General features: G+C 40.0%; 3 protein-coding genes across 7 annotated transcripts; 1 reads left to right on the top strand and 2 right to left on the bottom strand.

Moving 5' to 3' along the window:
• Window positions 1–8851: 8851 nt before the first annotated feature.
• On the top strand, window positions 8852–9724 carry LOC148647058 (C-C chemokine receptor type 8-like). Its single transcript, XM_088609394.1, has one exon. The coding sequence runs from the start codon at window positions 8852–8854 to the stop codon at window positions 9722–9724; it is 873 nt and encodes a 290-aa protein (XP_088465520.1).
• A 6190-nt stretch (window positions 9725–15914) lies between these two features.
• LOC148647059 (neuritin-like) lies at window positions 15915–21262 on the bottom strand. Its single transcript, XM_088608924.1, has 3 exons — window positions 21030–21262; window positions 20114–20282; window positions 15915–17566 (listed from the first exon to the last, which is right to left on the bottom strand). The coding sequence occupies exons 1-3, from the start codon at window positions 21067–21069 to the stop codon at window positions 17305–17307; spliced, it is 471 nt and encodes a 156-aa protein (XP_088465050.1). The 5' UTR covers window positions 21070–21262; the 3' UTR covers window positions 15915–17304.
• A 15867-nt stretch (window positions 21263–37129) lies between these two features.
• On the bottom strand, window positions 37130–57657 carry LOC148647060 (baculoviral IAP repeat-containing protein 1e-like). Of its 5 annotated transcripts, none has more exons than XM_088608818.1 (15): window positions 57638–57657; window positions 55634–56207; window positions 51863–51962; window positions 49887–49968; window positions 49676–49742; window positions 47855–47983; window positions 46912–47011; window positions 46133–46199; window positions 44210–44270; window positions 41687–43807; window positions 40603–40767; window positions 39304–39465; window positions 38592–38678; window positions 38311–38424; window positions 37130–37948 (listed from the first exon to the last, which is right to left on the bottom strand). In XM_088608818.1, the coding sequence occupies exons 2-15, from the start codon at window positions 56202–56204 to the stop codon at window positions 37575–37577; spliced, it is 4200 nt and encodes a 1399-aa protein (XP_088464944.1). In that variant the 5' UTR covers window positions 56205–56207; window positions 57638–57657; the 3' UTR covers window positions 37130–37574. The 5 variants fall into 5 exon arrangements, with proteins under 5 accessions (XP_088464944.1, XP_088464943.1, XP_088464946.1 ...); XM_088608817.1 differs by having other exon boundaries at window positions 38311–38475; XM_088608819.1 differs by lacking the exons at window positions 37130–37948; window positions 38311–38424; window positions 38592–38678 and having other exon boundaries at window positions 39329–40767.
• Between the last annotated feature and the right edge of the window lie 14432 nt (window positions 57658–72089).

The following is a 72089-nucleotide window of genomic DNA, read 5'->3' on the forward strand; positions in this document are numbered from 1 at the left end:
CTTTGTCCAATACAGGGTCATGGGGAAGCCAGAACCTATCCCTGTATGCAGCAGGTGTAAGGCAGGATACACATCACAGGACAAATACAGAAATAAACACACACTCACACCAGGCCCAATTTTCCCATTAGGCAATTAACCTCCCAGTATGTATTTGGACTGTGAGAGGAAACTGGAGGAAAGCCATGCCAACATGGAGAGAACTCCAGGAGCTGATGCCACCTCAGGGCACACAGACACATACACACTCACATCTAGGCCCAGTTCTTCCAGAAGTCAATTATCCTGCCAGTATGTTTTTGAATTCTGAAAACTGGAGCACCCAGAGAAAACCTAGGCTGTGAAGCAGTAATCCTAACCACTGTGTCAATGTGCTGCCCTTGATTGAAGGTCATTGTATTAATACACAAAATAGTCACCATTCCATTTCTCATCATATCATACGCTGCCTGTGTGCAAGATGAAATGTAGGTTCCACTTTATTCCACTTTTACAGAGCAGGGAGGTCATGCTAGTAGGAGTGATTCTAATCTGTCGAATAAAAGAATGTGATTAATAGTTATTAACTTTTATTAGTCTTTTTCAGCGTTAAGAGCGGATTTGCTTTCTTTCAAAACTTTTCAGTCTTCTACGAATTTTTCAAACTACTTCTTGGCATTTGCAAAAATGTATTATGTAGTGTGATGTTTAAAGAAATTAAACAAAACCACAGGGATTTCACTCATTATTGTATTGCAAAAGAGTATCACATAGCCTGTGAGCTGCTCTAACTTTCCTGAAAATTCAAATTTGCTATCATCTCATAAGAAAAATTATTAAAATATCTTTGTGATAAGTGCCCGCCACTGTAAACCGGCTGTTCAGCCTGCGGTGTGTATTAGCTTTGCATATTTTAAAATGCATTGATTTTAAGACTAATGACTTTACAGAGTATATAATCATGTATTATAGAATTATTTACTGTAGCAATTAAATCAAGTTTTAATATTTAAATGTCTAAAGTAAAAATATAGCTTAATACAATTTATTAACATAAAACTGTCTTGATTTTTAGAGCTTTATAATACAGTATACATCTATTATAAACATCTTGAACAGAAGACTGCAAATAGATCTGATACAAGTGTTGAAAGTCTGAAAGGCATCGATGAAACCATCGCTTCACAACGAAACAGAAAGCAGAGAGCACACAAGGAAGCTATATGGAAGTATATTTAAAACAGAGAACATACACACTACAGGCAGATAGCACTCCAGGAATGTGGCCTGGGTCCCCAGCCCTCCAGTGCAGCACTGTGTTCCAGTTTTGGCCCAAGACAAGATTGCGTTTCATGTAAATGAGAGCAGTGGTTAAGAGGAATTCACCCATTTTGAACTTCCTGAGCTTTGAATTACCTTAGAGGACTTAATCTGAGGAGTGGAAAAGGACTTAAAGTAACTGTGATACTTCATCTATGTAGAACAAACTGAACACTGGACTCTACAGGTTTTTCCACAAGGGGACCTTTGGTACATCCTGGAGTCCGGATGGGTTTTGCCATCCAGTGCTAAGGTGACACATTGACTTAGAGCTCTGTTCTGTGGTACAGGGGTTGGCTATCACCACAATTGCCTTTCAGCAAGTGCAGCACCACCAGATGAAGCACTGTAACCATACTGTGCAGTTAGATCAACTGCAGTAGTGGAGTTACTTGAGGAAATTGCATTGGGGGCAGGTGTTTGCACTGGCTTTCCATCTCAATTCTCTACAGCAATGTGATAGTGAGCTCAATGCTATCATTTGATAGATCCATCTGGAAATTTTTGACCAGTTATTTAACTGGTGCCTTTCGACCAAATGAGTTTATTTTGCCCTGACCCAGGCATTCAGTTCTCAAATCGACACTAGTAAGAAGATATATTGGATGCTTTTTTTAACCTGGATGTTTTTGGTCCAGTTAAATTTTGAGACAGATTAATCTTAGGTGAGACATCAGCATTCAGTTGTACTGTATGTTCATATGAAACTCAGTTGCTTTTCCTTTATCTTTGTAACATTGCTCATATCAGTTTGCATCTCTCCCAGTCTGAAAAATTAATTGACTGTTTTAATACCGTGCTTTTGTTGACAAATATGCGCTTACCATGTTATACCATTTTTAGAAATATATATTTTTTTAATTTCATTCAAGTCCATGAACATATACTGTATCACCGGATAAAATTCAAAATACTTCTGCACACTTTTAAAGTTTTGAACAATTGGGGTCCTAATGTAGCGGAGCTAGTTCGGATACGGTGAAGTCATCGCCCTCACTGCGCGTAGCAGAGATCTCAGCTGCCTGGGCTGAGGGAGATCTCCTTTAGCTCATGCGGCTGGTTCCCTGTTACGTTATGCCGGAGATCAGGGTTTGTGCCCCAGGTGCTGTGGGATGGAACAGGTGCAGAGGCCACGAGTCCGCGCTTAACAGCGACAGTCACACTTACTCCATCAGTCAACTTGTAGGAGCTAAATTCTACAGCTGCTCTCATTTGCTTTCCTAAATATCTCTGGCTTTCTTTCAGTTCTCAAAATAAGTCTCTGAAAAATGAAAGTTTGTGCTCTGAAACTGTGGAATAATGTCCTAGCCCATATCTGTTCATCTTTGTAAGTCAGGGCTTTCAAATCCTGTCTTAAACACCACTATTATATTCCAACACCTTGTTCAATGTGCTGTAAGAATCTGTGCACGTCTGTCTCTTTTGTTCATTGGGGAGAGTCTGATGGAAAAAAGAGGTCTGTAACAATAGTATATTAATCTTCTGTAGCAATCCATAAAAAGAAAAAGCGGTTATTTCCAGTCTAACTAATGCAATTCAATAAAAAACTTGCTTCCTATCGTTTTATTAGATTTTATTTTATTTTTCATTTTTTTTGTCTTTTTGTAATCATCTTTACCAAGACCTCCAAATAAAAAGCAGCCCACAAGGGTTCTGTGTCCCAGAATAGTGATATCCTGAAAACTCTTCAATGCAATGAGAATGCATTGGAGATCCCACTAGTGTTTTTAGAGGGACAGAATTAAGATGCAGGGTCCAGAAATGAAATCACTATTCCCTTTGCAGTGTAAATTGTGCATTCCACTGCACAAATACAGATACTTATCTCAGCTCCCTGGAAACAAGCTGAAAGAGAGAACACAAACAAAAATAAATGACCCATTGGACCTTTTATGCCAATCTTAGGGTGATCAGTATCTCAGAAGGCATGGAAAAGGGCAAATCCTTTCCTGGTTATTTTATTGTAAAGTGCCTAGAGATGTATACCATGCATATGAAAGGCAGATTACTATTGCAGCATTATTTTTAAAATGTGTTAATTGTTATCCTTTTAAGAGTAATAAAGACATTAAGCAGTACAAAGACACAGATGGAAGTTCACTGCTATTCAGAAAAGTCATTTGCATTAAGGCAATGAGGCAGATGACCTAGGATAACACGACACAAATCTACACATATGACTTAACAAAGGCTGTCAAAGTGGGAGTTGTCCACTGGGTGTGTTTTGAGTACATTTGCATTGTAAGATGTTATTTTTAAAGCACATTCTTTGGATGGCATTGTTTCTGGATACAGTGAAGATTTTCTCAGGGCGTTACTGTATTATTCTGGTAAGAGAGATATTTATTTCTGTGATTCAAGAGGAGGGAGAATCACACACATTATTTTTTTTAAATATTCAGAAATCAATATGAACTTGTGCTTTAAAGGTGGTAGATCATCCTTTCTAACTGCAAAATATTCAGAAAGCTACTGCTATTGAAAGTTTGAGCCACTGCGTTTGTAAGATAAACCGATTTTTTTTGTTCTCAAAAGCGATCAATCTGAAGACAATCTGTTCTTGGATACTTCCTTCTTACTTCCAGTTGGATGTTTTCATATCCAACTAGGGGTGTATATAGTTACATTAAAAAAAGGAAACAAACAAAGATAGCTCATTTGATAAAATATTTCTGTAGTGTCTATTTGCACTGAGGTGTGAATGTGGATCATCAATACTGATGTTTGTTGACATTTAGTTGTTTTATGCAAATACTACATAATTATTTAATTGACTGTGTTGAGATATGGCAATGCTATTTAAATTTCTTTTCATTTTTCTAATTGATTTTAAAGGATCTTACTGCTTTCAATCAAATTAATCTGGGTGTGTCTAAACAGGAGGCCAGATGGTGAAATTTCACATGAGATTGACACAAAATCTGCCACAACATCTGGAAGTGCCGCCATATTCCTTTGCCAGTGAAAAGGTCCAAAATTTTCTGAACAAGACATTAGAACACTGTCTGTTGGGGAGGGGAGGAGACTTTTCACTCTATCTATAGGTGCATTCAGTGAACTCAGGTGGTTGAAATGGATGTCAAATAAGTGCACAGAGTCAGCTGAGAGCGGTGAATAGGGTGGAGTTTTTATGTTCTTCCTATGTTTGTGTAGGTTTCCTCTGGGTGCTCAAGTTTCCTCCAACTATGCCCAAAAACATAGATTAGCTGGTTTCTGGGAAAAATGTTCCTGAAATGGTCCTGGCATGAGTGTATCCGTGACTGACCTGAAATGAACTTACGTCCCATCCAGGGTATAACCTGCCTTGCTCCTGTTGCTTGCTCTGTATGGCTCTGGCCTCCCTCACTGTGACTCTGCACTGGATAAAAAGTAATGGATAAAATCTCTAGCAGTGATAACAGAAATGTAGCTGCCCAATCTGATAGTGTTCCGCTTCACAAGCAGTGGTAGGCTACAGTTATTCTTACTGATAACTTGTAACCTGCACTCGTCATAGAGAAGCTCATGGTTCAGGGAGTACATCTCCTCATCACCAGTGGAAGTGGGTCCTTACCAATCGACAAAATTGTAACATGTTTGTGTTACATTCAACGCGGCCCCCAAACAGCGCAGAGGACCCAAGACCCAAGAGCTAGGGTGTCACAGTCCAGGGGATTATCTGGCTCACTGCACCCGGGTGCAAGACAGGCTGGCACAAAGTCAGCCAGAGGCAATATTGCCTGCAGAAATCCATGGCCAAGGGTTGCATGGCATGTCAGACTCATCAGGTTTGGCCTGGATTCCTGAGGCTGGGCTCCTGGAAGCTGGGCTCCTGGGCAGCTGGAATTGCCTGGGATGCAGGCAGGTGGGCTGAGGAAGTGGAGCAGAGGGAAGGAACGTATAGAAAACAGGTGCAGGACAGGGAGAGCCTTGAAGAGCTGGTGCCGTGCTGGTTCCAGAGCATAGCACAGGACCAAGCTCTAAGGCCAGGCAGGATCCTCCTAGTTGGGGTGGTCATCCTCAAGGTGCTTCTATACCAGGCTGAACAGGGTGAGTGCTCATCAGGTGGTCTTCTCTAGAGACCATTCAGGGCGGAATAAGGTGACTAGTAGGTCGGGCCGAAGGAGTAGTTTGTTGAGGTCTGGGTACGAAGCTTGGAGAGGCCCTAGACATCTCAGCACTAGAGACCTGGAACGCTGAAGGGTGGCTCAGTACTGAAGTAATGAATGTTTTTTTAATGTCAATGCCGAACTGCAGAGGAGACCCCAGAACACCTGCTGTCAGATGGCTATTTGTTACAGACAGGTGCTCTTGTGTCTCGTCTCTCCTTGGCAATCAGGGCAAACGAGAGGCAGCAGGTGGCTCCCAGCCTCTGCTGTTTGCTGTTTGGAGCAAGGTTATCCACTGATCATTGAAATACTAATTTTGCTGTATGTTACAAACTAAAATCTTGAAAAACACATACAGTAATTTGTAATATAATAATTATGTTGATATTATTGTAATAGAACTCTAGATTTATCCACCTTCAATCTTCTTATTTAAAGTGACCTTTATTGCCTTATGTCATACATTATGTGTGTAAAGATGTTGTAAATTAGTGATTTTTTCTGACTTTTGTACACTTTAGGGAGGCTCTAATATATGGTTCAGTGTGATCTTTTTAAGTTGTATTATATAGCACATGCTGAGGTTTTCTTTGTTTCAGGCCAAACCAAATCTGAAAATGGCATCATTTTCACAGTCTCACAATGAGCAAGGTATTTGCATTATCCAAATGAAAAAAGAGGAAGGCGCTGAGATTTGGTGCCCACAGGAAACATGAGCTGCCTTGTTGCTTTTTCTTAATGTGTTTCCCATCCTGTAAGTGAAAAATCTACTTGAACAAGAACTGAAAACAATTCATCAATGCAAAGAACTCATTTGTCTCATCTTGCTTACTGGTTTACTGGTAGCTTATTGAACTGCAGTGATCATCTAGTCTCCTATTAAAGATAGATACTTTATTAATCCCGTAAGGGAAAATTGCAGAGCAACAGCAGTCAGGCACAATCAATGCAGCACAGTACAATGTAATAATACAATAATACAACAATACAATAATACAATACAAAAAATACCATCAGTAAGAAATGCAATTAAAAATACAGTGTAAACAATTGCACACAATACAAAATAAACTAGAATGTAGAGTGCACAAAGAAAATGTATTGCACAGTATAAATATATTACATAATCCACAAGCATATTACAAAAGTGTAAATATAGATAATTTGCCCAATTCACTTCCACATGTTGCACACCAGTTATAAATAAAACACCAGTTGCAAACAGAGGATTCAGGGTTAATCCAAAAATAGGTAAAAGTTGCCACTGCCCAGACACACAATGGAAGAGTTGTAAAGTCATATGGCAGAAAGCAAAAATGACCTTCTGTAGCGCTCCCTGTCGCCAATTGCTGAACGTGCTCTTCATTCTCACAAGCTTGTCATAGAGGGGGTGGGAGACGTTGTCCACGATGGTTATTAATTTGGATACCATTCTCCTCAGCCACTACATCCAAAGGGTCTAAATCAGACCCAGTGACAAAATTTGCTCTAATCCCAGAGCCCCGGCACACCACTGTGTAGAAAATTACACTCACCACAACAGATTGATAGAACATATCAAGCATCTTACTACAAACATTGAAGGACCTGAGCCTCCTCAAGAAATAAAGTCGGCTCTGGGCCTTCATGTAGATAGGTTCAGTGTTGGTAGTCCATTCCAGTCTATCGTCTATGTAAACGTGCAGATACTTGTATGAATCTACCATCTCCACATCACTCCCATGGATATAGACAGGAGTAGGTTGGACTCTCTTCCTCCTGAAGGCCACCACCAACTCCTTGGTCTTTGCCACGTTAATTTGACTGGTTAAGCCGTTAACCAGTCCTCCGTACTCTGCCTCCTGCCCACCCTTAATACATCCCATAATCGCACGACTCGAGTTGTACTTAAAATCCGAAGTATAGAGGGTAAAGAGGAACAGAGAAAGAACCGTCCCCTGAGGAGCCCCTGTGTTACTCACCACCTGTTCAGACACACAGTTCTGCAGCCTCACAAACTGTGGTCTGCCTATCAGATAGTCAGTGATCCATGAGATCATGGAGGTGCCCACTTGCATCTCTTCCAGTTTCCTTCCTAACAATAAGGGCTGAGATAGCATTAAAAAGCACTGGAGAAGTAAAAAAACATAATCCCCACTGTGCTGCTGACCCTGTCCAGGTGGGAACATTGTTGAGAATGTTCTTCAAACACAAGGAAGATATACACATACGTCTTCTTCATTTCCACTTGATTTGAGGTGATTTGCCCTTTAGGATTTTCTTTTGCTTGCAGTCTCCTCACCACCTCATTCATTCAAGACTAAAAGGATTACGTTCCATCAACACCTATCACACATTTTTTTTATTATTTTGTTGTCTTTAAATTTATCTTCCCCTCAATAAATATCATATGTTGTGAGGGGGAATTAAATTCAAAGATATTCAGGATAGGAAATAGGATGTCTTTATCTTTATGCAGAGAGCACTAGGAGTCTGGAGTAAAGCTCCTACCCATGTTTGTCAATCCATGACTGAATTGAATCATTAAGATGTGAGCTTGTGAACAAGCAATCTGGGCCAGATAGCCTCCTCTCAACCAGCTTTTTGGTTGTTCTGCTTTATTGTGATTCATTCAATTCACTGAAACATGTATTAACATCACTTTAGACCATTATTTCATACTGTGTTTAAACACATACTGTGTTTAAACATCTGTGTTACAGGCTGGAGAAATGATATCTCGAAATGGGGCCAACTAATACCTTGGTCACAGAGTAACCACAACTGTTTTCATTTTAAAAGGAAATAACTACATTTTACAAATAGGTTTTCAATCCCTCACACCATTCCTCAGTTTCATTCTCATGATATTTTCATCACAATGTTCTTTAGGCTTATTTGTCACAGGTTCAAGTCAGTCCCTCTTTCGCTCCCTCTGTCCTCCCGTCTCCACCTCTCTTTGTCTCTCAGTCTGTGTTCTTTCACAGAGCCCTGGTTCGTGGTGTCACAACAAGGAATATATCACACACCTTTTGCAAAGGGAGCTCATGTTTAGAGAGTAACACAGCTGTCACGTATCACGGCTCAGATGGTCACAGTCTAATTTGTTTTGGGGTACTTGTGAAGTGGTTCATACCTACAAAGTTTAGGGAAGCAGGAAAAGAAACAAAGTATTTATTTTCAAATGCTCGTGAAAAAACGCACATGTTTCTGCTGATTATGTAAGAGATTTAGGTCAATTAACCACAGGGGACTTTGTATTGTGGAGGTAATTTTAAAATAATAAAAAAAGCTCTTACAGCTTCTCTGGCCCTCAAAACACATGAGCACTCAGCAGAAGCTTACATTAGACTTCCTTCCACTCTCTGTCTCTTACCTTGCTTGAAAAATATGGGACTAACTTTTTTCTGTTTTCTTTTGTCCTTAAATTAGAAATCCAGAATCACCACCTTCAACACCTGCATTCCTGCATTGCATGAGTAAGGATGGGTACATCCTACAGGAACACAACTCTGCTCCTCAATAGCAGCTTGCCCAATATCACTGCCCGGCCATGGAGTGTGTACGCAGACTGTGAAGGCAGATTTGGTGGTGTAATGTTTTACCTAATAGCACAGAGCATCAACGTCGTTCTTGGTCTGCCAGCTAACATGATGGCACTGTGGCTTTTGCTGACAAGCACAAGCGACTCCTCCGTTTCTGACATCTTCATACTGAACTTGTCCTTCTTGGATGCTTTTTTTTGTCTAATGGCCCCCCTTGATCTGAGTAACATATTATTTCTGAATAACCAGAGCATTTTGCACGTCCAGCTTTTTGTCTATGGCATAAAGGACTGTTCTCCTCTCTTTCTCTCAAGTATTTGCTTGGACCGGTACATGGCAGTGATGCATCCCATCGCATTCTTGAAATTCAAGGGTCGCAAACAGCGCATCGCTTTATCTGCAGCAATGTGGGGGATCACCTTAGCCTATGCCATAGCCAAAGCTATCGGGGGGATTGAAAACCTTGAGAAGATATTCAATGTCACCATCCTGGCTTCCTTTTCATTCATGGTCTTCTGTAACACCTCAATCCTTTGGGCTCTGAGGAGATCTGGACCGGGGAAAGACGAGTTGCACCCCATGAAGAAGAAGGCCTTCAAGATGGTTCTTTTGATTCTGACCGTTACAGTGTTTAATTACCTCCCCCCTGTGGCTCTTTTCCCATTCCAGGCGTATTTCTCGACCACTATGTTCAAGTGTTATGTCAGTCTCATGTCTTTCGCCTGCATGGATCTCAGCAGCAGCATTCAGCCTTTGTTCTATCTGTTGAAAGACAGGATTCTGCACTTGTCAGTTTCAAAGGTGTGCTGTTAATGGCTTTATTTCAGCTGAAACTGCTGTGCTTAGAAATAGAGCATAGGACTAGCCATCCATTTTAAATAACTGCTCAGGCCAATCCAAGGTCACAGTGTGCAGGAGCATTCTTTCGACTATGGTGGGCAGAGCGGACAGCAGATCATTCACTTAAGCTTAGAAATGGAGGTGTCTGGTTTTACATGAATATGAATTAATGTTGTTCAGATCCTAAGGTACAGTACTTTTAAAATACTCCTCTCCAGAGTTAGAAACCTTATCATAAATTGCATAGCTGCCCAGAGTATTTGCCTCAGTTGTACTAGTGGCTGTTTATATTTCATCAGCTTTTGCTACCCAACAATTAGCGGCAAAAATCTCTGGACTTTTGCTACTGCACTAACTCTGAGGAAACCAGGTGTCGGTGTATGCCCCTCTCAGCCATTTAGACCATTATGTAGTATTTCTTGTCCCAAGATATAGACAGAGATTCAAAGCACATAAACCACTTATAGAACTCTTAAACAATGGTCAGCTGTTATGTTAGCTTAGCTATAGAGCAAACAGGTTAGTGGAAGATGCAGTCTCCCTGGGGCTCCATGATATATTTCAACATATATATCACCCAGAACATGTGCTCGGATCCTCTTTAGTGACTATAATTCTGCTTTTAACACAATCATCCCTCTCAAAATTTTTGATAAGCTAGCAGTGAGGGGTATTAATCAGCCTCTGTGTTACTGGCTACCGGATTTCCTTTCTGATATGAAGCAGGTGGCGAAGCTAAAGCATACCCTCTCTAAGCCTCTCAACCTCAGCACAGGTGTTCCTCAGCTCTCCTTTACTCCCTGTATGCAAATAATGGTATTTCATCAACACACACCTACACACACAACAAAACTTACACACTGGTATAACTCTTTCAAGTCTGGAACACACAGACGCACATCACTCATGTATACAGGTGACAATTTAGAACACCAGCTAACCAATGACAGCACATCCTTGGACTGAGTGTTGGAACCCCAGCAGCTGTAGGAAACTCACATTGGCCTAAAGAGAACACGCAAGCTCCACGCAGAGACCATGCTATAGAGATGCTAATTTATGGTCAAAGGCATGGGGAATATACTGGTTATAATGACCAAGAAATGACTTTTGTGGAAAAATATCTAGATATATAAACAATAAAACTTCCTATTTCTGCCATTATTTTTTTTACTGTATATCTGTGCTAAGATGTTTTTTTCAGTTTTGTTACAAACCATTTTTCTCACCTTGAAATGTACTTGTTTAATTAAATGAAACAAAAGTTTTATTTGATTTTCATTAAAATCACAAATGCACAGCTCACAGGTTTTACAATACTTGTTGGTGGTGTGGTGAACTAGTATAAAGTAAGTATGTTGTATGGTGTGATACCGCTCTTTTGGGACAGAAGAAATAGGGAAATTATTTTGGCATGACAGCATGTGCAAAATGTGAATTAATATGAGAGGTAGTATTCAGCAAAATTAAGTTCTCTGATATTCAAAATATTGCGGTATACTCCTAAAAAGATCAATGATAACAGCAAGCATTAAAATTCAAAACTCCAAGCCCGCTTTCCTTCATGCATTCTTAAATTTGCTTACATTTAAATATAATTTTGCCTTAGATAAAAATAGTGCAGGTTCCCTAATGCCTCATTGTTAGAGCTTGTGCAGGACACTGTGAAATCACTGGCTGATCTTTGACCACTTCATCCTATGGGGAATTGCAGTAAGCTGGATATTTAGCTCTGACTGGAATCACTGGTCTTTCATCTCTGGACTGTAGGACCCAAACTGCACACAGGGCAGAAGCTTTAACTGTTTGTCATTACTGGAGGCTTTAGCTACTGACTTAGCACAGCTGGCAGTACCACCTATCAGTGTCTTCTCATCTTAAATGCTTAACGCAAAAGTGTTTTTTTTTACCGTGGAGCTTAAGAGAGGAATACTGTACCTTTTCTCTGCTAGTGGAAAATAGGAGGAGGGAGTTGTCTCCTCAACATGATCCTTTACTGTAATGTTCATCATCTCCTCAGATACATACCTGTGCTGGCTCTCTTCTTTTTCATGTGTTAATGCACTTGATAATGTAACAAGCGCAGCTCTGCCCCACGTGCACCTCTAGCTTCAGAACCACTTCGGAGCGCTTGTCAAACAACACAGGACTCCAGAATACACAGTGGCGATGTCACCTTCTGAAGCAGGATCAGTACTGAATGATCCTGTTATTTTTTATTTAATTCACTTCTGTGTACACAGGAAGAATGGGAACACAAGAGCATGGATCTTGGTTGCGTTAGGGAGTGCTGGAAGGCCCAAAACAACCATGCTGAGCAAGTTTCAACATTTTGAGACATGACAAGTTTCATCTGCTTCTGAGACAGTGGCGGTGGGCCAGTTTAATAAATACTTGGCGTATTTATTCTCTTTTGTGCTAAGATGTGTCGGTTTTTTTCTGAGCAACTTTAAGGTAAATTGTGCAAAATCTGGAGAAGATAATTAGAGGGAGCAATCCCACAGCACTAGATTAGACCTGCGTATTTATTTATGAGGAACCAAATCATGAAACAAAGGGATCGAAGAGAAGGTAGGGACAGAAGACACCAATTATGATGGGTGATGGTGAAAGACCTAGCCGACATCACAGAGCCCTTAACATGACATTGACAATTTGTGCCAGTATTGGCCTACCAGTGTCAGAAGCTGCAGCTCATTCTCTCAGAAAACTGGCTGCTGTTAGTATATCCAGTATATGACAGAAGAGTCTCCTGCCAGCTCCTCATGTTAAAACCCAGTTGCCTGATCTTTTCATGTCTCTCTCAGCCAGCTTTAAAAGCTTAGCTGCTCAAGCACGTTCTGCATCTCTGCAGATCAGTTAAGCAGCCCATCTGTCAACAGAACTGTACAACACAGCGGCTCATTCACTTGCTGAGATCCAGGAATACCAGGAGGCTAGAGGGATGGTGTCAGAGCATCCCCAAGAGGTTCAGTAGAAGAAGTAAGTAGTCTCAGAGAACAGCCAGGGTGCTAGAATAGCCCCCTTAAAACCATCAATGGCTGAAAACTGCTCAATATCTGTTCCTGCAGTCATTGCTAGCCAATTTTGCCAGCAAACAAATTGCCTGGTGTGATTAATCTGGACTGCACAAACCAGAGAGCTAACATAGAAACTCTGGGAAGTGCATTTAAAACTCAAAGCAGGAGGTGCGTCTTAACACAAAGAGTTGTGGGAACCTGAGACAAGCTGCCCACAACTACTTATTATCGTTAACACCCTGGTTTTTTTAATTAAAAGTCTGGATGAGCTCCTTGGATCAGTTAGCTACTGACACCAAACAAGTGAGATGAGCTGAACCGTTTGCAGCCTTTCTTACTGTACTTGCTTTTCACTTTACAGATCATCTTCGATCATATATTCCTTTCAAAGAAACACAAAGTGTTGGGGGCTGTGTTGTCCCAAATCCAGACTATACGCAAATTGGACACTTACACTCCCAGACTTTCAAGACTATGAGTCAAGTGGAATTTGAAAATCCTGATTCAACTTGAGAGTATTAGGAGGTTACAGACAGGAGACTATTTTGCACATTTTGGTTACTGTCACGGTTGAAATCTGTCCTCTAGAGGGCACTCCTACCTCTTTCTGTTCATTTTAGTTCAATTATTTCCTGGTGTGTCTTGTTTATGTTTGGCTTTATAAGCCTAGCATCTCCGTAGCTCCTGGCTGAGCTTTGGAAGACGGACGTCTGAAGGCCCACCTACGACCAGGATTGGAGGAAGCCTGAGGGCAGATGCCTTCATCCCAGACATCCTGACCTCTGAGCCCGGGGCTCGGAGCGCCTGGTCCTGTAATGCTTTTATCTCTCTGTGTTCCTGGTTAATCTTTTTCCTTTTTCCCGGGAATTGTAATCGTCGTTGTCTCGGATGGATCTCCCGGCTCATGGAATATGGACTGTGCCCTGACTACCCCTTTTTGACCTGCCTAGACTTGGTTGCCTTTGCTTTTCCCTGTGCACTGGATCACTACTGCCAACACTCATTGTCTGTCATCACTGAATAAACCCTGGTGTGTCTTCCCTTGAAGTCTGTCTCCTGCCTCTTCCAGATTAAACCATCACACATAGGGTCTTAACAGCACACTCAATGAGAAGCTGACACAGATCCCATGACACCTATGGATCAGAGGATCACATCCAGGCATTGTTTGAAAGATTAAAAGCAATCAACAATGTAGTTATTCTCCATCCTAAAAGCACATATTCTTCTGAGTCACTGGGTCCCGACTTAATTATTGCCAATCTTAGTCCATCAGATTTTAAAACACGTCCTCTTATATATAATATTGTTAAGAAAGGCACTGCAGAGAACAGTGAATGTGGCGCAGAAGATCATTGGCTGTGGTCTCACAGAGATTAAACAGCTCTATGAGGACCGCTGCCAAGGTAGAATTCTGGCCATCACAGAGGAGCTCTTCACCCCCCTGACCTCAGGCAAGAGATACAAGAGCATACGGACACTTATTGGGGCAGAGCGGTGGATCTGTGGCTAAGGATCTGGGCCTGTGACCTGTGGAAGGGTGCCAGTTCAAATCCCACAGCTGGCAGAGAAATCCTACTCCACTGGGCCCCTGAGCTAAGCCCTTAATCCCGACTCCAGGGGCACTGTACAATGGTTGACCCTGTGCTCTAACCCCAGGCTTCTCTCTCCTTGTCTGTGTGTCTCATGGAGAGCAAGCTGGGGTATGTGAAAAGATAAATTCCTAATGCAAGAAATTGTATAGGGCTAATAAAGTTATCTTATCTTACAGTACCACCAGATTCCTCAATAGCCTCTACCCTAAAGCAGTGTAATTGGCTAACACATTTGGCCATGCCCCTCCTACACCATCTACCTCATTATAATTTTATTTATTGCACATCTGCAGTCATTGTTTACATGTATGCATTGTTTACATTTGAATTGTTTACTTATACATTGTCTTCTGTTTGTATATTGTCTTGATACACTGTCTGCACTTTGTGTTTTACACTTTTTTTAACAATCGAGATACTTTCTGTAAGTAAGAATTCCATTGTATACCTACATGTGCCGGTTACATACAGTATGGCAATAAAGTTCAAGTTCAAGTTACAGCATTAGGTGACTGAGAAGCGTCTCTTAGATAAAGTTTGTGACACTTGCAAGAGTAAACACTTCTAGCTTCAAAGCAAAGAGGATGTTTGCTGAGGTCTGGGAGGGTTCCCTGAGCAGAAACAATTGTAAAGTTTATCTTAGTACACCTAGGTAAGTTGGGGGTTAATGATTGCAAAGGAGCAGTATACACAATCAATATAAGATCACATTAAGAGCACAGAGAGACAAGAAGAACAAAGACAAGAAGAAAGGAATGAGAGAAGAAGCAGAGAAGATAGAGGAGTCCTCAGGAGTTGGGACTTGAAGGCAAGTACCCCTACTTCATGATCATCCAAACAAAACCTGACTGGAGCTAAGTATTTGAACCTTGTTATAGAGAGCTTGCTATTCTGTGTTTTTAGGCAACTAGGGTTTGCTGGGTAAAAGATACTTCAGTTAGAAATGCTTAGGTCGCATTTTTATGGATAGGGATACAGGCTCCCATTTATTTTGTGGCATCCAGGGTGCAGAGAGAGAGATTTAACTGCAGGTTGCATTGTATTTAGTTAGAAGGCAGCTCATCTCTTACGTGGCCTCTGTAGGATTTAAGAGTCTCGTGTATGAAAGGTGCTGTATTAAATGACACAGTGGAACAGTGACGAGCAGAGCTGTGATCTATTCGTGGAGTGCTACCTGCATAGGTGCTGTATGTTCTTCTCATGTTTGTGTGGGATTCCTCAGGGTGCTCCAATCTTCCATAGCCATTCTGGTAATTTAATTGGCCTCTGGGAAAATTAGAGTGCTGTGAGTATATGCATGCTTGTGTCTGTGTGTGCCCTGTGATAGACTGGTGTCCCACCCTCAGTGTATCCTGCCTTGTGCCTGTTGCTTGCCAGGATAGGCTAGAGTTAGTGTAAGAGAATGGATGGATGCATTACATGAAAAGTGCTTAGTAGTTTTGAATGTGCTTTGCCAGAGCCCAATTTAATGTCACCCTGCACTGCTGCCTTGGATAATTAGTTACTTAAGGCTTGAGAAAGTCAAATCTGAAAACAAATCAGAAACAGTTTTAGGATCTTTTCCATCTTTATAAAAAAAGATAACAAAACAGAATTGCAGGTTTAGAAAATACAGAGTAAAGGAAATGCATAGGATGATGGTGCTGAGCTTTCCAGTAATGTCAGTAATATTCCACAATTGTCTCATCTGCAAAACAGTAAGAAATCAAACAGTACAGCAGCTACACAGTGGGTGGTTCTCAGAACTGCAGTGTAGCTGTTAAACGAAGAGGTATGCGTTTCCAGGATTATTAACAATGGTACAGAACCTTGACAGTGCAGAACCCATCCAAACATTACCATGTTGAAACAAATTTTAAAACACATATTTATGTAATGTCTAAATCATACAGTATGTGTTACATTTCTGGAATTGCAAAATTGTTTATATTCTAATACCTTTTGGCACATGAGAATTCAGGCTACTAATTTCTTTCTCATTACTCATTAGCAATATTTGTTTTTTGGGGGGGGCGGTTATTAAATAGAACTTGAAATTATCACTTAATTTTCCATTAGGAATCCTTATTGATCCAACTGTCAAACCCATACTGCCAGTTTTCAAACCGCGCAGACATTTATTTTAGAAAAACAAAATGAATCAGAATGTTTTACATAGCTTTTCTGAAATCAAAGGTCTTATCATATATCCACTTTTAAAAATTCAAAAGCCAATTATTGGAGATAAGGTGCATGTACACTTTATGCACAAAGGCTTACTGTATGTCAATATGGAATATTGAAAATGCGATGGTCCCATCACAATTTGGGCTGAGACAAAAGGTTTGTCTTTACAGAAATACTGAAGTCCCTGTTGACTCTAATACACTGATGTGTGTTTTATTGATAGGAGCTGTGCACAGACAGTTGCACCTCATGTGGTGTATTGATCAGTGTGTCTTTGTGGTGTAGATCATGCAATGTGTTTTAGAGTGTGTATTTATTAAAGTTCCTGTGTTGCAGGCAGTGTATTGAGCGGTTCGATAGATACCATTTAGACACATAATCTTCACATTACCAGTTTTGATATCTGTATTGCACACATTGATTGCATCGCCAATTAGAGATTGCGCACCTCTAAGTTGTCTCAGAGATAAACAGAGCCATTGATCAGTTTGATCATGGAGTGACGCCAATGAGGTGGCTGATGGCTTCAATTGGGTACACAGAAGTTTCAACTGTGTCCTGAGAGTGTGTCCATAACAATCCTGTGTTTCTCTGTCTGTCTCACGTTCACTTTGACTTGTCTTTCTGCACTCTTACAATCTTTCTCCCTTTCTCAGTGTGCCTCATTGGATGAAAGCACAGTAAAAAAGTGTGCAAGTGGCTACGTTTGTGTTGTTCTCTCTCCCCATCTCTGTCTGTATGTGTTTCAGACAGAGTCGCCTCCCCTTCTCCTCTACAATTCGGCTCTCACAATGAGAGTGCCCCCTATGACTAATGCGAGAGCGATGCACCCCGTCTTTGTCTGGACTCGGGTTGCACTCGATCCGGTGAGTCGGTGCTGGCTGGACTGCTCCCGGGCCCGGCACACCTCGTAGAGGTTGCCGTGGAAACGCAGGTTCTCGGACTGGAGGCGCAGGGAGTCCCACACAGCCTGGACTTCCACACGGCACTCCGAAATCACTGCCATCCCACAGGCGTGGAACTCGTCCCAGTGACTACGAGAGAGACAGGAGGGTTAATCATGCTGTAATGGGCTGGGCATGAAAAAGAGAGGAGTCATACTGATGTACTGACTGAACCACACCAAACCGACTTAACCCATCAGTGTGCAACAGAGACAGAAAATAATTAATACAAACTGACCTGAATTGTATGCATTTAATTTATTATAAGTGTGATTTCCAATATTTTTTTTCTTTTCTTGTAAATTTAGAATCACCATCTTGTCTGTTATACCTGCCCATTGTGTGACCATATATGAGGGAGGAAGTTAGGGCAGACTCATAACATGTCAACCCCAGCCCCCTGCTGGGAGATAACAACTGATTGGATGAGGGGCACATCCCTCAGCCACAGCATAGCACTGTCTTGTAGCCTGCTGGGGGTGCTGTGTTGCTGAGAACCAAGAACTCCCTAGCCAACTCACCCTACTTTCATCGACATTCAGGTAACTGTGTGAAATCCAGTCACAGTCAGCTAGTGACATGACCCAAGCTTGAACCCACAAACTGCACTCAAGCAAGTGTCTTTACTGTTTGAGTCATGGTTCCAACATTTTTAACACGCTATTGCTGTGCTTTACTGCACTGCTCCATGAGTAAATTAAGGTGCCTTAGAGGCATTTACCATGACATGTCATCCAGTGTTCAGGGATCGCATGCCTGAGCTATGAACATAAAGGAAAAAGATTAACCGCTTCTTGATGAGTTAGGAATTGGTGAAAACATACTGATTAGCGGAGTAAAGCGTAGTTAAACACATTACAATTGCAGTACATACTGAAACACAGGGGAAATTCTGTGGGAAGTAATGGTAAATCTAAACAAATACAGTACTATAATCAAACGATAACCATGATAGCACAGGTTAGGTGGTTGTAAGACAAATTAAATTATGCGACCTCAACACAAAGCAGATTGACAGAATATGCTAGGCAGACAGAGAGAGAAAAGGGTTAATAAAGAGTCACTTTTCTCTTTCTCTCTCAATTCTGACATTTCATGTCTATTAATAATAAGACTAATCATGCCACAAGTATCTCAACTCTCCCTTTTCCTTTCCCTCTCCCATCTCAGGATTTTAACCACCTTCATTATTAACAATAATAAGAACTACCAACAAGCAACTTGTGAAGATAGAATTGTCATGTCTCCTCATTTCACACAAGGGCAAAATCAGGAGCTACAAGGCTCTAGACAGGGTAGGCAAACCTGTGTGATCACATTTCCAACACAATTAATAAAGGAAGTAGTATTGATCAATGTAAAAACTGCAAGATATTATTAAGGCAATAAAACACATGTAGATAATCAGATCCTCCTTTGAGTAAAGAGCTTCTGCAGTAGTATTTAAAGAGAGAGATACTGGAGGCAAAGAAGTCACTGTATCACTGTAGATGGTTCTGTACTTGAGCTTCAATCAAAATTGAAAAACCTTGGGGTTATATTCTATTCTGGTTTAACATGTGCAGCATACTGTCAAAACATCTTTTTTTCACCTCAGAAATATCACTAGACTACGTCCTATGCCATCACTAACTGTGGCTGAAAAGCTGATCAACACATTTGTGTTCTCTCGAATTGACTAGTGTAATGCTCTACTTGCTGTGGTATCTAAATCTACTCTGAACAAACTGCAGTATGTCCAAAATTGAGCAGCCAGAATCCTGACCAGGTCTAGTGCAAATGTTCACATTACTCCTATCCTGGAGTCCTTGCACTGGTTTCTGGTCAAATTCCGTGTAGACTTTAAAATCCTCACCTACAAGGCTCTGCATGGCTTGGCACCTCAGTACCTGTTTGAGCTATTATCGCCCTACTCCCCACCTCGCAACCTTCGCTCTTCTAATTGCTCTCCTTACTGTCCCCCAAGCCCGTCTACATTGTATGGGTGACAGGGCCTTCTCCTGTTATGCCCCCAAGCTGTGGAACTCTCTCCTCAAGGATATCAGAGAGTCACCTTCTCTAAACTCCTTCAAATCCAGACTCAAAATCCTCTTCTTCAGAAAAGTCTTTACTTAACTGGTTCCATTCTTCACCCCTCTGCTTTTCTTAGTACCACCATCCACGGTCTCCTCTATATATTGTAATTGTGTTTTATCTTGTGTATTCTTCTTATTTATTATTGTTGTCATCCTGTAAAGCGCTTTGAGAAGCCACATTTAAAGGCGCTATATAAAATAAAGTTTATTATTATTATTATTATTATTATTATTATTATTATTATTATTATTATTATTATCAGTCTTGAAAAGTACACAGCCATGTTCTATAGTACCTCTACACATACTGTATAGTACGCATTTAGCAATACAGTAATAGAAGTAATATGGAGCACACGCAATGCAGGAAGCCATCTTCTCTGTTCTTTATTCACATTCTCTTAACTCCATCACTTCCTTTGTAGTAATCTAACGACAGTGTGTGCAACTCCATTTAGATAACCATGCTTCACGAAGGCTAAGCTAGGAGGTGCATGAGCAATCGAAAATACACTACAAGCCACACACATGCGCATGCATGCAGAGAATCCGGGCGACTCACGCACACACGTTGTCTATGTCCTGCTCCTCCACCAGCTCCTCCTCGACGTAACGGCTCATGCTGTCTCCCAGGCGCAGGAGACACTCAGAGAAACCACGGTAAATGCCATTACAGTGTACCTCCCTGCGCCCCTCCACCGAAGCACCCAGAGATGGGAAGACGGAGCACGCTAACAGAGATTGAGAAAGAGAGAGGATTAATACAGACAAGTGCCTTACGTGACTGGGAAGATGAGAAACAATGTGGTTTACCAGAGGAACAGCAGATCTCAGGGAAGTGTGGAGAATTCAAAGCAATAATCCAACACATTAACATTGGATCAAGCCTGGGAGTTGAGAGAGAGGGAGGGGGAGTAGAGACTGTACAAATGATACCACACCAGAACATTAGCAAAGCCCAGAATCTGAGAGAAAGAACATTTGCGTCTATACTGGGGCTGATGAACAGCACACAGATTGGCTTTCACTTAGTCCCCTGTCCTGCAATGCCTAACTGCAATAGTATTACAACCACTCAAATACTTTTTTACAATGGCACAGCCTTTTTACAATCCCTAAGCCAGAAAGAGAAAACTAAGGACTTAGCAGAGGTGGATTGGTGTGCTTGGAGCACCCATAAAAAAGGTTGCAATGGGAAAGTACCAGTGTAATTAAGAGGGACTGTTATACAAGGAGATATTATTGTTGGAGAATTAGTGTTGCTTTATTCATTCCCTGTGATAAAGTAATGCTGTTCTGTGTTAATTGTCCAAAGTGTGTCTCTCTCACATATTTATTTTGTAGACAACCATTAAGAACTAGCTGTATAATCACAAAGCAATACAGACCGACACATGGAAATAGGATGTGTGGAGAACACAATGAAACACTGACAGAAAGACAGGCAGGTGGGTGGACAGATCCATCATGGTACTTACCAAAAAGAAGGAGTATTAAACTTCTTTGTGAGCAATCCATCTCAGAAAAGGCACGCACGACAGAAAATCAGCCCAATATACGTATGTGTGTGGCATATGAGTTAAATGAACAGAAAGAGGAAACAAATCATCGAGAGAGCTGACAGATGGAATGTATGGAAGAAAAGATGAAGAAAAGATGAAGCAGCTTGCAGAGACTAAGCACACAGAGGGAGGGGGAGCAAGGGGTGATGATGTGTGCTTAAAATTCACCAGGATTCACTCGGGAGTACAGAGCACATGTGTGAGAGAGAAGGAGCTGGGGGGGGAGGGGAGCTGTTCATTTTTATCACATAGAGATGGAGATAATGATAGAGAGAGATAGAGATACTGTAGGAAGACAGAGAGCTATATAGAGAGAAAGAGCTACTGTAGGTAGAGATAGAGAGATGAGAGATAAAGAGATAAAGAGCTAGATTGATAGAGTCATAGGGGATAGAGAGAGAACTAGAGATGGGATGTGGAGATGGATATTTGGATAGAGAGAAAGATAAAGATATAGATTGATACAGATAGAAGGATATGGGGTACAGAGACAGTCAGACTGCTAGAGAGAAAGGGGGGAGAGAGATGGAGAGATAGAGGGAGAGAAAGAGGGGATAGAGAGAGCTAGATAGAGAGATAAAGATCCAGTCTGACAGAGAATGAAGGGGGAATAGAGATGGAGAAATAGACAGATAGAGAAATAGGAGCTAGATAGAGGGCTGTATAAAGAGAAAGATTAAGATATAGAAAAGGATAGGGGGATAGAGAGATCAAATCCAGAATGACAGAGAGAAAGGAGGAAGAGAGATGGAGAGACAGAGGGAGAAAGAGGGAATAGAGGGAAAGATAAAGATAGAGATAGACAGACAGAAACAGGGATAGAGAGATGAAGAGATTTATAGAGATAGAGAGGATAGATCTAGATTTACAGGGAGATGGGGTGGATAAGGCAATAGAGAGATAAAAAGAGAGATAAAACAGAAATAAGGGGATGGATAGCTACTGTAAATTAACAGAGATTCACAGAGTCAGAGAAATAGATACCAAAAAATAGCAAAGAGATTGACATGTTTTAAACACTTTAAAATACTGAAACATATTTTTAATTTTAATCACTCTATCCTTGTGTACAACATAAAATCTTCATGTTGCTACACAAAAAGAATAATGCTTAACAAAAGGCCAATTTTTGTCCAATATGATATGAATACACTGCTAATTGAAACTCAAATAACACTCACAAAATACAACTGTGAAAAATCTTCACTCACACTTTTCTGAAAAAAGCATGCCGGTCAAGTCAGCTAGAGCTTTTGTAGCTGCAGCACTCTGCTTGTCTGAATGCTACATGTATTTGATATAAATAGAATTCTCCATTCATATTTCATTAACTCGGCACAGCACGAGAGCCTGAAAAGGGGGAAGGGGTGTTAACATGGATTCAGTGCCTGATTGGGAAACTGTGTACAACTGAGCTTCTGAGCCTGAAAAGCTGCATGTGTATTTAGGGGAGGTTATACAGATGCAGCCATTCAAAATGGGTGAGGTATTTCGCGGCATACCCCGGTGGGCGTGTCACAGTATCACGCGGTATCACGCATTTCACGTGTGTCACGTGACTAACTATCCGGCGTCGCCTTGTAAAACCGCCAGGGGGAGCTTAACCTCTCATGTACAGCATTTGAGCCTTTAATTTTGAACTGTGTATTACAGCATGTTAATCATCAGTCATTAAAATGTTGGTATATATTATGAAAGCAAGATTGCTCAGTTGGACAGAAGTACACAACCTACCTTTATCAGAAATATTTATGCATCAAAGCCTTTACTGAAGATATTACTAATAGTATTAATAATGGATGACTTTGGACAAGCTGTATACTCAAAGTATAATTTCTTTAGCACATTTGTACAAGCACTTGGAATCTGTCCAAGCCATACTTTGTCAGGCATTTTGTTTTACTTCAACGGGGCATAAAAACTTCCTTGCTTTTAACAGGGCGTTTCATAATTTCTAGCTACGAAAATGATTTAAAATGCGACACCTATCATTCAACTAGAGCTTAAAATATCACAAGGAAAAATACACACCGGTATTCCATTTCTCCCTAAACATTGTAAGCTTCGAAGTCTTTAACTAACGTGATACCGGAGTCAACAAGCATACTTTTAGAATTTGATTAAAAGGGAATATAATATGGAATCGCGTATCTAAAGAATTTAATAACGGTATGATTATATCCGTGTACTGCGGCAGGACTGTGTAAGGCTGTTTCGCCTACCTGAACATGCGAGCTGTCTTGTAGCCTACTGGTCTAGGTGCGTGACTTCCAACTGGTAGGTTGTGTGTTCGAATCCAGCTGGTGCTGGACTTTTATTTTAACAAACATTTCTTCGAAAAAATAGGTAAGCGATATTATGGACAATCAATTGACTTTTATATTTCAAAATATCGCAACATGATCGATATTTGCGATATTTTGAATATATCTTCCCTTCTGACAGTGGTTCCTGCTTCTATTGTGTGTGTGTGTGCAACAGTAAATTTTTATAGAGAAATGGAGGCGGGACAGTATGCGTTACAATATAAACATTTATATTGATTTAAATCGTGTTCTGATTTAAATCGCAAACGCGTGTTTAATTATGTGTTTTTTAATCATGATCAGGCTAATGCATTTCTACATTTTCTGTATGAACCAGCTTAGAGGTTCATACAGAAAGACAGCTTGTGTTTAAATTGAGTGTAAGGTAATTTATGCTTCTAAAGTCATGGTCAGTATTGTTGTACTGTGCTGTACTGTGTCACATTATTTTATAGCGTTTTTATTGCGTTATTAAATCCGGTGGCGCTGTGTTAGTTTCCTGACTCACATTATTTAAACTGCGACACTGATCATTCATCTCTAAATAAACTTTATTTTATATAGCATTTTAAGCGAATAGGTAATTAGATTGCTCATAAACCTAATCACTTTTTCTTCATAAACACAGCGTGATTGCTCTCTGAAAATGCTTTTCCTTTATTTTTAAAGTAGGCTCAGATTTCAACTATAGATCGTATTATTATAAACTTTCTTGGAAAAATGTATTTTATGTAAACCATGTTTGCTATTGTTGTAACAGAAGAAATAAGGTTCTTGATCCCGAGATGAAGTGAAACAGATGAGTTTATTGCATGCAAGGAACAATAAAGCCGAAGTCTTGTTTCCCGCAAGAAACAACAAAACCGAAGTATTGTTCAACGTACTGTTACAAACTTTTGGGTTATATAGTGTTTTCTTCTCCGTTTCTGACGTCACTCGGTATGATGGTAAAGAGGGGGGTTCATGGTATTTGGCCAGTTTACGATGTTCTGGGCAAATGGTCAGTTTTAACATTACACCCAGGGGGGTTCCTAGCTGGCATCTGCAATCCTTATCAGTTAACCCCCTTTCCTGCCATAAACCCCTGCTTGTGACTTGGAAGTCTAAACCCCCTACAGAAAAGATTAAATTCAAACCCCCGTCTTCACATCTTTCTTCATTCCCCCCTTATAAAATATGGCATACGTCAGTGTAGCCTATTTTTATACATACAATGTCAGGGCAGATCTTTCCTTTCTTGGCGAACAGGTATGTATTGCCATGACATTGTACGTTCCACGGTTATGGCAAGATGTGATACATGTTTTTGTGCACGTGATGATTACAATTATACATATAAACAATACTACTCCTACAGATAAACACTATAAAAAGGTTCCACCCCAGGCCCCAAACACAGACTTTACCCAAGGCCCAATTCCCCAATTTTCAGTATAATAGTCCTGATATTTCTGTCCCTCATTGTAAATGTGTTGGGCCAGATCTGAGATGTGCTCAGAATTATCAGGAATATATGTGCAGCATTCAGTGCCAATTACTGCACAAGTTCCTCCTTGGGCCGCCAGTACATAATCTAAAGCTAGTCGGTTCTGCATGGCCACTGTTCTGAGGGCTACCATCTCATCATTAACAGCCTTCAGACTAGATGAGGTAGAATTTGCTAATTCTTCTAAAGTCGAAGCCATTTGAATTAACTCTCGACTCAGAAAGTTCATGCCGGCTTGTGGAAATATTATACCTAAATAATATTCCCAATCAGCCAATTTTCTTTGTGGTCTGTGGTTAGGTCCGAAGGGGGTGTGGGTTTGAACACGGATATGAGGAACCACATATCCTAAATAACATGAGCCAGACCACTGGGCTGGCAACCATGGGTAGGCTCGTTTTCCACAAATGAAATATGTTCCGTTTGGCGCTCCCCATGCCTCTGAAAATAAGAAACTTATACCGAATTGTGGGGTGTGCCGATCCCATCCTGGAATTTGGAAGGTAGAGGTGGATATATTTGCAGAGATGGTAAGGTTGCAACGACTCCATCCAACCAAGTGCAGACCATTAGTGTGCTGAAAACATATGTTTCCCTCACGTTCCTTATTTAGAGTCAGGTATGGTGGTGTATGGCTTCTGTTATATTTAGGAGCGTAAGAGCCTGTGAAACTCGTGGGCTCTAAGCTTCGCTCCTGTAGATATTGTAATGTTGTGCAGGTTAAAGTCGTGTTATGGCAACCCCCATAGTTTGTCATATTAAAATCTCCTAAATTATCCCTCCAAATGATCATGCCTATGACTTCCTCGAGACGCCAAGGAATGGCTCCCATAGGAAGTCCTCCCTGTACATATTTGGGTAATGCTGCACACACCCAGCAGGCACTTTGGTTGGTTTTCTTAGCTGTCAGATAGGAGAGGCCTAAAAAGGAATTAATTCCATGTTCTCCTTTGTGGGAGAGATGATCATTAATCCCTGCGGAACATAGTTCTACAGCAACAATTATCATTATTGACAGAAATGATTTCATTCTGAGTCTGTAAATGGGGATGAGGCTCGTCGGCAGTGTGGCGCGTGGATCCAGCGATCTTTTCCTTCCACTCGAACCGCAGACTCGGTTGTCAACAGGATCTGGATCCCACCTGGGCTGGAGAACCTGTGAAGGAAATTTCCTGATCCACACCCACTCTCCTGGGATGAGGTTGTGCCCTCCTTCAGGTGGTGGTCCCCACGCCTCCAGGACCTGCTCGCGGGCTCCTTGGGTGGCCTCTGTCAGCTACTTGCAATAATACAAAGGAATGGTTGATCCCTCTGAGGAAACCCCAGTCTCAGCACCTGTAAGAGAACTTGTTTCAAATTATTAAAGGCGGCTTTTGCTGCAGGAACCAAGGCAATCTTGTCCTTGTACTGCACTCCCCCCTTAAGCAGATCTGTTAAGAGTTGTGCTCACCCTGTAAAAAACATTGCACCCAGGCCCTGTTAAAATTCCACAATGCTAGACACAAAAGGGCCTTATCATAACTGCTTCTATTAGACACTCTAAAGCTGAAGCAACTCAGACTTGTGGGTTTCCTCGTCAGGGGAAGCACTCAGAATACCATCAACATACTGAGTGATCACAGCCAGTTGAAGCCACGTGATACCCTGTTCTGCATAGTCATTCTTTGTAATGCATAATATTTCAACCCAATAGATCTGGGATCAAACCACCCATTAAAATCTGGTACTCGGCAAGTAAAACTTGCTGTCCCAATACTCCTGTGGCCTCCTGCCATCTTCCCATATACATTGCTCTATAGTACACTGTTGAACAGAGGAGTGAAACAAGCAGGACAGTAGTGCTCCAGTATCCCCTACAGAAAAACCAACACTCCATTAACAGTACATTTTTATCCACTGGACTGGGACAGACTTAGGGAGGCTACAAGGGATTTACAGGATCTAATCGTTAGGTAAACAGATTTTCTCACAAGACGTTATTCTCCCCAGTCTCGATTCTAAACCTACAGCGTTTCAGCATGTCTGGTTTCGAGACATTCGAATAAAACCAAATTGTTTCCACTATTGCAACTAATTGTATAAATTACAATTTATAATAATACAAAAACTGTTTAACTACTTTTACGTCCACCTGTACTGTACTTATACGTTTCAGACGCTCTTATATTTTCCAATCTCCTTAAGTTGATTTTCGTCAAGTCTCTGTAGTTACGTCTCTAGCCAGTCCCGCTGGCTAAACACACTCACACCGTCATTTAGTAGACCAAAACTCACAGTTGCACACATACATGCCGGCACACAAATTCATAAAACACACATATACATCGAGAATATATTTTTCTCTTCGTAATACAATGTGCTGTATTCTTGTTTTACTCCTACATGAATCATTTTAATTCCTGAAGCGCACTCCAGGTTCGCTGCATTTCTAATTTCGGGTGCGGTACTTTAGCCCACCGGTCAATATCTTACGGTTTTGGATTTGATCGTATGGGGGAAATCAGGGAAGGTAGGTGCGATTGCAGACCCCCTCGACGGGGTGCGAGACAGTGTTAGAGTGGCGCTGTCATCAACGGCACCAGCCCCTGCTACATCAAGTCCTTTCCCACTTCGAGTGAGAGTACAGACCTGCGGGCGCCCTCCCTCTAACAGGGGAGACCCTGATCCGTCTTTATCATACTCATACCAAGTGTTATCCCAATCAGACCCCCCTTCTCCATATGGCCACTGAGGGAATTGATCCCAATTATTTTCGTTTCCTGCCTGTTTGTTCCCCTGTGGGAGAGCAGGATATAACTTAGTCGCCGGCTGTAGCACATTAACCAGTGCAGCGTGACCAGGAGTTAATTCCTAATTCGTTTCTCATTCTCCTGTACTGCCTCTTTTAGCTTTTTTTTTCCGTATACTCTTTCGTAGCGAGTAAAGTATATCTTCTTCCGGGTATTTATTTTCCCCGTAAACACACTTTTAAGTCACATCCCAATTTCTTTCTTTTTCGTCATGTATCTGCCACCACTGGTGCCGGCCGTGCACCAGGGTGGGAGCTACATGCTTGTGCTTTTGCCAATCAATACTCATATATGCTTTCTTTACAGGCGTCTTCGCCCCAAATTCCCTCTGACAAACTCAGCTTTTTCCATATTTTTCTCCTTCTTTTCCGTCAACTTACACTTTTCCGATATTTAAACGGACCCTTCCACCACTCTCTCAAACCATCAGTTAGCGCACATGTTCGGTCTCTTTAAGATTTACTTTTGTCGTGTGTGAGGTAACAGCTCATTCAGTAGGGGGATGCTTTCACTTGAAAAACCTGTGCATTCCTGCACTCATTCAGCCAAGGGCGTCTGTTACCTCAGGATCTAAATGCCTCTCCGAGACTTTAGAGAGGACTTACACCGCACTGTTCACAGGTAAGAAACGAGACCTCGAAAACCCCCTTTCTTGATCAGTAATTCACCATCCCCAGAACGCCAGCATCGCTGCTTTTGCCCCGGGGTGGACTTACGCACTGAGCTCAATCAGGGCGATTCTCGGGTCCCCCAAATCCTGCCACTTAATGCCCCGCTCCCCACTATGAGGTGCGCCCATGCCAGTGTCGCGCGTGTGTATATGTATTTCACAAACAAGGAAAACACCAAAAACATACATACATATATCTCCTCCACTCCTGCTTCCTTTAAAACAAAAAAAAACCACGCCACGCCAATCTGTGCACGATCAAGGCGTAGCTAATCTCAGGACCCCGGGCGTAATTAAAGCCCACACCAATCCTGGATTATACGTGCATTTAATGCACCACTCAGCTCCAGAACCCCGGGCGCAATTAAGGCCCACACCGATCCCGAGCCACAGAACTCCGGGTGCAATTAAGACCCACACCAGTCCTGACCTTCAGAACTCCGGGTGCAACTAAGACCCACACCAGTCCTGAACTACGTGCATTTAATGCACCACTTGCTCTAGAACCCCGGGCGCAATTAAGGCCCACACCGATTCAGAGCCTCAGAACTCCGGGTGCAATTAAGACCCAAACCAGTTCTGAGCTTCAGAACTCCGGGTGCAATTAAGACCCACACCAGTCCTGACTTCACGGTAAGGGTCCAAAACCCGTTCAAAACTCCACGCGCAATTAAGGCATACACCAGCTTCGAACGCCTGTACACAATACCGCGGAACCCCTGCCAGACCAAATTCTGGGCTTACAGCAAACAACCCATTACATACACCGGTGCCTTCCCCGGGCCAGAGGAATTCAGAAACTCACGTTTACTCCGTCATCTCGGGCGATTCTCGCAGGGAGCAGAGATTTCCCAATCGGTCAGAGAGAGTCGGGACTTTTAAATAAAAGAGGAGTCCTTACCTCTTAGTTATGTGCGCGCTGACCGTCTCTCCTGCCGATGGGAAGTTTTGCGCCTTCTGGAGCATCCGCCGACTACGCCAAATTTGTTGTAACAGAAGAAATAAGGTTCTTGATCCCGAGATGAAGTGAAACAGATGAGTTTATTGCATGCAAGGAACAATAAAGCCGAAGTCTTGTTTCCCGCAAGAAACAACAAAACCGAAGTATTGTTCAACGTACTGTTACAAACTTTTGGGTTATATAGTGTTTTCTTCTCCGTTTCTGACGTCACTCGGTATGATGGTAAAGAGGGGGGTTCATGGTATTTGGCCAGTTTACGATGTTCTGGGCAAATGGTCAGTTTTAACATTACACCCAGGGGGGTTCCTAGCTGGCATCTGCAATCCTTATCAGTTAACCCCCTTTCCTGCCATAAACCCCTGCTTGTGACTTGGAAGTCTAAACCCCCTACAGAAAAGATTAAATTCAAACCCCCGTCTTCACATCTTTCTTCACTATTAATTCATTTAGGGCTAAAATACGTTCATTGTCTTCTAATCGAGTCGAGTTGACATTGGAAGCCTGCCACACCCGGACCGTTAACGCATTAGCACGTCAAAGCCCATTGAGCCAGTATTGGCTTTAGTATCCCCCCCTTCTCCCCTCAATTCAATTCAATTCAAGGTGTTTTATTTACATGACAGATGGGTACAAGCAGTGTTGGGTACTGTATGTATATTGTAACGCTTACGGCAGACAGGCACTGTGTAGGAGCCGACGCACCAGAGCAGCGCCTGCAATTTTTATATTTATAACTTAGTTTTTAAAATTAGTCAAGCAATACGAAGCATCTCCTTTTACTTAGTGCCTGAGCATACTGCAACGCGTGTGAAGCCCATAAACGATATTAATTTTGGAACTTAAACATACAGTATATGGCTGGTCTCGGTACTTTAAAGAAAACATACACACCAGTATTCCATTTCTCCCTAAACATTTTAAGCATCGAAGTCTTTAACTAACGCGATACCGGAGTCAACAAGCATACTTTTAGAATTTGATTAAAAGGGAATATAATATGGAATCGCGTATCTACAGAATTTAAAGACCAGACAATCGCAAACTCGTTTTCAATAAAATTATTTTATTCATTCAGCAGTTTGTGAGAGGGACATCCAGCAGGGAGAGACACACACACCGGTTTTCATTGACAACATTGTTTTTTTTTCAATTCCTCTTGTCTAACAGGAATGTTTTGTTTGTGGACAGACTGTTAGACAAGAGGAAAAGACTGCCTCCTCCTACGAAGCATTTCGTTGATCCGATCACGAATTCTTTTCCAGTCGTACGCAGCAAGGGTTGAGAATCTCCGATTCACCATCGTACTAATGGTTTCCCGGAGATTGGGTTAAAAAAAAACAAAAAACATACTAACAACTGTGCCATCCTACTCCTTAGTTAATACATTTTATTATTCATAAACAGTTAACATTGTTAGCAAAATATTTTGAATTATATTTAACCCTATTTTTTCTTTAGTTTTGTATTTAACTTATTATATGATAGTCAGACTTAATGTATATTTGAACAATGAAAATATATTTTTACAAGATTTTACATTAAGCACTTAAAATTAATATGGTTAATAATAGTAAACTGTAACATGCTGTAACAAGATCGGTTACAAGAAGAAAATGCTTTCAGAGAAAATGTTTCAACCAAACTTATTCCCACACACCCCGCCCCCACTACCATTAGAATATACACAAACATTTTAGCGTTTCATTCTGAGCAGAAGACCCTCACACCTGAAGAGTGCTGGCTGTGACGAATTAAACCGGTTTTACAGGTTTCAATCACAGACCATGTGACATGGGACTCAGTAAACTACAGTAACACCGTATTTGATAACGCTTTAAAAACGCTATAAAATAATGTGACTTGGCACAGAACAAGTTTACAACACAGTACAAAGATAAATGCTGACCATGACTTTAGAAGCATAAATTGCCTTACACTCAATTTAAACACAAGCTGTCTTTAGCCCTCTAAGCTGGTTCATACAGAAATGTAGAGATCTAGGCTCAGAACACACAGCTTCATTAGCGAATACATATGCAGGACAACTAGAGAAGACGTTTTACAGAGGGTGGATTTTTAGAAACATCCCATCAGACATCCCATCATATTCACAACGTGAAATCTAGAAAATAATATTACGTAACCAAAATCCGCAATATGGAAACAGAACCTGTGTAATTGTTGATAGATGATGTACTCGTAACATTTTTTCAAGACGAACTACAACATTTAAAAAATGACTTGTATGTACTTGATATCTCTAATCAATCCATGGGTCCCAGCACAAAACGAAAGTAAAACGCATACCGTTTCTCGCTTCTTATTGCTCAAAAGTAATTTGACCGTATGAAATGCATAATATAAACCTAGAAACATATACGTGAGCAGTACTTAAGCACTGTAGTATCGGTGTTAAGACATACCTCTCAAATACTGTAAATCAAGTTAAAAATATCTCAAGACCGATTCTGGTCGTAATGAAACCATGCAAGGGAGTTTTTATGTCCGTTGCAGTTCTTTTGCAACATGAATATAATTATATCGTTATTAATTTCTTGAGATACGCGATTCCATATTATATTCCCTTTTAATCAAATTCTAAAAGTATGCTTGTTGACTCCGGTATCACGTTAGTTAAAGACTTCGAAGCTTACAATGTTTAGGGAGAAATGGAATACCGGTGTGTATTTTTTTCTTTAAAGTACCGAGACCAGCCATATACTGTATGTTTATGTTAAGATTTCCCTTCAGTGGTAAAATTAGATATGAATATTCAATACTTAAACGGGCACAGTTAAGACATTAAATATACATGTACATATTGTATACAGTACAGTTTGCATACGGTAATATGTTTATGTTACGCGATTAAAAAATAAATAAATAAAACTGGAAGGTCCAGCACCACCATTATGTTTATATGGTTGTTTTTGTTGGTTGGTTGTTATTATGGTTATTAATAATTCGATCTATAGTTGTAATCTGAGCCTAAATAAAAAGAAAAAGCAAGTGATTAGGTTTATGAGCAATCTAATTACTTATTCGTTTAAAACGCTATATAAAATAAAGTTTATTATTAATTTGCTGGACAGAGCGGTGAACATTATTATGCATAAGACAAAGATAACGATCCTGATCAGTTTAGAAATCTGTGTACGCTGTAAGGTTTTTACTTCTTAAACTTTTAAAATACACGTTTTGAATTGAAAGAAATTCTCTTCCTGGTATAGCAAACCAGCACGTCTTTTTTCTCCAATTAGAGGGGTGTCAGATGGTGTCAGCCAATCACCATTCAGCGTTGGGTAGCAACGGGTGACTGTTCTCAGGCGGAAGATGTAAACAGCTTAATGTTCGTGTTAAATATTTTTTTTTAATTAAAATTCATTCTATACAGCAATCGCATATTTGGGTACCGTTTCATAAAACTTTCATGCTTAAAATGTTTAGGGAGAAATGGAAGACTGGTGTGTATTTTTTCTTTAAACTACCAAGACCAGCCATACACAGTACAGTTTACATACATACAGTAATGTTTTAAATTAATATCGTTTATGACCTTCAGATGCGTTATGCTCCTCTTCTTTTTATGCTCAGCTACTAAAATTTCCCTTTAGTGGTAAAATCCATATAAATATTCAAAACTAAGCGGATTAAAATGTGCACAGTAAAGACATTAAATGATTCAATCTTTGCACTACCAACCAATGCACCACGAGTGCCCCTGTCGGTCATTTTGGCCAGCCAATCACTTGCCCTGCGGTATGCTCCGGTGCCCCGCGGTGGCTTGTGGGTAGGTTACCTTACCGCGGGTTTTTACCGCGCATTTTGAATGGCTGCATCTGTATGTAATACAGTCAACTTTAATTTTCCTACTCTACTGTATTTACAATATTACTATGGCAATATCTATTGCATAGATGAAGACAGTGAGAGAAAGAAGCTCCACTTCAAAGGGAAGCAGCAAACACCACAGGTGTGAGTATTCAAATACTCACCTCCAGCTCTGGCATCAGAAGGTACCTCCTGAAGACCCATCTGTGCCTTTAGAGGCTGGAAGAGGTGTTAGTGGGGCCAGCAAGGGGCACTCACCCTGTGGTCTATGTGGGTCCTAATGCCCCAGTATAGTGCCAGGGATATTATTATTATTATTCACCCTGTATTGGATCAAGAGTTTAGAAGTTTATAAGAACGTTGGTGGATTCTTTTACAGCCATCTTCAAACACGTGGAGGTCAGTGACCTTGTGCCTGCAGTCTTCAGAGAGCTGACAACCATGATGATACGATAATTGCTGACAGTCCCTTGTGTATGTTACCCCTTTTGTTACCCCAGGGTAATAAGACACCTTCAGAAGCCTCTAGATCAGTGGTTCTCAAACTTTTTGGACCAAATACCACCCCTAACCCAACCAAAGCATCCAAGTACCACCTACAAGTCATCATCTCATAGGAACCCCAGAAATTCTCAATGACCAACATGAGCGCGCGTGCACACACACATATAATAAATATTATAATAATAAACTTGATTTGATATAGCGCCTTTAAAGGTGGCTTCTCAAAGTGTTTTACAGAAAAAAAAAACATTAACAACAACTAATAAAAAACACAATTTCAGTGAGAGGGGTGAGCCTGTTTAGTTGAGCAAAGCAGATGTGAATTAATTTTTCGAGCCTTGATACAATTCACAACAACGATATTAAATCGTCAGGCATTTTCTTGACGGCAAAGATCTCTCGGTGGATGTTGTAATGCGTATATTAATTTCTGGAGCAATCTAATTTGTGCAACTACACCGTTATGTCGGCTTGTCATTGCTCTAGCACCGTCTGTACAAACTCAGACGCATTTTATCCAGTCGAGGCCATTCTCTTCGATAAATTCATTCAGGAGCTGAAATATGTGTTCACCTGTAGTTCCTGTTGGTAGTGGTTTACAGAACAGAAAGTCCTCATGGGACATACCCTCAAACTCGTATCTAACGTAAACGAGCAAATTGGCCAAATCGACTACAGACTCATCTAATTGCAGTGAAAAACATCTGCTCATCTTAACGCGCTCTATCAGTGTACTTTTGATATAATCCTTCATTTCAATAATTCTATGAATGACTGTGTCTTTCAGGGGGAGGGGGGCAGCAGGTCGAGCTGTTTAGCAGCTTTTTCTCTACACATAATACGTGTCAGCTCTTTTGCCAACGGTAAATAAGGTTCTTCAAAAATAGTGTAGCTTACCTGCTTTAGCAATCCGCAAGTTTGCATTTTTCCGCGTTTCCGTTTTTATTTCCGTATTTACAGTGCCTTGCGAAAGTATTCGGCCCCCTTGAACTTTTCAACCTTTTGCCACATTTCAGGCTTCAAACATAAAGATATACATTTTTTATTTTATGTGAAGAATCACCAACAAGTGGGACACAATTGTGAAGTGGAACGAAATCTATTGGATTTTTGAAACTTTTTTAACTAATAAAAAAATGAAAAGTGGGGCGTGCAAAATTATTCGGCCCCTTTACTTTCAGTGCAGCAAACTCACTCCAGAAGTTCAGCGAGGATCTCTGAATGATCCAATGTTGTCCTAAATGACTGATGGTGATAAATAGAATCCACCTGTGTGTAATCAAGTCTCTGCATAAATGCACCTGCTCTGTGATAGTCTCAAGGTTCTGTTGAAAGCGCAGAGAGCATCATGAAGACCAAGGAACACACCAGGCAGGTCCGTAATACTGTTGTGGAGAAGTTTAAAGCCGGATTTGGATACAAAAAGATTTCCCAAGCTTCAAACATCCCAAGGAGCACTGTGCAAGCGATCATCTTGAAATGGAAGGAGTATCAGACCACTGCAAATCTACCAAGACCTGGCCGTCCCTCGAAACTTTCAGCTCAGACAAGGAGAAGACTGATCAGAGATGCAGCCAAGAGGCCCATGATCACTCTGGATGAACTGCAGAGAACTACAGCTGAGGTGGGAGAGTCTGTCCATAGGACAACAATCAGTCTTACACTGCACAAATCTGGCCTTTATGGAAGAGTGGCAAGAAGAAAGCCATTTCTCAAAGATATCCATAAAAAGTCTCGTCTAAAGTTTGCCACAAGCCACCTGGGAGACACCCCAAACATGTGGAAGAAGGTGCTCTGGTCAGATGAAACCAAAATCGAACTTTTTGGCCACAATGCAAAACGATATGTTTGGCGTAAAAGCAACACAGCTCATCACCCTCAACACACCATCCCCACTGTCAAACATGGTGGTGGCAGCATCATGGTTTGGGCCTGCTTTTCTTCAGCAGGGACAGGGAAGATGGTTAAAATTGAGGGGAAGATGGATGCAGCCAAATACAGGACCATTCTGGATGAAAACCTGTTGGAGTCTGCAAAAGACCTGAAACTGGGACGGAGATTTATCTTCCAACAAGACAATGATCCCAAACATACAGCAAAATCTACAAAGGAATGGTTCACAAATAAATGTATCCAGGTGTTTGAATGGCCAAGTCAAAGTCCAGACCTGAATCCAATCGAGAATCTGTGGAAAGAGCTGAAAACTGCTGTTCACAAACGCTCTCCATCCAACCTCACTGAGCTCGAGCTGTTTTGCAAGGAAGAATGGGCAAGAATTTCAGTCTCTCGATGTGCAAAACTGATAGAGACATACCCCAAGCGACTTGCAGCTGTAATCGCAGCAAAAGGTGGCTCTACAAAGTATTAACGCAAGGGGGCCGAATAATTTTGCACGCCCCACTTTTCATTTTTTTATTAGTTAAAAAAGTTTCAAAAATCCAATAGATTTCGTTCCACTTCACAATTGTGTCCCACTTGTTGGTGATTCTTCACATAAAATAAAAAATGTATATCTTTATGTTTGAAGCCTGAAATGTGGCAAAAGGTTGAAAAGTTCAAGGGGGCCGAATACTTTCGCAAGGCACTGTATTTAAAGTTTTTATTTCATGCGCATGGGAGCGAAACACAGAGGCGCTCGGTGTATTTTTCTCAAATTAGAACAGTTCTTAAATATTTTTCTATCACGCTTTCGTGTGCTCACAAGATTACCTGCGTTCGTAGCACGTATTTCTATGCATTCCTGTGTTTACAACGTTGGCATTGTTCCAAAATCACGCACATTCTCCTTTCTCCCTATTTGCTGGAGATACAGTAGCTTTTTTTAAATACAATTGGGCATCCATAGCACGCATTCCTATAGAGTGGTATAGAATTACAGAGTATCTCTTGTGTCCACTGAAGTATTAGCGCGCACTGTATCGTAGTACGTAGGCTGCTTATTCGACACGTATTAAAATACAAAATATGAAAACCCGTCCTGATTTTTCAGCGCACACGACACAGTTCCAGGGTCATTTGGCGTACCACCTGGCGGCACGCAGCGTACCACTGCCGGTACGCGTACCACAGTTTGAGAACCACTGCTCTAGATAATTCCAGTGGTTTCCATCTTACAAAAACCTGAAATATAATGTAGATTTATTTTTGGGATTTGTATTAAAAGGAATAAATGTGTCCCTTATGTTTTTTGGAATCCAAATAAATATTTAGGACAGACATGACTTTGTGAAATGCTATTACAACTACTGAACAGCATAAGATTTTTAGCTTTAAACTGAACACTAACACACCTTATCAAATTCATAATTGGATTGGATATATTCTGCTACTGTATGATGATTTTGTTTCTATTTCATCATGGGTATGAGCATCTGGAGGGCGCTGCATATTTAATATTATAGTGCCTTGTTTATACTATCCCCAATCACAATCACCAACCTCAAACACCACAAAAATCAAGTTCAGACAGTTCCACCTCATAACATTACTGAGAGTTTATTACCTAAAACTTAACAAAGAACACAGAGTTCAGAATTTCTTGGTAATTTTGCCTTTATAGCAGTAATATCGGCAAAAATACAACACATTTAACAAGACCTGTTACTCTTAAACTAATCATTTAGTCATCACTAAAAAAATAACCATATAAAAGCCTCCAGGCAGGCATGATTGCACCTTATGAAACAGAATCTGAAAACAATAAAACACTGTTTATGTGTCTATTTATCTATTCATGCCAAACAATCTTCCTTTAGTTGTAAACCGTCATTGTGTCAATTGATAAGGTAAGTCATGGATTGAACAAATCTACCCACCTTATTAAGACAAACTAAACATCTTAAAAGAACTAAGCACCACAAGCAAACATCCCTTAAGATACCGGAGCTCCTTTCCTAAACTTTTTACTCCCTATGTTAAAATGTTTCTCTCAGGATCTGCGGTGAGAAGGGCAGCACCCACTGCCAAATGAGTTTTAAACATTGAGATTGAGGGTGTTGCCTTTTCATCTGGTTAAACATGTTCAGGTCTTCGGAGTCCAGCAGCCAACCATACATGACAATGAGCATCAGGCTGGGCAGCCGGGACACACACTGCACAAAGGCCCTGACCGTGGAGGCGTGGGGTTTCAGGGTCTTACTGTAGTGTCGGGAAACAAGGAGGTCTTTTAAATGGGGCAGGTTGTCCAGGGTTTGGAAAAAATCCCTCCAGCCTGCGTCGGTGACCCCATGATTGATCTCGAGGTCCAGTTTCTGAACGGACTGAAGAAAGCTCTCTTTTGACAGTTTGGCTCAAAATAAAAAGTACATGTATTAAGAGGGAGAATAAGTAAAATTTGTATATTAATAGATATTCAGACTCACTATGATCTGGGACTTTCTAATGTTTTTCCATCCATTTTCAAACAGCTTTTCCCAATACAAGGTCACGGTGGCAAGGAACCAGTGTGAGCCTGAATATACCCTGGACAGGACACTAGTCCATCACAGGGCACAAACAGACCCATATTTCACAGAGTTGCGTGCATTTCAAGTAACCTCGATATTGTTTATTGCATTTCTAAATTCAGCCATTCCCAATTGTTATTCTCTGGCACTGTTGTGACCTCCTGCTCCATCCCACCTCCCTTGGGGACGACCCCTGCACACTTACCCAACTGGTAAAGGCTGTGATCCTCCAGTATGACCCCAATGGTCAGAACTTGCAGCTGCCTGATATGTTGTAGCTGCTCTAGCACAGTGGGCAAGGCGGCTTTCATTCCGTTGCCTAAAGGAAGATGCAGCTCTTTCAAATTCACCAGTGATTCTAGGGCCTGAGCTTGAAACAGGGAGGAAGGCAGTTTCACAAGGTGTTCGTCTATGCAATAAATTCACTTCTGATAGTGAGGCACAGCAATATGTTATTGTGAGGAATGGAAGAAAAAAGAGCCTTACCAAATATCTGGGCAGATCCTTTATCCTGAATATCCTGGGTTTCTAGATTTAAGACTTTCATGTTTTCAAATTTGGGCAGTGCAGATGCTGTTATGAAATAAAACAACATTAACTCAGTCGAGCAATAGTCCAATAACCACTATTCTGTTTCAGGACAGTTTTCTTTCAAATCATCTGATTTTTTTGAGTGAAGGTGCATCCACACTGGACAGAATGACGTGAGCAACATTGCAGAGTGTCAATCCATACTAAATGTCACTTGGAAACAAAGTGACACAATACTTGGAAACAAGTACAGACAGTCAGAGCAAAGCTGACACTCATCACTGACACTTTCATGTTCACACAAACTTCACACACTCAGAGCAGGGCTGACACTCATCAACTACACACTGGGGTTCATATACACCTCACCTCTCACCTGTGTACCTATTCTCACCTACTATGCTCTTTGTTCTTGTGTGCTTTGTATTACTGCTATCTTCCTCTCTTTCTCACACCTGAAGAAGGCTCATCAGCCAGAATGCTGGATTTTGCCTTGCTATGTTTCAGTGTGGAATTAGCCTTTACTTGCTCCTTAGCAGACAGCACACACAGACACAGTTCAAGCTGACACCACTTGAACCTCTACAGTTACAAAGGATACGTAAACAAAAGGGTGACCAAGAGTTCTAAGCTTTCACGGTTTCTATGGACAATTCAACATGCTTACCTAATTCTGATACACCTCTGTCAAAATGAAGGAAGTGCTCAAAGTGAATATGTTCAAGTTTTCTACAGGTGAAAAGCACTGCGGTGACTTCATTGAAATTCGGACACCTGGGCAACCTGAGACTTATGTGTTTGAGATTGGGAAAATGTCGCAGAAGGAAGGCTGGAAATAAAAACAATATCAGCAACAGCAACAGGAGGTCTAGCTGTAGGTTTAGATATGTTTATGCAAAACAGAATGGACTTTTAATAAATAACACAGACCTCAATAACAATGTATCAACAATACCTTCCATTTGGGTAATTAAATGGCATAAAAGTTTTGTTTTTGTAGACTAGTGTGTGCATAAAATACTGTATGGTTTCCAATGCGAGAAGCTTTATTAATTGAGATTTTTTTAAAGGATCCAGCTACATACCAACACATGTCTATTAACAAAAGAACATTTTTCTTGAGTATTTGTATACATTATGAAAGTGCTTATCCTGATGAGGGTCGTGACAAGCTGGAACATATCCTGGAAGCACAGAACTAGAAAAACAGCTGAGATTGCACGTGTTCTCTTCTAGTGGACAGGACTTCAGTTGATCGCAGGGCTATTGGATTAAAGGGAATTTTAAAATAGGCCATCCAGCTTAAAATTCTTTGCTATTGTAGACAAACGGGGGCTCCTCATAAAAACCTCAATGGATACAAAGATATACATGCAATCTTCACACAGACAGAAGCCCAATGCCAGAATGCGATACAAGTCTCTGCAACTATGAGGTAGCAATTCTAACAGCCATGCTACTATGCTTCCCTTCTAATAAGCTTACAAATTAATAATAATGTGATAGACCATCAGCTAGTATTTGTCTGTAGTTAGTACATGAAGTCTAACTAGAAGTATAACACACACTGGAGCTCTGACAGTGAGCCAACACAGGCTTACAAGAAGCAGATGACTGAGAGAAGATGAAAGAGCTATAGTATAAAGGTGAACAAAGCAACAACAAGCTATTGAAGCAGCTAGGATGCTGATGACTAATATTTTGAGAATCATTTTGGATTTCACTTTGTTTAACTTTTTGAAAATAAAAGAGCTCTGCAGTGACAGAGATTTTTCTAAACCATGGACTTGTGTGTATGTTTTTTTTGCAGAACACAAAAGTTCTTATAAAGCTGCAAGGATACATGTTATCATGAAAAGTAAGTGACAATGGACACAGTATTGTTAAGACTTTTTTAGAATGCTCTGATGAAAGAATGAGAGAATCTGATGTGTTTAAAAGTTAGAAATAAAAAAAACAGACATACCAAGTTTGCTTGTGTCATCTTCAGAATCAAAAAGTTTAAGAGTGAATGCATCCAAATTCTGAAGATGTTTGAATCCATCTAATATGCTATCAAGTACTTTTGACTCACTTGTGACTTTCAGTTCTTTGAGACGAGATAGCTTGTCCAGATTTGAGATCAAAAACTCTAGAGGCAAAAAAAGTGTCTCATTAATGTATATTGATTGCCACTCACCCACTCCCAGCATTGTACAACATCAAACCAAAATCAATTATTAGAGATCAGAGCTCTTTGGCAACAGGAAAAAAAAATGATTCTTTTATGATTCGCTTTCAAAGGATAGAGCTTTTATTCTAGGTGTTGTATAGTCACCTAGAATGTAAACTTCAATAAACCAATCAAACAATAATCCAATAGCTTGGTCACATTTTAATTGAGATAAGGCAATTAATAAAAAGGGATTTGTGTTTTAGTTTTATTATTTTGCTTTAATTTGCCTGCCTGAAGAGATGACAGCCCTGTGTGAAAAGTCAAATTTGCCAAAATCCTGCTCACTTATGAGGAATAAACCAGAGAGGCAGCAGTAAAAAATGAAGTTGGGGTGGAGGGAGGTGTGTAGAAAAGATTACAAGAAAGGGGAGCTTGGGAGGAGGGATTTGGTCTCTCAGACTTCTGTTTAAAAACTCTATTAATGTTGTAATGGGGAAAAGACAGAAAGCCACTTCCAAGGCTACTTTCTGGATAACAAAGGAAATACAAAAGGAGTGTTTGTGTTTTGCCAAGCATCATAAATAGCATCATAACCTCAGCATCAAAAATAGTAAATGTAAAGAGATACCCTAGGTTCCCCAAAAAGAAGACAAAATAAAGACAAAATGGTCAATGGAAATATTTTGTGAGGCAACATGCAGTATAACCTTAATGCTGCTGGCTTTACATTCCCAGAGGACATGCATCTCATCACAAAAGAAGCAAAACCCTTTTTTTCAGAATTCATTTGTAACCCTGTTCATTTGTAACATTCATCTAGAATCTACTAATTCTCACTCTATGAAATGGAACCAATCAAATGTTAAAGCAACAATTAACTAGTACTTTTGCATACCTGGGGTTTTCTTAGAGAATAAATCGAGGTGCTCCAGGGATGACATTGATATCACAAGATCTTCCTCTTGTCTGGTAAAGTGACTTCCAGAAAACGCAAGTCTTCTAAAGTTAGCCCAATTTTGTTCAATTACGTCTTGAATACTCTCCAGGAAACCTTCAGCACTTTCCAAAATGAGTTCAACACTGTGAAAAACAGTGAACAAGCACTGTAACTTTACTCGATCTCCATCTGCCAGTCTGTGCAGGTATGAAACTTTTATTTTAAGTAGAGGGAGAGTATGTCCCTGTCCCACCCTCACAAGGGTGCTAACTGTGGTTTCACTCAGATGACAGAGCCTCATTGATTGAATATGATCGATTTTCCGTTCATTTGCGATATTCATTTCTGCCACATCTCTCAGTAGCTGGAAAGCTGGAGCATAGTCTTCCTCAACCGAAGGCTGGCAGGGAGACTTTAGGGCATTTTCAATTTTCAAAAAATGGTTTGCATCAGTTTTTTCAAACCCTGTAATTAAAATGACTACATCACTCAGCAAAGAAAGGGATTGTGGGTATAAATTGAAAAACATTTCTATTGCATTCCCACCTCCCATTTCTGCAAATTGCAGACTTTTCCCAGAAAGGTATTGGAGGATATGGGGAGCACAACTGGGCAAACAACTGCTGTGAAGAGATATCTTTATTGTAAACTCCAAAAAATGTTCCCTCCAAATTTCTCTTGAAGCGCTTGTGTGCAGAAACTTTCTAACCATTTGTGCATTGTGTAGATGTTGTGGATGTTTCTCTAAGAGTTTCATATTTTCTGTCCTGGATTCAAAAAAGTCTTGACTTTCTGAGGCGGAAAACAAGTGGCGGACAATCTTTTCTGTGGTTGTTGCAGAGAAACTACATGCATAGCTCAAAAAGGATTGATAGTCAAACATTACTTTGAAGTACGTGTTAATTTGAGCCAGATAGCACCAGCCTCTTTTCAGCTGCTCCTCAGTATCAGATTCAAAGTGGTCACTCAGGCGCTTGGCTGCCAGGTACTCTTGAAAGGAAACGTGAAAGAACTTGTAGACAGGAAAGAGCATTTGAGTGGTGAACTTGCTCATCAGCCCCAGAGCAAGAACGTCTCCACTGTCAATCCCTGCATCCCGGAGGCTCTCCTCAGTGAACTCAAACTGCTTGGTAAAAAGACCCTCTAAGGCAAGGTCTCCACAAGATAACATGACAGCTGCCACCTTAACAGACTCCTGCCTTGGCTTTTGTAGAGTGTAATGGAGGTATGCTTCAAAAATCTTCCTCTCATCCATATTGGCACTGGGGTCCTGCACCCAGAGAGCACACAGAGTTAAGGCAAAAAGTGGTGTTTTAAAAATGCCTTCCAGTTCCTGTGAAAGGCCCAGGTTGATAAAGAAGTTCTTCACCAGCTCCTTGTTGTGAGAGAAAAGATTCTTCAAAAGAAATACAGTGCTGTATACAGGAAAGGTTTTGACGGTAACAACCAATGAGGCACACCGACGCACTTGTGCAGTTCTGTTCATCTGGACCCCAATAACAACAGCAGTTTGGCTCATGTGATTTTTCAAGACCAGTTCATTGACAGAACCTGGAGGCGATCCTGTTATGCCGTAATCATCCCACAGGAACAAAACTTGGTTTCTCAGACCATAGATCATTTTCCTGAATGACTCTTCATTGAGACACATGTTAGAGTCTTGCAGTGATTCTACAATCATTTCTGCCAAGGACTGGTCTGTCTTCACAGTCTTAAGGGAAACATAAAATACCAGCTTGAATCTCTGCAACACAGGGCAACCTCCAGAAGCCCACAAGATTGCGATTTTCCTGAGCAGGGCTGTTTTCCCACTGCCTATTTCTCCTTCGATGACAGTAATTTTACCAAGTTGTCTTAGTAGTGATGGCAGAGAAATTGCTCGCTCTGGTTCATTGTTCCTGTTCTGGAAAGACAAAGCCAGACATGCGAAGGTAGAATGCAAGTCCACTGCAGCATGTGCTGTGTTGGAAAATGAAGGAATTCTCCTGAAGTCTAAGGCACGATATGCCTTTCTCAACCACGAGGACAAATGTCTTGCTTCAGAGATCCAATCTCTTTGCTCCACATTCCTGCTTGGTACTGGAAAAAACAAAAATGAAAGAAGGTGAACAAAGACTCCAAATAATCTTTGTCTACCATTTTCAACAATAAAAAATGTCAATCCATACTTTAAAGGCACGTGAACCATGCGACCTGCTACAGACATTAACACTGGACGAACATCCTGTGGAACTGAAATGCCTTTTACATTCAGTATTCTCATGCTTTATGAGAAAAATCATATCTGTTTCCCCACATTGCAGTGTTTAGCATTGTTGCCTCGCAGCGCTGGAGCCCTGGGTTCAGTTCCTGGGGTGCTACTTGTGTGGAGTTTGTACCCTCTCCCTGTGTTTGTTTTCCTCTCGCAGTCCAAAGATGTACTGGATAGTTAACTGACTTATGAGAAAAGATTGAGTTCTTTTGAGTTACAAATGTACGTACATGAACAGCTCCTTTCTTCGGGAACATTTGAGATGATATTGTCTTCATCCCTGCTTCGTCCCTATAAAAACACGGGAAATCTGAATCTTAAATAGAAGAAGACTTTATTATCTTCTCAGCCTCATAGAATTGTGCCTAAAAAGAATGAAGTCCATGTAACACTGATGCATTTAGGCTTTTTGTCTTCATTTGTGAACTTTAGAGTATATAGTATGAGATAGCGTATGTGTGAAAAATAAACTTGAAAACCCAAAAGCAGTGTTTAAAGCTTCTAAGTAAGTAGTTTTTTTAGTGTGAATGAACTTAAGTTAACTAAATTGAAATGTAAAATTTATTTCCATCAAGTTTAGAGAATAAACACTTTCTAAAACAACAGGTGTTAAATTTTTGGTTCTTTAAGATTTTGTTACATCAACAAAAAAGAAAATAAAAATGATGATCAAGTGACCAAGTTCTCTTAAACAAGTTCTCCATTAGCTCACAGATTTATTAGGTTGATACTTTTAAATGATGGAGTTTTTAAAGAAGAGATCAAGGGTTACAGGGCACATTTTGCCAAGTTTCCTATGACCTAGTATAAAATGCACCATGTGAAGTTTCTGGAGCCGAAGTGAGACCTGTTTCTTTGCAAGTTTCCAGGCAATTTGGTGCAATAGTTGCAAGAAAATGGTAGTTTGAAGTCTGAAAAAAATGGTGATCCAGCAACCAATTTGGTTCACTCAGGAGCACCATTTTGCCATGTGAGAGCTATCTTTAATGACACCCACAAGGTTTGGAGTTGAATTAGCTTGATGGCCCTGTAACAGTTGCCGTTTGTGGAAGAGATGTGTCTTGTCAAATAGTGGAAGGCCCACTGTGGACAGGCAAATAAACACAGCAGATGCAAGTCCAAAATGAATTGCATATGAAGTCTGCCAAGTTCCGTTTCATCCCAAACAGGGACAACACAATACAATATTATATATTTTACAATCAAAATTTTAAATAAAATTATGTTTTCTAATTACTATATCTCTACACATACTAGATACTGTATTTATCCTAAAAAGTAAAAATACATCTATTAGTGTTATGTACAGAATTACTAGTTCAGGAAAGCACTAATGAGTTAATACCCATTTAAGTTTTATTTGTAGAATAAGATTAAATGTACAATATGTTAGACATGCCATGCTAAGCATTCACTGCACAACCCGGCGGTATTACAAAGTAGTGCAGACCTGCATCAGATTATTTGAAAAAATGAAAAGGTGTTGGGTGTTAACTTGTACTGTAAAGCATTCTAAGTGTATGTGAACAAAATTGGTGCTGCATAGCCTTCCTGGTACACAGGAGTGACATCACATCCTTATTTAAGGAACAAGTAAAAGTTTATTCCATGGTGAAAAAAGAAGAAAGGAAACACAATGTTTTGGCTGTGGAGCCTCCTTTTGGGTTTTTCCTTTCTTCTCTTTTCAGTATGGAATAAACCTATTACTTGTTCGTTTGCAGCCCACGCATGCTGACGCAGTTACCTAATTGAACTACTTCATCCCTATTTAATGTTCATTGATACTCAAATGTCTGTCTGTCCTAAAGTTATGTCATGGCAACATTGATAGCCTGCTCTGGTGTTTAGAATTTATATTTGTAACTCAATGAACAGTGACAATCATTCACTGCAGGGGCTGTAAAATACAGGTTGGGACCGTAGATATTTGTTTGTCACTCAAAAATGGTATTCATGAATGTTTTATAAAGAAAATTAATTTAGAACATTATTATAGAGTGCATATATGAAATGTGATAATAGAATATTATAACAAATAATGTGATTAATGATCAGACTTGCTCCTAATGCCAAAGTATTACATTAATACATTAATATTTATATCACCCAAAATACTGTTATCTAGAGAAAGTCAGTGATGGGCTCACTCTTACATTATTCACTGGTGTTTCATCTTTTGGGGACTCAGTTCTGTTTTTCATAGGTATGACTAAAGGACAACTGGAATTGAAAGAGAAAGTTTATATTACTTGGCAAACTGTAGCATGAATTTACTCAACCAGTAGCTTCAAAAAGATCCTTCCCTCAATAGCTGAAATCTTGGAGACACGTCTTTACCCAAAGAGTGGTAGGAATATGGAAGAAGCTGCCCGAACAAGTTGTTAAAGCAGATCACCTGGTTTCTTTTAAGGAAAGGTTGGATGAATTAACTACTAGCTACCAAATGCCCTGGATGTGCTGAATGACCTCCTCTATTTGTTGCTGTTCTTGTGTTTTTATGTTAAGGGAACCCCACCAAAGCAGGGCTTCCTAATTTTAACTATGGAGGGCAGCAGTCCAGCAGGGTCTCCTTAAATCATAATTTCTTCAGATCTGTTCAGGATAGTTAAATTGGCCCAGTTAAATCTTAAGTGGGAAAAGTGAATGGTGAAGTTGATAAAGGCAAGTTGCAAAAATAACTAGCAGATAACAATTATACATTTTATTTTATATAGCACCTTTAAAGGTGACCTCTCAAAGCACTTGATATTGTTGTGTGGTTAAAAGATGTATTTTTTCTTTTCAAAGGAACACAATGTCCATACCGCTTTGTTAACACACTGTTAAACAACAGTGAGGCCCTTTCCAAAGGTTTGGTGCCCAATGTGTTAAGAAGAAGGAAGGGAAGTCTTCAGAATATATCTCAAGGATGATAAAAGTTCAAAGTACTGACCTAGGATTATGTTTGGCATGTTCCACCCAGGGAACATCACCTGGCTTCCAGTGACTTAAGACTATGCCACATTTGAAGCACTGGACGGCATCTGCGATACCTACAGTATAACGAAACTTGCTTATTACTGTAGTGGTAAAAGGGACAACAGGAATCAGGAACAGGTTTTATTTTATATACTACACCTACAGTATTTCAGAGACAGTTCAACTGGCTTTTCGCCCTGGAGAGATGATGGCTCAGTAGAATTGCTCTCAAACTTGACCACTTCACAAGGACTCTAAGACAACGCAGGAGATTGCAAGTTTTCCACAGCTATGTTTCTCGGGTTAGTTAAGGGAGGAGGCACGTTCTGTAATTTTCCAGTGTCTCTGACATTGCTTCTCTGAATAATGTTTTGATACTCAAAGAAACTTGTTCCTTCTGTCTGGTTTCTTACAGTCCTCATTTATGCTTTCTCACTTGAGTTATTCATTCATAACACTTTTAATCTCTCATTTCTCGGCTTTCCTGAAACCCTTCAATTGCATATAATAGTACTTCAAAGAAATGTACTGCATGAGCACTGAATAATGAGATAGTTGGGCACTACATCAGAATGCTTCTTAAATAAAGTAATAAGATACTGTTGAGATAAATGGCTCATATAAAGAGTAGTAGTGTGGTGCAGTGGCTAGTCTTATGGACTTGTAACAAGAGGATTGTCCATTTAAATCCCAAGTAAAATACTCCTGCTCTATCCCTGAAAGAAGTACTTCACCTGAATGGCTCCAATTTCGTTGTATATGATGCAAATATAAGGTGCTTTGGATAACAGCATTAGACAAACAAATTAGTAAAATATTATTTGTTGTGGGATCTGCTTGAAAAATAATGAACAATAATGAAAGATCTTTCCTGCTAGTGATTGTCATGTTGTTTTTCTTTAAAAAAACAAGGTTACCTGTGTAGAAAAACCCTGCTTCTGCAAGCATTTGGGGCTCTGTGTTTGTCCCATCAGGCCACTTTTGAAACGAATCCAGTCGGCAGTCTTCATATTGGAAAATGGTGGTTGTAACTTCAGAAGAACTCCCTGATGCAGCATAATAAGACATCACACTTAAGATGTACTGCACAGACACACACAGGCTGTCTGATATAATGGTGGCTGAAGTCTCATACTATAATCCTATATCTTCAATTTTTCCTGGTATTTCCAGAGGATATTATTTTAGATTATTCATGCAGAAAGACACTTTAGGCCATCCTGCCTTCACTGCTTCACAGTCATAAGTGGGGAGGCCCATAAGGATACATGTGGTAATCCAAACTGTTAAAACGGAACACTAACCAGAGGACACAGACAAACACACAGGGAGGGTATATGAGATTTAGGATAGGATACTCAGATTTCCTGCTCAGACAGCCTTCCAGAAATAGCTGGAGGAGTTCCTTACATGGGCAGAAGGCCTTCTCTCTGTAGTTTTTATTGACACTTAACAAATATGGGTAGACATGATTTGTTATTCAACAAACCAAGGGCATCTTTGGAAAAGCAAGTATTCAAGTGCTTTACTGTATCCTGTTATGGTATCCACAAACATGAGAGTTGTGCATACACTTTAACTTTCAAGAGGATCCTAGTGCCTTAGTGACATTCAAAGTACAGGCTAAGCCCTATAAGCCCAACAATCTGAGCTTCATCTTTAGCAAGCTTTACCCGTGATGCCCCTAGTGTCAGCATGCAAGTATTCACCCAAGTCAGCCTTGGTTTGCCATTCAGTAATCTGCAGCCACTATGGCCTGCCGATCATCTGCAGAACCCCAGTATTATCACCCGTGTCACTGTGCTCTAGCTTGCTTTGGACAAATTGACATTTTAAGGCAGATTTGCAAGGACCTGAAGTTTGAAGGCTCTGATACTGGTTGGGCTACATTATTAAGCAGTAGACTATTCCAGATGGGAAAAAGGAGTGTATGTTTTCCATAAACATTTCAGGAAAGTTTTACTGAGCTCGAAGAGAACCTGATTACATTAAGTTAATAATATCTTCAGTTCTTGGGAAGTTCAAAAGCAGGTCATACCAAAGAAAAGAAAGGTTTTGTCAAGCATAAGGGGACCTGCCATTAAATATTTTTAAATTAATTTTTAAATAATTTTTAATTATGATCCAAGTTGCCCTTTTATAGTAACAAACTGCAATGCTGTGTGCTGCCTTCTTTTATCTAATGAGAGAAAAAAACAATATTGTTTACAAGTTGCAAGTGTTCTACAGTGCTAGGAACAAAGATTTAAAGCAACGGACCAAGCAATGTATCCATTAAGCACATCTGCCCAAAGAGCTGATGAATCACTCAGATCCAGACTAATAGTTTGAGCCCAAGGCCATGCCGTTAGACAACTTTGACCAGATTTCTGGTCAGATACCAGAAGTGTCAGTCCACAGTTTTCCAAGTATCACTGTCATTGAGAAAGCTTGGGTCCCCCGGGGGTTTCCTCACCATGATGCGGAACAGTGACCACTAAGAAATGCTGGGTGACATGTGACTTGTACAGCTCAGAGTGTGTGTATTTAATGGGAATATGGACATGCTGGATTCCCAAGAGGTGAGACCTAGCAACAAGTGAGTGATTTCAAATGATTAAACAATGAGTCTGGCTGAATCATAATGGATATTCCACACTGGATTATACAATAAGTTAGATAGTGGCATTTTAATAATAATGATAATAATTATAATAATTGATTATTATTAGTATTATAGTTATTATTATAGTATTTACCTGATGCTTTGGAGGCTTGGATCAGCTTTTCATCATCCTTCCAATAATCTGAGAAGTAATGTGTAGCCTGGAAAACCATTTGTGCAGCACATTATTAGGTTACAATACTCCTCTCAGCTATAGTGCAACTGCTTTTAAAACAAAATATAACAGTGGAAGTACTGTACAATCACAGTTCAAATAAATGGAAAGTAAGTTAAGAATCCTTTACCGTGACACCTGGAAATCCATTGTAGCTCTCTGCATATTTTGCAATTTCCTGACTCGATTTCTTGCCACGCAGATACGTGCATCTTTCATAAATGACACAAAATGACACAAACTGAGGAGAAGACAAGTCAAAGTAGCTGACTGATATCAAATTGGGAAATAAATGTCTAGTATTAGAAGTACAGTAAGGTGGTTGGAGTCTGCTTTCAGCATTAAAGACAGAGTTGGATCAATTTCTTGACAACATTAAAAACATGTCCCCTCAGCAAACATCATTATTGTCACTCATATGGTGCATGAAGAAATCATGCCAAAATATCTTGGTTCCATTTCATTCCTTTATGCATTTCTTGTACAACAGAATGGAAAGCTTCATAGCTTAAAAGGAAAATAAATGTTTTGCACTTTTTGTCAAAGTTAGAACAGCAAATCTGAGAGAACAGTATTATAGTGAGACAGGATAAGCTAATATCCTGTGTGCTTTTGCAATAACTAAGGAACTCTGGAGGTCCAACAGACTGTGGCTCACATTCTGATGTTTCAGCTTGGCAGATCATGAGCTGGATGCTGAACCACTCAGACTGGCTACGGTACCACTATAATCTCTGTAAAGTACAAACTAAAGTATTTGTTTTGTAGGTAACTCTAACCTGAGCTTTCAGTGCGCAACCCCAACCCCCACCCTCAGGATTTCAGTACCTCTTTATCCAATGCAGGTTAGCAGGGGTGCCTGAGCCTATCACAGCAAGTAACAGGCGCAAGGCAGGGATACACAATGGACACAAGGTGTGGGGTTGCCAGTCAATCACAGGGTAGACACAGACATAAACACGGATGCACTCACACAAGGGACAATTTTCTCACAAGGCCAACTAACCATCCTGTAAGTCTTTGGACTTGATAAAACTTTTTGTTAATCCTGTGGAATTTTGTTTATCTTTGAAACTTTAGCTTATCTCAAGGCTGTAAGGGAGGGAAGGCACCGTGATTGTCACGGTCGTCATCCCTCCTCTAGAGGACGCTCCTACCTTTTTTGTATTGATTTTAGTTTAGTACTGTAAGCTGTATTTCCTCCCTTTTTTGTTATGTAAGCCTGGCGTCTCCATAGTTCTGGGCTCAGCATTAAATTATGGACGTCTGAAGGCCCGCCGATCACTAGGCTCAGGAGTACATTGAGGACATTGGCCTTATCCCCTGACTTCTGGCCTCTGAGCCTGGGGCTCATGTTCCTGGTCCTAGTTCACCCTTCCCTGGTTTTCAACTGTCTTTGTCTTGGATGGATCTCCCAGCTTTTGAATTTCGGACTGCACCCTGACCTCCTGTTTTGGACTTGCCTGGATTGGTTGCCTGCGCTTTTCCCTCGAGCACTGGATTACTGCCCCCTATCTGTCAACCTGAACTAACCCTGCTGTGACTTTTCCTGAGGTCCGTTTTCCAGTCTGTTCTGGATTATACCGTCACGCATAGGGCCTTTACAACAAACCCCATGGGAGTCTGACCCGGCTTCCGTGACAGTGATCTCTGGAATTCTGGTCAGTCAGCTAACTAAAAACTTCTTTTAATAGCTGATTGTTCTGAACATGATCTTAACCATATACCCTGTCAAATTCTTTGTAACCATGGAAATCTTGACGTTACCGAGCTGTATAAAGGTAACTGCTTGCTTTGTATTCTCTGAACATCCGTACTATTGTGATGTTCCTTGTATGCATTTAATAAAGCCTCTCATCCAGGAGCAAGAACTTTGTGAACCCATGTGAACACAGGATGAATGTACAAATTCCATGCGGATAGCAGCCCAGGAACTGAACCCAGGGCTCCAGTGCTGCATGGCAGAAATGCTAACCACCACACCACCATGCTGCCCCCCTTGACCTTATATTTTTATTTTTTTAATTTGCTCATTTTTTTAGATTTTTTTGTCTTCTAAAGTAAACAAGGTGCTTTCCAATGTGTACAGGGATTATTTCTTCTTACTCTGGAAACCATTTGGCATGTTCTTTCCAAGGATCATCTTCTGTTTCCCAAAAAGCCAGACTCCCTGCACAGCAGAACCACTGCACAATATCCTTCTCACCTGCACAAAGAGAGAATACATAAGTCATCGCTGGATTGACTAAATAGAGTAACAGTTCAAAATGTGCAGTGTGCAGTGTCATTCAAAATGGGTTAAGTGTTAGAATGACATTTCAGAAACATTACGTGTTTTTCAGTTTCCTTGAAAAACTGTACCGAAATTAATATTGATAAATGAAGGCTATACCTGGCTGAAATACAGCATCAGCACATTCACTGGACAATGAGTTATAAAAAGGAAGATTAAAAAAGGTTTTCACTCGTAGCTCTCAAGCTTTATCTTCAATTTTCTACGGTGCAATCTTTTTTATGGAAAATGTTCAAGCAGGGAACTGCATCAGTATGCATAGACTGCAAAGGAACAGGTTCATCCCTTGCTGAAAGGTAAAAAAACACTTTTCCTGTGGAGACTTCTTTGGCTGTGAGTGAGAGAGTTAAAGTAATAAATAAAGCTTAGGACAACAAAAGACACAGTATGTAAGAGTAGATAAGAAGAGTCTGGGACCAGAGGAGGAAATGGGAATAAAGCAGGTAAGAATAAGTAATAATAATAATAATAAACTTTATTTTGTATAGCGCCTTTAAAGGTGGCTTCTCAAAGCGCTTTACAGGATGACAATAACAATAAATAAGAAGACTACAACAATAAATAAGAAAAATTTCACAAGACAGGACACAATTATAATTACAGCAATACAACAATAACAATAGAGGAGACCGTGGAAGATGGTATTAAGAAGAGCAGAGGGGTGAAGAATGGAACCAGTTAAGTAAAGGCTTTTCTGAAAAGGAGGGTTTTGAGTCTGGATTTGAAGGAGTTTAGAGAAGGTGACTCTCTAATATCCTTGGGCAAGGAGTTCCAGAGCTTGGGGGCATAGCAGGAGAAGGCCCTGTCGCCCATACAATGTAGACGGGCTTGGGGGACAGTAAGGAGGGCAGAATTTGAAGAGCGGAGGTTGCGAGGTGGGGAGTAGGGCGATAAAAGTTCAGACAGGTATTGAGGTGCCAAGCCATGTAAAGCCTTGTAGGTGAGCATGAGGATTTTAAAGTCTACGCGGAATTTGACCGGAAGCCAGTGCAAGAACTCCAGGATAGGAGTAATGTGAACACTTGCACTAGATCTGGTCAGGATTCTGGCTGCTGAATTTTGGACATACTGCAGCTTGTTCAGAGTAGATTTAGATACCCCAGGGAGCAGAGCATTGCAGTAGTCAATTCGAGAGAATACAAATATGTTGATCAGCTTTTCAGCCACAGTTAATGATAGCATAGGGCGTAGTCTTGCGATATTTCTAAGGTGAAAAAAAGATGTTTTGACAGTATGCTGTACATGTGGGTCGAATGTTAAGCCAGAATCGAATATAACCCCAAGGTTTTTCAATTTTGATTGGAGCTCAAGTACAGAGCCATCTACAGACAGGGTTACAGGACTGGCTTTGCGAAGTTGATGGGGGGTACCAATAAGCATGACTTCAGTCTTGTCACAGTTAAGATGAAGGAAGTTTTGAGTCATCCAAATTTTTATGTCAGAGATGCAATTAGATAGAATAGAGACAGCCACATCAGTGTCGGGTTTGGTATGGATGTATATTTGAGTATCGTCAGCGTAAAAATGAAAGCTGAGGCCATGTGATCTTAAAAGCTGACCAAGTGGGAACATGTAAATGCTGAAGAGCAAGGGGCCCAGTATTGAGCCCTGAGGGACACCAGACTTGACAAGACCAATTTCAGACCTGTACCCATTGAGAGAGACAAAGTGACAGCGATCAGTGAGGTAAGACTTAAACCATTTGAGGGCAGTGTCAGAGACTCCAAACACAGTCTCGAGACGAGAAAGCAAGATGTTATGGTCAACAGTGTCAAAGGCAGCACTGAGATCAAGAAGGATGAGTATGGAAAGAGAACCAGAATCATAGAAGTATCCAAACTAAGGGAGAACAGGAAACGGAGAGGTGTGGAAAGCCAAAATCTACAAATGAATGGAGAGAATTGAGAAGGAGAAGAGTCTGTTGTTAAGGAAAGGTGAAGGTGTGATCCAAGTTGAAGGATAATATTGGTTTTACACATATTTCTTCAACAGGAGTTCTGAAACTCCTCTGTGAGGACACATATGGAGAGATTAGAAAGATCATGGCTGTTAGAGGTGAAATGGGGAACTATCGGTTCTGAGAGCTTTGACATGTTCCCTGAAATGGTGTGCCAGTCTACGTCCTGTCTCACAATCTCAGCAATGTAAATAGCTGAGCATTCCTATATGAGATGCAGTAAATTAGGTTGCTGGAAATACATGATATGTATGATATTGTATGACATTGATGATGATATTAATGTGTGATATTGATATGATATTGCCTTGAATGTGTGTGATATTGCATATACTGCAGGTGAGAAAACGAGTTGTGTTGCAGAGGAAAGTGCCTGGTGTGGATGATTGTTATCGGCAGCTAAGAGCTGTGAACATGAAGGTTGTGTAGATTAGATAGTCAGTAAAACAAGATGATGGGGCAGTCAGGAAAGAGGGTTTTTGTTTTAGATGTCTTTCTGCAATAGGAGTCCTGAAACCTCTCTGTGTGCACATGAAGGTTGCAGTAGAGGGATCATCTTATAAGATGGGTAAGTTGTCATTAATGGTCCTGGGAATAGAAAAGCTGTTGTGGTGGTAGGGAAGCACCAATGAAATGTAGTTGTGAATCCGTTGGGAGTTCATATTTGGGTTGATGATCCGAGGGCTATTTTTAGTTCAGATGAGGTTCCTGTCAACAATTCATGTTGGGTATCCTCTGTCAATGAAAAAAGAATGAATGAGGGTTTATGGAAGTCCATGTCATCACTGCATAGTGCTGGAGCCTGAGGAACTGTGAAAAAGCGAGGAAGTTTTTAATATTTACTGTATTAATCATTGGGTTTGTAATAGACAGAAGTAGGGAGTTGTGGATGGTTAATGGAGACGTTTACTGTATGTCCAGAAATGGAATGTCAATGGAAGATATTTTAACTGTATACTTAAGGGATGGGTGGAAGTTAGTGAAAATGTTGCAGGAAATGCTCTAGTTGGTCGTTAGAGCATGTGGCGGCACTGATGCAGTCATCAATGTATCATCTGTAGAGGTCAGAGACAAAGCCGGTATTGGATGTTAAGAAGCATTCTTGTACCCAGCCAACAAAAACATTTGCATACCGTAGATGGATCCTTTTTTTCCTATAATCTCTTTTCTATGCCTGCAAATTTTACATTTAGTTTTTACTCCACCTTATACTGTGCCTGGCCTCTGCAAGCAGCAAACATACTGAAGAGGCTAGGTACTGTATAGTATGTGTTCCACAAGTTCGGGGAATGCTTAGCAGCCTCAGCCCTCCACTTTTGTCTGGTAAGAGGTCACTTTTAGGTTGTGACTGCATGTTGGGCTTGCACAACATGTTCGACTGGTTCCACCGGTTTTAGGTAGCTTGAGAAACAGGAGTTTGTTCTGCCCAGTGAAAATAACATAGGCAGGCATGCCTCATGCTCCCTAAACCAACCAAATTCAGCCAACCCTTAAAACTATGAAATGGACATTATCTGTTTCTTCATAATGATGCTTTTGAGCTTTGCAAGGTAGACACACTCAGCTGCTTATTTATTGAAGACACTTGGATGACTCTTATGGACTGTGTAATAAGTAGGTGTTGTACCTGTGAAGAAGAACCCAGCACTCGCTAGTGCAGCAACGTCAGCTTTGGCATAGGTTGGCCAGTCATGGAAGGATTCCAGGCGTGTCTCCTCAGCCTTGTAAAATTCTCGTCTTTCAGGAGGCATAATGGAATTCCTCTGGACTTTCAATTCATATTTAGAAATGTTGCCCACTTCCTTTCCTTTCAAAAAGTCACACTCTGGCTTCAGCTCCTGGTGTTTGATGTGTGGCGTTTTTTCGAGACTGTTTGTGCACATTACCAGCCCACAGCAAAAGCACTGAATGCTGTTTTTAATACCCGTGAAGTAGAACCCACTGTTGGCCATTTCATCAGGGGACCAAGATGAGTAGGTTTTAAAGGTGTCAAATGTTTCCAGTCTCTTGATTTCATTCCTCATCTCATGATTACTGCCCTTGGGCCTCTGGGCTCGTATTTCTGCAAATTCTTTTTCCATGTCAGGCACAACTTTAAACATGTCCATGTTAAACATGGATAGCTTGTCCTGTAAATCAAAGGGATTTAACTCCCAGTCTGGTGGTACAGTTTTGGTCTTTTCATTCTCTTTCTCCATTTTCTGAATAAAGAAACAAAAAAAGAAGCAAAAACCAACAGAAGTATTAATATCACCAACATAAGTAAAAAGCAGTTTCTCTCTTTGGTTCTCATGTGAAGTTGCAAACAGGAAAAACTAAACTTTTTACCACAAAATGTCATCCATCGCTCATTTATTGGAGGCCCAAATTGCTTCATTTACATACTATGTTTTTAAAAACATTAAATTAAATAAAACGACAACATATTTCATTCTTGGATTTTGGCAATGAACGTGTCAATTAAAAAAAATAAAATTCTTCAAAATAGCCAAGAAGGATAACAGCAACAGGTTTTGTGATGCTCAGCAACATACCAAAACATCACTTGTGATCTACAATCATTTGTTTTTCTGTTTTTATTATTTTTAAAATTAAAAAAAAATACTTTGTTGATCTATTTGTGGATTTGTTATTTTGAAACTATGTAACCATTAGTTATTGTTTAGTTTTTTTTATTTATATATTAATTTTTTATATATATATATTATATATTTAGTGCCCACTGTTTTTTCATTTAATTATTTGTATTGTAATACCCAGTTTCATGTGGTAGATTCACTGGCTGTGCTCTAAAGGCTATTTAGTATTGTGTGTATTGTGATTTACAGCCTTTAGTTTTGGTGACTCAAACTACATAAGAAGTGACTCATCTTTTGAGTAGTGCTGACATAAACACAGGAAATATTTAAAATTTTAAAATATACATGTCTCTTGTTACAGTCTAGTCTCTAAACTTCAGATATGGACAGCATTACAGATTATTCTTACAAGCTAGAACTGAAAATAAGTTCAACATTAAAAGGAAACTTCAACGTTAAAAAGAAAATGTATTACGTTAATGTTTTGGACTCAAATTCTAGTGTATCTGCAACCACTTTCTTTGCCAGAGTGCCTTGGATAATTAAAAAAAAACAAATCTCAACCTAAAATGTCACAAGTGGAGAAGCAGGCTGGTCTTTCATGACAGAAAGCCAGTTCTATGAACTGAACCTGCAGTATGTCAGACACAAGTTTTTAACCAGGCACTGTAAAATCACAAACACAAAAACAGAAAGAGAAACTTTGCTCACCTAGCAAGGTGTTTGTGTTTTAGCAATATATTCAGATAACACAAAGAAAAGATAATAAAAACCCTAGCTGATTAGTGTGTAACATTAGTTTACCTTATGTATTAGAACAATATAAGATTGAATGTACATCAGGACACACAAGCTCATGTGTACACACTGTATATGTGGTAAACATATGAACTTGTGTGTTAAAATATACATACAATCTTTTACAATCTGTGTGTAAACATTAGAAACTACAGAAAAAAAAATCAGATTTGTAAGGCATAAACTCTCCTCATGAACCAACTTTTGAAGTAAATACATAATGAATACAGGACACACACACAGACAAAACTCACCTCAACCTTCACCTTCAACAAGTGCTAAAGAATGACTTAGGAGGAAACAGCTGTCACTGTTTTTATTCCTCTGGCTCCACCCAATCTGTCACCCTATGAAAAAAAGTTATCCAGTTTAAACACTGATAGACATAGCTTGCTTACACCCTGAGGGGTAATTCAAGCACACTGAACTGGGCAGCATGGAGGTGTACTGGTTAACATTGGTGACTTGCAATGCTGGGACCCTAGGTCCAATTCCAGACTTGGGGTGCTGTTTGTGTGGATTTGTGCTCCCAGTCTGGTTTCCTGCCATATAGTTAAGTTTATATAGTCCTTCCTTGATGCTCTGATTCGTCATTCATTATTATGGTAAAGGGGGGAGGTCAAGTGTTTGACCAGTTTACAGCTTTTTGGCCAAATGGTCAGCGATTAGTTTCTAGGGGGTTCCCTAGTTCTCCTAGCTTGCATCTGGAATCCTTATCAGTTAACCCCCTTCCTGCCATAAACTCCAGCCATAGAAGTCTAATCTTCATGCAGAAAGTACTTAAAATTCTTCACATCTTACTTCAATCTCTTCCAGGATATCTTGCCTTACGCCCATTGCTGGGATAGAGTCCAACTTCCTCATGACCCCGTATTGGAAGACGTTTTTAGATGATGGATGATGATGGATGGATCAACTATTTGATATCTCTCTACATTAACCACTACAATAGCTATAGACGGATCTACCAACAGGAACAGGAACAGAATAACAATAACCTCTGAAACAGAACTTCAGAACTCCATGCAGCAGGAGATGTAATAGGAAACCTTACTGTATTGCTTTAAATAAATACATGTGTAGCAGGAATGCTTGTTAATGAGACAGAATTAAGCGTTGCTGTGCTTTCCTAAATGAGGCCCCATCTCACTCTCCATCTCTGTGGTGCAGCCACAGAGAAAGTATTCATGCAGGCTGATTTAAGATGTTTTCTTTTGATAAGGGACAGCTCCCAAACGGGGATGCACTTAGCTAAGCCTGGCTATCACGATCAACGGTCATCCATTGGCGCCTATCTGTCTATGGAGTGCCAAATGGACATCTGGACTGCATTCCTAAGTGTCAGGTGTAAGTGACTCATATCTCACCTTGATCAACCAATCAGGGACTGGCAGGGTGTGGGAACACCACGTGGGTCTCCAATGCCCGCCAAACTCTCAACCAATCAGCACACATCTGTGTCTTGGTCAAAAAGGGAGCGCAAGCTCAGATCGGGGCTCTCTTTGGCCATTTTCGCGCATCCTCAGAGACAATCACGTGACAACTGCTGTTGTCTGCACTGGGACTTGGACTTTGTTCTAAGCGCGAGGCCGAGGATCCCGTACGTACTCAGAATTCTACCAACATGAATGCTCCGCTTGATCAACGGCAGCCTACAGTTGGACCCTCGTCGACAACCTGAATAGCTTAGTCAGAAGCAGCGCTGGACCGGGAAAGAACCAGCTTCTTCCCGGGCAAAAGAGTGACTTGCGAGGACCCGCGTTCACACTCTGTGCATAGAGACTTTCTACTAGCCAGCCAGACTGCTGGTAGATCCCCTCAGAGCAACGTCTGCCCTGCGCGCCGCAGTTAGATTCCTCCGCCCGTCCTACTCCGAGCTGCACCTCGACTGGTTGGCCAGTAGCCAGAGGACGCCGACACAACGCCCATTGGACAACCGCTGGAACAGAGGCTGCAACAGAGCCTGTCAGCTGGTTTGGTGTTCGTGCCGGGAAATTCCAAATCCATAGACAGTGGATAAGTAAACCCCATGTTCTACATTGCGTCTCGAGAATTCAATTGTACCTCAACACAAGTTGTTATCAATTTAATTCATGAGTAATGTATTTACTTCCGAGTTTAGAGTAACAGTGGGTAATAACACTGATTAGCGATTTGGTAACCGAACGATATATATTGACATATATTCTCTGTTGTGTATCTCTTTGTGTTTGCATCTCTTCAAGATTATATACCTTGAATATTGATAACCCTCACAGTAAGGTCTGCCGCTTGTATCCAGGCAGACTAGTATATGTTTGGTGCACAATTTATATTAATAAAGGTATCTCGTGTATTGAACCCGTGTGTGTGCGTTGTTAGTTGTTCTGACGATTGATTTTCTAAAAGCCACAATGAACCACCTCGTGATTACTGCTACAATTAATAATTGTCTCAGTAAACCCATCAAACCTCTACACGTGTTTATGTGTGTTTCACTGTTGGAACAATTATGCTGATACATTTCATTTCACACTGATTTAGCCTAGTGGGTGGAAGGTGTAAAGTTGTGATTCTTTGTTTTGCAAATTTAGTCAATTTATTAAACTGTTTAAACTGTTTAAATGTTAATAAAGTGTATAGGAAAATGAATAACCCAAAACTGGAATTGATGAATTCCATTCAGAAAAATGAAATACATTAAGAAAATTCAAAATATAGGTGATACTTAGTACAATAATATCCTAAATCCATTTAGGATATTAGAATTGCAATATGTTCTCATAAGTTCCAAAATAGTGCAAACATAATGAAAAAAACAGTATATTTTCAATGCAATTTAGGTGTTTTTATGTAATGCAATTTATTATTTTTCTGTTTCTTTAACCCTCTGTGGGACTTGTCCATTGAAAAATCAATGTCTAATATATTTTTCATATTGATCTTTCTTGAAACAGCTCTGAAGAAAATGGTCACAGCACATTGAAGAAAAAATGTGTTTGTTACCTACCATTAAAATATTGATACAAATGTAAGGAGGGAGCAGCAGGAAATGAATAAACCTGATTTTGAGGCATGTGAGTCCTTCAATATTGTGCATAGTGCTAGAGAAATACTAGTAAAGTTGGAGTCATATTTGTCAAGACATTTTTATGAACAAATAATATAAAACTGAATGACACAATATATTAAATAGCACGTAACAGTGAAATACACATAAAGATGTATTTAGTGTTAGAAAAATTATGGTGATAAATTTAACCTTACATAACTGCTTTAGCCTAATGGCTGGAGGGGATTTTTTTCATTTTTCAAAGTTATTGAAAACTATATAAAACTGTTTAAAATTATATTTTGTAATATGAAAATGAACCCAAAGCTGACATATATGAATATATCTATGAATATATTAAGAGAATTCAATATTTATGTGAAATTCCACTACTTAATACAATAAAAAAGTCTGCTACAGAGACATTACGGTGCAGAAACAGGCAACGGATGCCTGTGATAATTTATCATTATAAGAAAAACAAAAAAATGAGGAACAAAAGCAAGTACTTTCTCATCATTTAACTCAAACCGTGGAGATTTTGAACATTCAGGATGTGGGTGATCATATTGAATTGGCAGCCAATTCTGGAGCCAGTGATCTGGAATTTTGTAATAATACATTAAACACAACGAGTTTCCTTACCTGATCTAATACCTGATATCTATTATCTGGGTCAAATCTGGGTCACAGAATTAAAAAAAACATAAGTCTGTGTGCGCAACAGGTGTCAGGGACTCAGCTGACTTTAAGTCATAGAATGGCCAGTGTTTCCTTAGGTCTGGTGCATTCATTTTTGTTCTTCAAGCTTCCCCTTGATCAGTAAGACAATGCATTGTTAGACCTGACCATCTGCATACAGAAGTTTATTAATGAGGATCAAGAAGTTAGCGCTGCTCACACCCACAATATGAATGGGTCACCTCCATACTGTACTGTACATCCTAAAACTGGTTCTGAACCCTAGCTAGGGGTCCTTCATAAGCCCCAGTCAAGAGGCTTTGGAAGAGGATCTGAGAGGGAAGAATTGAGGGAGAAATAGATAGCTGTGATGGACCCAGAAGAGGACTCCAGTACCAGGGACTCCTCAGAGAGTAGTGGAGGAAGGACCCGGCATCTTCTTCTTCCATCCTACCCAAAACCAGATCAACTACTTTGTTTCGGACAGCAAGTCCTTAAGACCACTGAAGGACAACAGAGTTTCTTTACTGTGGTGGAAGGAAACAATGAGTGGTTTCTGGAGAACAGCAATGGTATTGGGACAGATGACATGAAATGTATTCAGTAGTACAAAGTTTAGAATAAACACACAGTAGTATTGCCAAGTTCCTTAGTTTACTTCGCCCGTTTGGAGTCAACATGAAAGAACGGGATGTGTCATTACTTTTGTGCAGGGATCGATGAGATGAAATGCAATTTCATCAAACTACGAGGCGAGAATGATTTTTTTTAATACACTTACCCACTGGAAAAGAAGCATTGACAACAAACAGCATTTTGATCCTTAGCTGTGTAACAAACGAGTGACTCATTACCTTTTTTATAACAATGCACCTTGAATCCTTGCGCACTTGAAGTCCACACCTGAGCTTCATCACTGAAGTGCAGACTTGGAGGAAGGGCTCAGGGTGCAGTATGAGAATTGGGACATGGTATGTGTCTCTGGTGAATACTGTGGGTTTACTTTGATTGGCAGAATGTTGTCAGTGCTAGAGAATACAAAGGGCAATTATATACAGTAGGTGAGCTCTCTTGTCTATTTGAGTGCATCTGTGGCCTTTGGAGATTTAAAGAACTTGTTGCAGGTCCAAGCACCCTTGAAATAGCTAGGTGGCGATGTAGTCAGCTAAAAAAGCTAAAATTATCCCGTAATTAGGGTTTGCCATCTGTGACACATCCCCTGCTAGGTGGCTGTTTTATTGGGTTCCTTTCAACAACACAGCTCTTTTTTTTTGGACATCCGAAGAAATCTCTTCTTTCTTCTCTTTTCAACATGGTTCCTTTGCAGCCTACACATGCTGCCGCAGCTACCCACCTGAATTCCTCATCGTATTGAAATATCGTATGAACATCGTATGAAATATTTCACTTTACCAAGATGCTTTAACGCTACTAATCTTTTGAGGAGCTTTGTACACATGAATGCTCTTTGTCATGGCAGAGGAAGTCTTTGGCATTAATACTGTATGTGTAAATAAATACCACAAATCCCTAGATCTGTTGATTTTATTCAGTGCTTAATTTTTGGTAGAATATTTTGTAAGATTTTATTTTTGTACAAAAGCAGGTTTTACCTTAAGGAAATTATATATTAACAGAATGAACAACATTAGACAACAGTGATTCTTTCTTTTAAGAAATAAAAAGCAGCTATATCACCCTGAAACTCATACCTGACAGCCCACTGAAGCCGAGTAGGTGTGAGCCTGGTCAGTACCTGGATGGGAGACTTCTTGGGAAAGCTAAGGTTGCTGCTGGAAGAGGTGTTAATGGGACCAGCAGGAGGTGCTCACCCTGCAGTCCATGTGGGTCCTAATGCCCCAGTATATTTACAGGGACACTATACTATATTGAGGGGAGTCCCCATTACCTGTAAAATGTTTTGAGTGGAGTGTCCAGAAAAGTGCTATATACAGTAAGTGTAAGGTATTATTGTAACGCATACGGCCACCATTGTTTGTGAGAGCCGGCTTACCAGAGCGGTGACGTCACCGCCCTTCCCTGTGTATAGCAGGGACCGCAGCCGCAGGACTGACGGGAGATTTCCGTTTGGCTCAAGAGGCTGGGTCCCTGTTGAGTGATGCTGGAGGGCCGGGTTCGAGTACCTGACGGTGGGGGGCCGACCTGATGCGGCAGCGGTGAGGGTGCCCACGTGAACACCGTAGCGTTACGTTATTATTAACACTCATTGCTGTGTTACAGGCTCTGCAGCACAGTGCAGTGTATATCAGCTGTGTGATTCACTGGCCAATCAATAGACGATCAATAGGTGGCCCTTGTGGTGCGTTAGATGTTAGTGAAATGATTGCGTCGTGTAATCTGTTTCCCTACTGTTGATCATCTTTAAATCCACTTAACTTGGAATATTAATATAGAATTTTGTAACTAAAGGGACTTTTTTGTAGATAAAAATCAAAACAACAGAAGTATAATGTCTCTGTATATCATTAACAATATAATATTAATGTATGAATAATAAATAAAGAAAAATAATGTACATATATAGTAGATAGTGGTAGCTAAAATATAAAAAAACATGGTACAGTATTTCACCTTCTTCATAAACATTTTCTATATCAACATCTTGGACTCGGTCACTTTCCCCTCCCTAATTTTATAACAACATTCCAATGGTTCTGTAAGTACCAAACACAATATTTTCTTCACTATGCTGTGGCCATTTTAAAAAGACAGCCTGTACTTCAAATGTGGAATTTATTTGGCATTGTACATATTTCACAGGCACATTAATTACATAACCTGACTCGGTGATGCATGTAATAGTGTACACAGGCACATTCCAAGATTATGTAACTGGCAAGCATTTCACACTCCCCTGACTCAGTGATGCTAACAGGGGAAATGAGAACTATATATACTTTCTCTTCTGTTCTGTCTGTTCCAGCACATACAGTTTGAGAAGCTGTGCAGTTCTGCAGGCTTTCTAGTCTCCTTTTGCTTGACCTGGTGGCATTTCATACAGACACTGAACATGGGCAAGTTTGCTGATGAATCTGAACAACCGAAATCTGTGTGTTATGCACACAACCTGTTTTCTTCAGTGGGATATGATGAATTAAAAATCTCGTCTAGACCTCTTAGGTGCCTAAATATTGTCAATATGACAGGTGTAGGTGACACATTTAGTTATTGGTTTCCTTTCAATTTACTTTATTGAAAAAGCATATGAGGTTTACTTAAAATGCAGAATATATGTATATACATTTGATCAGGGCATTTAGACTATTATTGCTTTCTCTTGTGTGTATTTCCACTGACATAGTGACACAAACATAGAGAACAGTTTAAATGGAACTGGCTTTAAACCATATGATTTTTCCATTTTAATGCACGAAGGCATTTCACAGCTGAATTTATTTGAATGCTGTTGTTTGTTTTGCCTGAACTACACAAAAGAACAATATTACTGTATAGTAAATTCAATTTACAGCTCATGGATCAAATTACCATGAAGTCGTTATTCCCTCAAATTACTATTGTAGGGGTTTTGTGCATTTACTGGGACAATTATTAATCGTAGCAGTAAGTCACAAAATGATTCTTTGATGGCTTTTAGAAAACCGACCTTGCGGGATAACTCAGCAACACACACGCACGGATACTAATACACGAGAATACATTTATTAATACATAAAATGTGCATATAAACATAACAGATCTTAAGAGTGAGGGTTAGCAGAATACAAAAGGTATATATTCAATCACGAAGAGTTACAAACCAAGAGGGACATACATTCAGTATACCATTCATTTATACTGTTTCGTAAATGAACTTTGATTCCAACTACACTAGATACTCAAAGGCAAGTACATCACTAATAGGAATTAAATTGATATCAACTGAGGTTGAGGTAATAATTGAATTCTCGAGCTGTAATGCAGAATGTTGAATACTCATCCAATCTGTGTGGATTCAGATCTCCCGTGGACACAAGAGACAGGCTGTTGCTGCGTCCAATTGGCGTCCTCTGGCCCGGTGCCAGGCAGTCCTGGTTCGGCGTGGAGTGGGGGAGAAGGAGGGAGAGATTTCTGCTGCGATGCGCTGGCAGTGGGCTCTCTAAAGACCGGCTAGTTAGTCCTGGCTGAACTAGTGAGAGTTTATGCACATGGAAAGTGACTGCGGGTCCAAGCAAGTCCTATTCTTTAGACGGGAAGAAGACCGGTTCGTTCCCAATGTAGCGCTAGTCCTGAATACTGAGAATCAGCTATCGACAGTTCCAACCAAAGTTCACCCGTTGATCAGGTGAGCTTTCGCGGTGGGTTCACGAGGCTTGCTGCTGGGCTAACCTCGGGTGGATCCTTTGGTTACGCGCTGGCGACCTCTGTTCTCGACTCTTAGAACAAAGGAAAGTCCTGGCACTCGGACACACTGGCCGTTATGTGGTGGTCTGAGCTGAGGCTGAGGATGTACAGGAGGCGCTGAGTCGAGAATGTCCAGGAGGCGCACCAAGGAAGCCCTGTGCTGCCTGTTTTACCTGGAGGAACTACGGTTGTTCATTGGTTGAAAGTTTCATGGGCATCTGAGACCCACGTGCAGTTAACCTGCCCTACCAGTTCCTGATTGGCTGATGATGAGTAACAATGCACTCTGACTTTAGGGTTGTAAATCTTGGGATAAGACTGTCCCTTGGAATCTCCCAGACAGTAAGGCGCCAGAGATGACCATTTATTAGGGTGGCTGGTGAGTCTCAGCTTTGGGAGCTGTTTCTTATCAGGAAACTCTATCAGATAGAAAAACACCTTTAACGTGAACCAAATGGAATGGCCTCTCTATATCCAGCACCACTGAGATGAGGGAGAGAGAGACTGGCAAGGGAGCAGCAGACTTAATTCCTGTATTTTTAATAAGCCTTGCTACACTATATTTGAAAAGAGGATACTAATAAAATCAGTTCTGGATCAATAGCTAGTATAGTCCAATGTTTCTTTATGATCGATTGTATAACAGTATTGTGTAAATCATACACACAGTATATACAATATTGACTGAATACTTTCTTTTCTTGCATAAGGACTGTTAATAATCAGCTCTTTATTATAAACATGATCTGTTTTTATAAAGCAGCATGTTTTGTCCAAATCCTTCCCCCTGTCGCAGATCATTTCATCCTGTAATACAGGTGCTGGCAAAGAGTTAATCTCCCATATTCTACAAGAAAAGTCTTTTGTAGAATATGGGAGATTAATACAGATGCAGCCATTCAAAATGCACGGTACAAACCCGTACTGCGGGCAACTACCCACAAGCCACCGTAGTCTACCGCAGTAAGTGATTGGCTGGCCAAAATGACCGACAGGGGCACTCGTGGTGCATTGGTCGGTAGTGAAAAGATTTAATCATTTAATCTCTTTACTGTTCACGTTTTAATCCGCTTAGTATTGAATATTTATATGGAATTTTACCACTAAAGGGAAATTTTAGTAGCTGAGCATAAAAAGAAGAGGAGCATAACACATCTGAAGGTCAAAAACGATATTAATTTAGGAACATAAACATATTACTGTATGTAAACTGTACTGTATATGGCTGGTCTTGGAAGTTTAAAGAAAAAATACACAGCAGTCTTCAATTTCTCCCTAAACAATATAAGCATCAAAGTTTTATGAAACGGTGCCCACATATGCGATTGCTGTATAGATTGAATTTTAATTAAAAAAAATATTTAACACGAAAATTAACCTGTTTACGTTCCTCCGCCTGAGAATATAGTCACTCGATGCTACGCAACGCAGAAACACAGCCACGGGTAACTAGCAAAGAGAGGACATTAGCTAGCCAATATGATAAAGGAATAAATGATGTTTTTAATTTCTTTTGCACATTTATTCGAACATTTCCATCGATTGTACAAGCACTTGGAAACTGTCCAATCCCTAGTTCATCTGCATTTTCTTTCTGTGTCTTCTAGGATATAATGCCGGCGATTTGTGTTAAAATTGTGTTTCCAATAACGCCGCAGCAAACTCTTGTTTTTATGTCCACTATAAATCGCACACCCGTGTTTAATTTAATATTTTTATTGATTCACAATCTGGCAATGCAATGTAAATTGTTATCTTTGTCTGCATAATAATGTTCACCTCTCTGTCCAGCAAATTAATAATAAACTTTATTTTCGTCATCTCCACTTTAAAGGTACCCCCGTAATATTGTATTTCATTGCACTTTGACAGAGTCTTTAAATCAATTGTTTTCAGAATATCCCCACCTCCAAACAAGAACAAAATAACTCGCTGTTTCAGTAACTTAAAGTATATATTTAAAGTAATAATTTAACAATATATGTAAATGTTTTAAGATATGTTTATGTTGTGAATATCTGTAGATTGTATCTTATTATAATTATTATTTTTGTTTTGTTTCACGTTAATTTTATAAGGGAATCTTGATTAAAATACTTTTATTTTTTCAGACAGAATTCACATTTGCTGCAGCCAAATGGCCTTGCAGATCAGATATCAAGGAACAAAACAATTATCGTGCCTGGCTCATCAATGGAATCGCTTTAACATGCTAATGCATTGGTGTAACACTCTGTGTCTACAGTACATTTTAAACAAACCGGTTTCACAGGAATTTTCAACTCCCAGCCACTGTTGTTTCATCGGTTGTTATTCTGTAAAGCGCTTTGAGGAGCCACCTTTAAAGGTGCTATATAAAATAAAGTTTATTATTATTATTATTATTATTAATATTGATCATATTTTTCCTGTCAGAACTTGTAAATTGTTGTTGTTATTGTTGTTGTTATCCTGTAAAGCGCTTTGAGAAGCATACTGTCCAGCTTATCAGGTGCATTCTCTTAAAATAATAAGTAGAGCTTTGGGCTTATTAGTGCTCCACTTACAGCAACCCAATGTAAATACATTTTGTCTCCAAATCCACCACCACTTGTATGAATCATAGCTTGCCAAACAATGCAAATTCCGCTGCAATGGTTGTGTGCAGGAATTATTCAGTATGGCATCCCGGCCCCTGGCGGCTGCTACTCGCCCCCAAAAGGCCCTTTAGGGGGTCACTCAACTGCTGGGGGAATCAGAGCTTCTCTGACTCCGACATCATCGGCCGTTCACTGTCCATCCTCTCGCTCTGACACCAATGTAATGAATTTGGGTTCGTTGAGGACGAACACAGAGACTCAGACTTGTGGAGTTGAAAACTGCGCTTTATTTCTTCTCTGTCATCACCCGCCAGCAGCACTCCCGCGCCCAGACGAGAGAGAGACACAAGACAAGCCCGCCAAGAACGCAGGACCAAGAGAGAGAGACAGACGAGAGAGAAAGACAGAGAGAGAGACAGAGAGAGAGAGAGACACCAAGGGGTGCGTAACCAGGGAACTATTTACATTGAAAATGGGCGATCTTCCCAGACTGTATGCCCGTTTCACTGTTACCTGGATACCTCTTGGGGGATATCATCTATATCCTCTTGGGGGGAATGTCCTCTTGGGGGATATTCTAACAACAAGTGATTATAAGACGATCTGTCAAAGTGCAATGAAATACAATATGCTGGACAGTATGCTTCTCAAAGTGCTTTACGGGATAACAACAATAACAACAACAATTTTACAAGTCCTAGGAGGAAGAATATCATCGATATTAAAAATAATAATAAACTTTATTTTACATAGAGCCTTTAAAGGTGGCTTTTTTTAAAAAAAAACTTTTTTTAAATGCATTTGCATTGCACACAGAGCAGTGTTTACTTGAACATGGAGATGCCATACTGAATAATTCCTGCACACAACCATTGCAGCGGAATTTGCATCGTTTGGCAGGGCTATGATTCAAACAAGTGGTGGTGGACTTGGAGACAAAATGTATTTACATTACACAGAGACTCAGTAGCAATAGCAATTAGCAATATCAAAATAGCAATATTATGGACAAACAATTGACTTTAAAAAAAAACTTTTTTTTGACAGCTGGTTTTTGTTGACAGTTTGACACAAGTTTACCAGTGAAAAGACCACGGGCATTCTTCCTCCCCCCTAGATTCTCAGAGTAGAATAGAATTTATTATTAGCACAATTTGTAACAGTGCTAAATTTAATATTATTGATTACTAACAGTTTATGCTAACACCTAGCTTTCTTAAAGCGAGAAGTACTACCGTAAGTACTGTACTTAAGTACTAGTACTGTAAGCAAAAAAAATGAGTTTTGGAGGGGGGGGAGGTGTCTTTCGCTGGAAATGCCTTCTACTTTGAAAATACCTGTGAAACCGGTTTAATTCGTCACAGCCAGCACTCCTGCAGAGAGTGATGAAAACCGCGCAGCGCCAGGCGAATGCACATTAATATGTTGGGCTTTTGGGTTCAGGTGGATTTGCGCCCTACAGTTCAACCTGCGGTACCGCTGGGTACTGTACATACAGTACAGTACGAACGTGTTATTTTGAAATATAAAAAATGTCAATATACTGTAGGAGAAATTGAGTATTGGTGTGTATTTTTCTTTAAAATACCAATAACAGCAACATACAGTTTACATACTATGTTTATGTTCCTAAATTAATATCGTTTATGACCTTTATGATCTTCGTTATGCTCCTCTGCATTTTATGCTTAACTACTAAAATTTCCCTTTAGTGGTAAAATTCAATACTAAGCAGATTAAAATGTGCACAGTAAAGAGATTAAATGATAAAATCTTTTCACTAATGACCAATACACCACATTATCTTCCGTGTCGCATTAACATTGGAATGTTTTTTTTACAAGTATCAAAAGAAGCGATACACAACCTGTCTCCCCTATAACTCTTCAGTTTACAGAGAAATTCCGCCGGAGCCTCACAACATTGTCCAATTATACTCTTCTTGTGTCTAATTTTTAGTTAAGCAGGATTTGAGCTACAGACCATAACAGACCAAAAAACAGAATCCACCTGCAATTCAGGTGTTAACAAAACGTGTTTACAAAGAAAGTGAAATACAGTAATACTACCAGCTATATAGATACATATATTTAGATATTTAGATCCTTAAATTAATATCATTATTAATTTCTTTAGATACGTGATTACATATTCTCGATTATAAAACAGATAATTCTGGTCCTGGAATCCGACTAGCTGGCACAGTTCTGAAGCGGTACCATAATCTCTGGTATACGGACGCCCCTGAAATTTGACTTTTTACTGTGTGATAAATTTTAAAGACTAATTCTTAGCGTAGATAAGAAAGCATAGATAAAAAAGCTTGGATTCTAATGTATCTGATACAAGTATCTTTTAATACAGTCTTTGGTGTGCTCTTGAGGATCCATGTGATTTTTTTAGCTCTGGTTGAATGATTAAAGCAAAGGAGTTTTTATGTCTGTTATACTAAAAGAAAATGCCCGACGAACTAGAGATTGGACAGTTTTTCAGTGCTTGTACAATCGATGGAAATGTTCAAATAAATGTGCTAATGAAATAAACAAAAAAAGTAAGTTATTCCTTTATCCTATTGTCTAGCTTATGTCCCATCCTTGTTAGTTAGATCAACGAAATGCTGTGGTGTTACTTTTTGTCGATGAAAAAATAAAGTATTTTCATTTAAAATGACGATTACAAATAATGTGGAAAAGCGTAATGCTTGTCCAAGGTCATTCATTATTAATACTATTAGTAATATCTTCGGTAAAGGCTTTGATGCATAAAATATTTCTGCATAATTAAAATATTTATGATAAAGGTAGGTTGTGCGCTTTTGCCCAACTGAGCAATAATGCTTTCATAAAATATACCAACTTTTAATTGACTGATGATTAACATGCTGTAATACACAGTTTAAATTTAAAAGCTCAAATGCTGTACATGAGAGGTTAAGCTTTATTGGCACCTCCTGGAGGTTTTACAAGGTGATTCCGGATATGACGTCATATGACGCGTGATACTGCGTCATGCCGCGTAAGGGTGCGACACGCCCACTGGATGGTACCGTGGTGTACCTCACGCGTTTTGAATGGCTGCATCTGTACATTGCCAGTAATAGTTCTGTATAACCACATTCCTTAATTTACCACCTTCTTTATTCTGTTAAACTGCTGTCTTCTTGCTTTGTCCTGTTGTTGATCATTTAAAATGAATACAAATGTTTACCATGTACCACGTTTAGAAATTCCACTTCCTGGAATTCTTTGCCTTATGTTATGAAAATATTTTTATTAGACCTGAGTCTATTGTTCAAAGGAAGACAATATCTCCTACAAATCACCTTCTATTCTTGAAGAAGTCAGAAATGTAACATTTTCAATATTTTATTGAAAGAGCCCTTAATAATCAAAATTGTCTCTTTCACATTTACTCTGATACAAATGTGCAGAATTGCTGCTCCTTCACAGATTAATTAAGTAATTTTCTTTGAATTTTCTGGAAATACAACACATTAGTTGAGAGCTTTGTTTGGTTCCATTCATCACGATACTGTATAACTGTATTAGAGGTAACAGGAAGATAATAATCATTTACCAAATTCTGCAAATCACCCTCTATTCATTATTCATCAGTAATTTAACATTTTCAATACTTAAAAAAACATGAAAATAGTCATTGTTATCAAAATTGTCTCCTTCACATTTACCCTGAAACAAATGTGCCTAATTGCTGTTCTGCATTGGGGAACACATATTTTAAAGACAAAGTAATTTTCTTAGACTTTTTGAAACTGTAGCACACTAGTTGAGAGCTTGTTTTTTTATTGATATTAAAATATTTGTATGTGCTTTTGATACTGCAGATATGGCTGAAATTATATTACATAAATCAATGCAAAGCATTACATAATAAACAACAAAATTAAAATGAAAGTACTGTGAGAAAAAAGATGTAGGATGTTATTATCACCTACTGAAGGTTATACGTTTTGTAATACATTCATTTACAATTATGTACTGCATTTCGAAGCACAAAATGAAAAAGTTCTAGCTTCATAGAAAGCCAATTGTA

Source organism: Lepisosteus platostomus, chromosome 16 (assembly GCF_059453375.1).
Source record: "Lepisosteus platostomus isolate fLepPlt1 chromosome 16, fLepPlt1.hap1, whole genome shotgun sequence".
NCBI classification, from domain to species: Eukaryota; Metazoa; Chordata; class Actinopteri; order Semionotiformes; family Lepisosteidae; genus Lepisosteus; species Lepisosteus platostomus.

What these genes read in the sequence shown, in the direction of transcription:
- LOC148647058 (XM_088609394.1), top strand. Translation starts at nt 8,852, where the DNA reads ATGGGTACATCCTACAGGAACACAACTCTGCTCCTCAATAGCAGCTTG.
- LOC148647060 (XM_088608817.1), bottom strand. Translation starts at nt 56,204, where the DNA reads ATGGAGAAAGAGAATGAAAAGACCAAAACTGTACCACCAGACTGGGAG. An exon ending in TGCTGGGTTCTTCTTCACAG is followed by an intron (nt 51,963 to 55,633) that starts GTACAACACCTA and finishes CTCTTTGTGCAG; the next exon opens with GTGAGAAGGATATTGTGCAG. An exon ending in ATTCTCTAAGAAAACCCCAG is followed by an intron (nt 40,768 to 41,686) that starts GTATGCAAAAGT and finishes TTTTGCCTCTAG; the next exon opens with AGTTTTTGATCTCAAATCTG.
- LOC148647059 (XM_088608924.1), bottom strand. Translation starts at nt 21,069, where the DNA reads ATGGATTGCTCACAAAGAAGTTTAATACTCCTTCTTTTTG. An exon ending in TTTAATACTCCTTCTTTTTG is followed by an intron (nt 20,283 to 21,029) that starts GTAAGTACCATG and finishes AATCTCTGTTAG; the next exon opens with CGTGCTCCGTCTTCCCATCT. An exon ending in GACATAGACAACGTGTGTGC is followed by an intron (nt 17,567 to 20,113) that starts GTGAGTCGCCCG and finishes TCTCTCTCGTAG; the next exon opens with TCACTGGGACGAGTTCCACG.